The following is a 62,497-nucleotide window of genomic DNA, read 5'->3' on the forward strand; positions in this document are numbered from 1 at the left end:
CTTTCTGTGTCTCACGACGTGTTCTTGTATTCACATTTTATATTTGCAGTATTGTTCTAACTTGGAAACGCCTTTTGGAAGTTCCCGTAAATAAATGTGTCCTGTTCAGCACCGCACCCCTCAGCGCTGGAATTTGGTTGAAATGCAGGACAGCAACAATGCCAGTCTGAGCATTTAACAAGCACCTGCTGCCCCAGTGTGTTTTGTCCATACAACTCAAGAGAACATCACTTATAACAAGGAGGAATTATGGTGGCTTATTTAAAGAAATTTTGCCATCTATGGCCAAGACCTTAACTCCTGGTATTGATTGGAGAGAGTAAGAAGTGAGGAGCTCATTTTTAGTTCAAACACCCTTTACATACAAGTTATCACCATAATAATTAAAAGATACTAGCATACAAGGGATGTAATTTAGAGATGCATTAGTTACCTTTTTCTGTTTTTTTCCCTTGCTTTTGGTGCCATGAGGAGTTGAACACTGAGGAGCTCATGCTGTGATAAAGACAATACTATGAATCCTGAATAAATGCTGCTTCCCGTTGCATTGCTACTTAAATAGCTGGCCATAAAATTGCCAGACACAATGCTGTAAAAGCCTAGATATAATAAATGGCTCCAGATCACAGGACTTGCTACTTTTTCAATATATCCCATCTTCCTTTTAATTATATATATTTCCTTCTCTCCGAAACTGGGCTCTTTGTTCTCCCTTTTTCCCCAACTACCTCATAATCTCCTCCAGCCAGGGACTTTCCACCTGCCTGTGCACGCTGACCTGTACAAATAATGTCTCCTTAAAAGCAGGGCGTTCTTTCATCATAACTGTCCAATAAATTCTGTAGAACAGCTTGTTTTGATCCACGAGGCTTCCTTGGTCATTGCTCATAACAGAAGAAAGGAAGGCCTGCGGGCTGACAGGCTGCTTGTTTGGGCCACTCGCCCTGTACTGGAAGTAAATGGTAAGTTTTGATACGTGACTGTATGAACAACCACGCTCCTGCTATGGGTTGAAGCTATAGGTAGGCAGCCAGTAAAGAGAAATATTAGGACGAAAAGAGAATTTCTTCAGCTCAGCAGTGCTGGGAGGGTAGCTGTGCAATGTTATGGCAGCCGAGTGTTACATCTATGGGTGTTTGGTAGAGGTGAGAGCAGCTTTCACGCCAGGCAGGGACTTCATCCTGGTTGTGTTTGACCCCTGAAGAGCCAGCCCCTCATCTAAGTCCTGTGGATACTCCATAGGGAAAGGGTGAATCTCCCCACGTGCTCAGGAGCTGCCCTTCTGGAAGGATGAACCAGCCCAAAGAACCAGTGACCATTCAGGGAGCTGAGATGATGAATCCAGGGAGGCATCTGACCTCTACACAGACAACGTTTTCTTAGATGGCTCATGTAGATGCATTCACACAGCTAAAATGAGACTCTGTCCTCCCTTGTCTAGTCTAATGACAGTGTGTCTGATACTTCCATAACCTGCGCTAAGTCCCTGTCCTCACTGCTGCAGCGTGTGAATCCTCCCAGCACCACAGTGCTTAGGAATTCCTGAGCAGACTTCTTCTCCCTGCATCCTCGTGAAAAGAAGAAGAAAATGAAGAAAAAGGAGTTCATTGTTGGTGTCTGAAGCCACAGTTATGCATGTGCTTTCTCATTTAGACAGTCACTAGCAGCAAAGGAGACCACAGCTCCATTAATGAGTATGGTTGGCTTTCTGAGGGTGGGCTGGCTCAGATGGCAGGCAGAAAGCACCTGAAAAATGTACTATCCATCTCTAAGCTGCTCAAGAATCTGTTTCTAATATACATTCAAAAGCAGTCGTGTTTGGGTATGTGTGAAAGTGACTTTGCTAATGCTGCATGATTCAGTATCAGAGGGTGTTCAAGCAGAATTTGGCTGGATTTCCTCTTATTTCACTCCCTCTTGAGCTTGGGATCTGGTCTTCCTCAGTTCTCTCCTCTTCTACATGTTAACAGACACCAAGCCCCTCCTCAGACATCTCATCTGGGTTATGTCTTAAAGGCTGGTATCTGAAAAAAAATAAAAAGGGAAAAAAGAAATAAGACAAATCTTTGCAACATAAGGAGATTTTTATCAACTTTTTTTGGGTGCGTTCATATAAAAATACTGACTTGTGATGCAGATGTTTGTTATCCAAACCAGAAAAGTGCCAGCTGGTTTTGTCTTTGCGTTTCTCATTAGGTTCCAGTTTCTCATTAGGCTTTGATGAGAGGCTCCCTGAGAAAAGGCAGCTTATCCTCATCAGTACTGGTGAAACACGGTCATGCTGGTCTGCTATTTGCAGAGACCACTGCAGGATTATTTTTAAAGACTAAACTAGACATAGTTATAAGCTAAGTGCAGACAGGACCTTCCCAATTTGTGATGAGTCTCTTAAGCTATTCCCCTTCCACCCGATTAACAAACCGTTATTTAATTAGTGATCTAGACTGTACAGAGCAGATTCATTCATCTTCTCATATGACAGAATTATCAAACATTACAATAGCCTTAAGTGTTGTCACGGTCAATATTTCATATAATTAGTAGAGGTCGCCAAATACCTTTGGCCTTGCATTATTGATGGCTTGATGAATAGACTGCTTTTCTGTTGAGAACATCTGTTTAAACATAGTTCTTGCCCCAGATGAGACAGTTCAGAGCTTTCAAATAGCTGTCATCCTTTTGCTAATATCAAACTGCTGGTTAAGTATCTATTCATCTTGAATAGGAGGTCAGCTTTTTCTTTTCAACCCAACTGGCACAAAGTCTGTGACAACTTAATATCAGTGTTTATCATGTTTCTGCATCTGCAGGCCTGAAACCAAAGTTATTTTAACTCCAGACTATCTGTAGGGAAGCTTTTTTTTTTTTTTTTTTTTTTTTTGTGCTCTAGTTCCATTTGGCAGGAAAATAAGCCCTCCTTTTTAATTTCATATCATTAAGCTGAATACAGCTATCTCAAAAGTTCAGTGGGATTTATTTCTGCCTGACATGCTCCTTTATTTTGAAGTGGAAAACAAAAGCAGACAAAGAACCATCTAACAAAATGGAGAGAATAGTCCCCTACCTGATTTTTTCTGTAACAGAAAGATAATCCTTTTAAAAGCCCTAAGTCTGACCTTTTAAATTTGCCCCCCCCCAAAAAAAAAAAAAAAAAAAAGCCTTAACCTAAATCACTGGTATCAATGGACAAAACTGTCCCTTGGGCCCAGTGTTTCTCTGTGCATTTGGCTAAAAACACAGAGCAAACTGGTCACGTCTGGACATGTCTCCAGCTCTCCAACTCAAGCAGAAGTCCCAGTCTCATGGGCCCTTCCAGCTCATATCATCCTCTCAGCACCCTGTGCATGACACAACCACAGAGCACTCCCAAATGTCCCCAATCTGCAATTCCCCTCACGAATGGGGAGGATTATCTATGGCTATAGGCATGGGGAGTCCTAGGCAGGCACTGGATAGGACAGTGCTCACTGGAAGTCTCTGCTCCTACAAGGTATCAAAGAACCACTCCATGGAACATTTTGGATGCTCTTTCTGGTCTTTTAAGACTCTGCAGATATCTTGGCACAGAAGTAAAAATGCAGCCTACTGAATGAGGGAATGGTCACCATCTATGTGACATCAATGAGCACCACGCGGTGCAAAGGGAACAGCACTGAGGTTTGGGAGGTGAAGCGAGATCACAGTTGTCCCGCCTTGGAGCAGGACGGGAGCCACCTCCCGTGTTCTCCTGCGCCAAACACCCCTGCAGGGGCAGCAGTGGAAAGTCAGTGTAGGACCTTGTGCAGCTAAATGGATCCTTTGGTCCTCTGGGCCTCTCTGCAGCCTCTTTGTGCCGAGGGAGGCGGTATGGAAATACCGCAATAACAGATATTTACCATGCTCTTTAGAAAAGGAGAAGGAGGGAAAAAGCAAACAACTTGAGCAAACACAATTTTATGTAAGTGTCTTTTAAAAAAAGGAATAAAAATGAATAGCCTGGCTGTTGTTGGGATTTGCCTAAGGGACTGCCATGAATGAGTTACACAAGTGAGCATGCGTTCATCAACCGTTTCTTTGCAAGACCATATGGCTGCTTGCAGGATTTCTTTAAATATTATGCATAGATACGAAATTGGTGCCTTTGTAGCTGTTAAGTCTCTTGCTTGAGGCTCATTTTGAAATACTGTTTCTTGATAGGGAAACAATGTTAATATGTCGAGCAATAGCCTAATAGAAAGCAGTTTCAAACAAATTGAGACATGAAATAGAAAAATAAGAAATCTTGAAGGAATAAACTCATCTAAAGTTTAAAGATTAACGATGCCGCTGTGTGTGATTTTCACATGAAGTGTAGGACATCCATTTTCCTAGATGGAAGGCAGTGAGAAAAAGAGAAACGTTATTATGAATGTCACTAGCTTCACGTATCAATTCAGAAACAACGGAATCTCGGCAAAAGGCTTACATTAATTTACTGCGGTAAATATGTCTGAAACACAGACATCATTGCTTATAAAAGGTGTTTAAGGAGGTCTTTCTCTGTCAGAGAAACCAGCACACACAGCAGCAAGGAGAATTCGCACACGTTACCCCCAGTACGTGCCCTAACAGTGGTGCTGGGCAGGTACCGGGCCACGTTTTCCTGGCTCTGTGGTGTTCACCGGTGCTGGCTCTTTCAGGGGCTGTATGTAGTAATTACGTGATGATCCGTCTATACTAAAAGACCCTTTGAAGCCTTTCATTTGGTGACTTGATTTAAATTTAACCACATAGTTTAAAGCAGAAGTTTCCAGTCCTCCTGGTTTTAAAATAAAAGTTTCTGGATGAAATAAGAGAAACCATACAACACAATTATAATAAACATCCGCAGAGTATCACAGATCAGACTTCGAGGGCTCTTTTCTCTTTCATTTGTGTTATCTCTTCCTCAGTTTTCCCTCATGACCCCTCGCTACTCGGTTCCCCAAGGCTTTCACTCTACGTGTGCAGTGCGTCACCAAAGCGCCTTGCATCGCTCAGTGTGTTATCACTTGCAGGGTGGCTAGATGGGTTAAACCTGCCCTTTTTTCACTGATTGCTTTTAGGGAGCAGGGCTGCTACTTCTGGCAGCCCTCGATGCCGCCAGGGTGGCGAGGCCCTAGAAAATGGCGCCGCGGACAGCAAGGGGTTAACTGTCCCCATGCGCAGAGCGGGGCGCGGCTCCTTTAAGACCGCCCCGCCTCCCCCTGCCGTGACGTCACCGGCGTCAGCGCGCAGGAGCGGGCGCTGTGAGGGGCGGGGTTTGGGGCGGTGGTGGGTGCCGTGGCGGGGAGGGGCAGGAATGTACCACCCCGCGCGGGGCTGGGGGGGTGGGCGGGGGCGGGAATGTACCACCCCGCGCGGGGCCGGGGGTGCCCGCCGAGGCGAGCGGCGCGGCCTGGCGCCGTGTGCGCGGCGCCGGGGATGGAGCAGCGCCTCGCCGAGCTCGTGGAGGAGCTCACCACGTCCGGGCAGCCGCAGCTGGAGCCGGGCAGCATGAGGGAGCTGAAGAAAATCTGCAGGTGCGGGGCTTGCCGCGGGTGGGCCGCCCGCGGCGGCAGCGGGACGGGCTGGGGCGTTGCTCCGCGCCGGGCCTCAGCACTGCTCCCCTCGGGTGAAGGCGGCCGGGGGTCAGCCCCAGGGATATGTTTTAGTGATATGTTGTGTTGCTGCCGGCACAGAGGCTGTTGGTTTAAAAAAAAAAAAAAAAAAAAAAAAAAAAAAAAAGTTGGTGTCTGTGTGTGCGATAACCTGTTGCCAAGTTAAAGTATCAAGTAAGCTGTGAATCTGTGAAGTAAAACCCGCGGTGTTTGGTTTTTGCCCAGGTCCTCGGAGGAGCACCTCGCGCGCGCCTATCACCTGCTGATGACGCGGCTGCAGGAGGAGCACGCCGAGATCCGCTTCTCGGCCTTCCAGATCGCGCACGAGCTCTTCGCCCGCTCGCACCACTTCCGCACGCTCCTGATTGCTGACTTCCAAGACTTCTTGGAGCTCACGGTGGGGACGGACCACGAGCAGCCGCTCCCGCCGCCCAAGGAGGTGGCGCAGAAGCTGCGGCGAGCGGCCATCAAGGCCGTGCAGGGCTGGCACGAGAAGTACGGCGAGGCCTACAAGAAGCTTGCTCTGGGGTACCACTTCTTAAAGCAGAATAAGAAGGTATTCTGCGCATTTACTTCCCTTTACGTTTTTGTGTAATCATCTCTCAGAGACGTTTAAAGGCAAACCACTCAAATCTCAAAGGAAAACTGCTGGAAACGATCTCTTTGAGTCGTTGAGACCACTTGGCCATGGTCTTTAAAAAGCAGTCCCCAAACTTATACACGTTATACACTCTTCCTGGCATTTGTCGTGATGACCCTTATGTGAAGCAAACCTGTTGCCTTGGAGCACAAGCTTAAAGATCTTCAAAGAAAGCCTTAACTAGTCATAATAGACTAGTTAGTTTTAATAGACTAGTTAGACTTTTTTTTTTAAATAGACTTTTTAAAAAAAATAGACTTTTAAAGTAGACTTTAAAAAAAAAAGAAAAAAAAAAGAAAACAAAAAAAAGTCCCACCGATTTTTGACACAGGAAAATTTTGTTGTGCTTCCATCAACTTGCCAGCAAGAGTTATCTTGGAGTAAAACTTACACAGTTCACAGTATGCACAAGCATCCTGCTGTAGTGATGGTCAGAATATGAGCTAAACTTTCTAGTGCTGTGGAAGCACATGACTTTTTATTTTGAGCCAGTGCTTAATTCAGAATGCAGAACCGTTTTCTGTGATTTTTCTTTATTTTCTTCATTGACTATCATATAGATGCAACTTACGGTTTAGCGATTAAATTTGCTGAGTTTTAGTGTTCTCTTAAGTGCCACCTGGTTACTCTGGGGTAAGGAAGAAGGGCTGTCAATCTCCAAACTAAGCTGCAGTCTGACAGGAGTAGAACAGTAGGAATTATTTGTGCAAATATATACATGTTTGTACACATATATATAAATATAATGGAGAGACTATAGACTGCGGAGTGCTGGTGGGAAAGTGAATTGTTTTTAAAGTGGTAGAGTACTAGGAGAAACCATAAAGGATAGGTCTGTGTTAAAGGAATAGATCATACATTGGGGGAGTTTTTTTGTTCATCTGCGAGTGTGATAGAGTTAAGTAAAACCCCCAGATTGTACCAAGAGCTGCGCTCAATCAGGGTGCAAAAATGGTGCTCATCTAGATTAGTTTGCATAGTGTAAGTTAGACTTTCAGCCACTGATGCTCATCCAAAGTCCCAGAATGTAGCCTTTTAAGAAGGAAAATGACACTTTAACTTGGGGATAGTTTCAGCTATTAACTCTCTGGAAATTTAAAATAGCCTCATTTCTTTACTGCACTGACAAAAATCACTTGATTTTGCAAGAAATAAGAAAATTTCAGTTACAGAATATTGGTTAACTTGACCCATGACTAGTAAGTGTATGTACATTTTACAGAAAAGAAGTTCCTGGGACTAAATAGAAAGTGAGACTTTCCTGTTATTTGATGATAATCTCATCATCAAATGGGCCTCTACCTTTTAAGTCAGATCTAAATTCCCTGTTTTACTTGTGCTTATAGCACTTTACAAGTGCTATCTGTATTTTAATGAACTTTCTCATCCACCGATCCAGACATCCCCTGAAGATTTCTTTTTGTTGTAGTATAGACATAGTACCAGAGAGATTGTAGGCTCTGTTAGCAGCGTGGTTCTGAAGTGTGAGTTTGCTCAGCAAAACCTGTCTTGAGGTTAATGAAAGTTACCGTTTGACATTGGAAATGAAATTGTGTGTAACAGTCAGGATTTTTGCTTCCTGAAGGGCTTTGCTTATACGCTAACACAATTCAATATTATTTTCTGGAAAATAGAAATGAAAAGTATTTACGTATTCAAACCCTTTCATGAATATACTGAAAACCCCACTGCAAAAATTTTAAGAAACTGCAACTTGACTCAGATTTCTTATTTGTATTTTAGTCGTAAGAAGGTAAAGTGAGACTAAATTTACAACCTCTCCCTCAAAACCCAAATCCAGAACTTAATTATAAAATTCAAAATTCAGTCTTATAATGAGTTTGGATGTGTTTTATAATACTTGCTTGCGAACTTGTTCAGTAAGTGATACATGTGTGCTCATAGCAATTACAAGTTTTCCTACATTTCCTACATTTCAGTTTAGATGTGGAAATACAAGTGTTTTTTTCTGCTTTATGATTCCTTTATGAAAGCCATTGATTCTCAGCAGTTCCTTATTAGTAGAAGTAAAAACTCCATTAAAAATCACTGTAGTTATTGATTCCAGGAGGAGAAGAGATAAAAGGAAGGACTGCAGAGCTTCTGGATGATCACTGATGTTAGAGTATTTTTCACCACAGATAAGGATCTTAGGAAATGGATTTTCTATATATTTCTTACAAAGAGTATTACACTTTTATTTATTTATTTATTTCTCTCTCTCTCTCTGTCTCTCTCTCTCTCCTTTTTAGGTGGATTTTCAAGATGTGAGTGCCAGAACTCTCGCTGAAAGGAGGAGGGAAGAGGAGAAGCAAAAACGATTGGATAACATTTACAAAGAAAAAACCAGAAAAGCTGAAAAAGAAATGGCAGGTGAATAATTTGGGTGCTTCTTGTTTTTATTTGTTTGTTTGTTACTAAAGCACATTTTATAAAGTTATATAAAACAAACTCAAAGAAAGTATCTGTTCAGGTTGCCCTGAACTGTAGAAGGAGGGAATACTCCATATGATATGCTTGATCCTTGCCTTGTAAGGAATATTAGGGAAAACAAGCGGCAGTCCCTGTGTGCTCAGGTAGAATGGAGAAAAAAATAAAAATAATAATAATAAAAAGGAGTGGCGGACCAGGCCTTTATTAAACAAAGTACAAATGTGTGACTGTGAGAATATCAAGAATCCTTTTGGAGTCAGTGGCTTAAGGTCTGTGATTAGGCACAGACTTTTCAATAACTTGCTGACTGATGAACTGAATTCTAAAGTATACAGAGTTACCCAGTGCCAGAAGTGTGGGCACTCCTCTGTGCCGAAATCCTCCGTGTGGTGTTCACGGTTCAGTGAAAAGTATCATGATATTACTAAAAAGTCTGTTCTTTGAGGCTGAGTTTCTAAGCAGCATGTATAAAGCAACCCTCTTAATATGGAAGATCAGAAAAAGTAAATATATTAGATTGCAGTTGCAAAGGGCCATTTAATGAATGAAATTGCTTTGGTTTATGCAATTTTGCATGTGTATCTCCATTTATGCTGCATGCTGTCAATGCTTTCGTGTATGTGGATGGAATTTGAAAGAGATTTAACTTTATTAAAGACTTTCTTATTCATAGTATCTCTTTTAGCTGTAACTTATATTCATAGGTACATAGAAACAACTGTAGCATTCATGGCTTTAGAATGAGTACTCACCAACATCACTAAGAATATCCTCCATTAAGAATATCCACATTCCTTGTTCTACTTGAAAGTTTACGAACTCTTCAACTCATCTTTGAAAAATAATTAGAATTTGGGGGAGAATAGGAAAAGAACAAACACTGGTTCTAAGTTTCTTGCTCAGAAAATGCTACATTTCTGGCTTGAGGTGGTGGTGTCGCTTTTATCAAGATAATTTCCAGAGTGAAATATGAATGTACCAGTATTAATGATAAATGAAAAAAAATGATTAACCCTTCAGCAGCTAGATTTGGTTTTTAAGTCTATATCTGCTCCAGAGGCACTAGCGTTTTACATTGTTTAACAATATTCTAAAATAATTGTCTCCTAATAGAAATGTCTCCGGAGATTGCTGACACACTGACAGAGATGGAGAACTGTTTCCGGCTTCTAATGCCGGATCCTTTTGACTTCACTGTAAATGACGCAGAACTGGAACCTAACAAACAAATAACTGCTAGTGAGAACAAACCTGCATCCCCCTCATCTTCCCAGATAGCACCTCACCCATCTTATTTTGGACATGTGGATGATGAACAGCCGTGCTGCAGCAAGGACCTTCTTTCTGTTTCTCCGTGTTTTAAGACTGGTAGAAATGAAGATACGAGTGAGGAGCAGGAGCAGCAGGACCAAAAAGAATTAGACGGAGGCATCCGCTCAGAACTTGGATCCGACATCCCCGCTCTCAGTGATGATGATTACCAAACTTTTGTTAGGAACCATGGACTTATTTCTCATAAATATACTCTAGACCTTGAAATCTCCACAGGTACCCAGAACAGTTTTTCCACAGCTAGCTAGAGAGATTCTTCCTCCAAATTACCTTGCAGCTTCTTTCTATGACTGGGGCTATGTTTGGGGCTGTGGACACCATCTTGATTTTTTTTTTTTTTTTTTTTTTTGAATTCTCTTCTACTTCTGGTGCATTTAATATTCTTTCTTAGATTTGGATTGCTCTATCTTCTTTACAGGCTTTATTGATCAACTTAAGATTAAACTTCAGTATTAGTTGTAGTTGTGTTACAGCACTTCGTGGTACCAGAAATAAGTTTTCTGTCTTAAAAACTTCATAGTCTGTTTATAGTTTCATTTTCCATGTGCTTTGCTACTCAGAGTTTTTCTCTCCACATAGGGGTACAAGGTACTAATTTAAATATCCTAAAAATGATAGTTTCCCCTTTTTTTTTTTCCTTCTTGTTGGCAAACTGCAAAAAAACCTAAGTAGAATTTTGCAAGGTTCATAGGTTCATGATTACTTTTTATATAATTTTGCTAATGTGAATTATCTGTAGATTAGCAAATCACAGCCTACACTGATTTTTCTAACAAGAGTGTCTTACAAAGGCTGTCTTAATAGAATTTTATGTACAAACAGCCAGTAAGACAGGTAAGACACTTCTGTGCTTGCAGGCAACAGAACTGGAACTGCCTTTGCAGAGTTTAGGAATGACTAACAGATTAACAGTTCCATTTTTACAAACTGGTACCATGAAGTATAGTATAATAACACTTCACTTGCCTTTGGTTTATTTAGTGATTCCTGAGTGCTGATGGCTTAGCCATTCTTTTTGTCTTCAGGGGAATATATTTTTTCAGAATATTTTTCAGAATATTTCAGAATATTTAAGGTTGGAAGGGACCTCTACAGATCATCTAGTCCAACCTTCCTGCTCAAGCAGGCACACCTAGAGCATGTGGCACAGGGCGGCATCCAGGCGGGTTTTGAAGACCTCCAGAGAAGGAGACTCCACAACCTCCCTGGGTAGCCTGTTCCACTGCTCTGTCACCCTAACAGTAAAGAAGTTCCTCCTCACCTGGAGACGGAACTTCTTGTGTTTCAGCTTGTGGCCATGTGTTTTCCAGCTTTTCTCCTGATTAATATTTAATACTGAACACAGTAACATTCTGATGTCTATAATCTTCCTGAAATGATCCAATATATGGGAAAGATTTATATATTCTTTTTCCATGTAGCTTCTTTTACTCTTGTAGAAGACACTATAAATCTCTAATCATATACTAACCTCTTTCTTTTTTCTCCTGTTTTGAACAGATATAAAAGTACATGAGAATGAAGATAATACAGCCATAATAAACAATGTCATGGATGCTCACAAACTCCTTAGAAATAAATTTTTGCCTGCAGTGCAGTCCTGGATTCAGGTGGGATAAAGAGCTAATTTCCTCACTTCTTAAAAAAAAAAAAAAAAAAAAAAGGGAAGAGCAAAGGTTGATAAAGCTGAAGTTCAGAAGGCAAAAAAACAAAACAAGAAAAAAACTTCAGCAAGATTGAACTTGAAGCAAAGTTCCAGAAACATTGGTAGAAGTAGGAAGGGTGATTGATTTGTAAAGGTGGTTAAGAGGAGGGTACAGGTGCTGAATACCTTCTTTGAATACTCTCCACGTAGGAGTACGACCTACCACAGGACCAAAGTTTTTTGGATATTGTGCTGTTTTGTGTGGTGGTTGTTTTTTGTTGGTTGTGGATTTTGTCAGACATGCCTGTATCTGAAGAGCACTTTGTCCTTTGTGTTAGCTGATATTAAAGCTCAGGAACCTCATGCATGGTATTTGGTTAAATGGCCACTCTCAAAGGGAATTCTTTATAGCACCTGTTTGTTCTTTATTTATCTTTAGTTGTTTTTGACTGGCTTTTATATTCTAGATGGTGAAAGATGTGGATTCACTAATTTTTGCTTATGCCATAAAGGAATTTGCGAGTGTTTTTTCCATTAAGAATGAAAGATTTTTTTTTTTTTGTCTGTCATGTCTGGAGAAAAAGAATAAGAATGTAGATTTCTTGCTTTGCAGTTATTTACCAGAGTGGGAATAAATGATGATCGGCTAAGATGTGCCATTGATCTCAAAAATAAACTGGAGAGTGCTATGAAGAAATACAAGGAAATGAACATTTCCATTAAGGAGAGGAAAAGAAAAGTGGTGAGTTTATTTTAAAACCTAGAGAGAATGGTTATTAATTCTTGGCTTGTACATAAAAAATGCACTTTCTCTTAAGGCTTAATCTTCAGACTTCTCAACACAAGCTTTACCGTGGTGTGCTCTAATTCAGCTGGTTTTAGCTTCATTGAGGGAAGGTGAGCTAAACACATAGTGTCTGTGATCTGGTTATCCGGACCAGAACATATAAGATAGCATTGTTACTGTTTTATATATGGAAGTGGTTAAGTTCAGATGTTATTTACTCTTCATGTGAAATATTATATTCTCAACTGCTTAGTACATATTTCTGAATAAATATTGGTATTATTCTTGTCCTTTTACAACATGCTGACTTCCACAAGGGCCTCACAATTTGAGGAAATCCTCTGCTTTAAAGCATTTGATCTCTGTAGTGAACAGGTGACGTGATTGTGCGTCAAAACATCAAAGAATATTTCAGAAGTACTAGCTCTCTATGACAGTTTTTGTAAAATAGATAAAATATTAAATTTTGAGAATGCTGAGGCTGAAAGAAAAATGCTTTATTCATGTCTGCAGAAGGGGTTTATGACTTCTTTATATGCCTAAAGAAGCAGAGCTGTTTAAGACTTTTTTCTGTGTGTTGCAATTAAACAGCATTGCTCTGTAGCTTGACATATAAATAATTATTTTGGGTCGAGGTCTGGAGTAAAGACTGCCTTCTGACTGCATTGCAAGAACTTGATCTGGTCATTGCCTCTTGGACTAAAGTCTAGTAGCGTAGTTTAGCCGTGATTGAGTGTTTGAGACTTGCTTTCATTGTGCAAATGAACCTTTATCAAGATTAATCTGGTTCATCATCTTGATATTACTGATGTAGTAGTCAGAAATGCCAACTCTGAATGAAAAGTACTGAAAGACTGTCTTGTCAGAGGTCTTTTTTCTTCAGTGAAATATGCGTGCTACCTTTATGCAACCAGCTATGAAGGAATCCAGACATCTGCTGTCATGCCTGCCATTTGCTTGACAGGACTTCATTTGCTGGTCCTCTGCATGGAATATGGGTTGCTATATTTCTTACAAGATATAAATGACATTCAAGCCTTTGGTTTTTTTCTATGGGTGTTAATACATGGTTAACACTTAAAACTTCACTGTCAAGAAAAAAGGAAAATACTTAACAGTGCTCACAGACATGCGAAATGAAACAGTGCAGATTGAGGTATGTAATTTATGCATTCAAGCTATTTATATTTATTCTTTTTCTTTTTGTATAAAATATCATATTTGGTTTTAATGTTGAGTTACTTTAAACTTAACAACCCTAAGGAAAGCTTTGTGCTACAGGAAGAAACTATAAAACATTTTTAAGTCACATGTGACAGGTGACTCGGTTGAAACTGAAGAACAGAGTAAGAGAGACTGACAGAACAAAATAAGCAACAGTGCTTCTAGACCTTGATTATTAAATCCCCATCCATCCATCCATCCATCCAATATTTATTTATGTCGACATATGAAACATTACACGCAGCTCATCTTTAATTCAGCCTTGCTGCTTGCAGTGTGAATAGTTGCTTCTGTCTGTATGTGTCTCTGTCGTTGGAACTGGAGTTCTTGCCATGCCAAAGTCTTGCTACATGTAACAGGATCTTCTGTATTTTTAAAGCCAAGAGAATTGCTAATAATCCCTCCTTCAGAGCCCTGTCTCGCAGCCATCCTGTTCTTTCAGAGCTCAGTGTATTACAAATATCATTTGTTGGCACACTTGAGTGAGTGGTGTACCTGCCTGTGTGTGGAGAGGATCATGTGTAGAAGCAGAGGGGAGCGCTTAATAATCGGGGCGAGGGAATAAATAAAGTGCCTGAGAGCAGAAAGTCCTGTGTAAAATGGCTGGTTTGTAGTCATCTCTGACAGCCCTGGATATTCTCACGTTTGGTATCAATTTGCTTGGCAGCTAGTTATGGCAGTCTGAAGTGCATATGTTGTTAACTGGAGAACTTAAAGGTAAATTGTTTGTGTACCTTAGAGCTCGTTTCTTTGAGGGTCGTCATGATCCTGCACCACAGATACACCTTACTGTGAGGGAGAGGGTGGTTTTATTTTATTGGCAAACATAAAACAGAAGTTGAAACTAGGAAACATTGCCTGCTCGGTCTTTTGTGCTTTTCTGCGTTTTCTTGGTTCTGCTGTGCTCACTGTTTTCCCCCATCTTCATCTTTGTTCTGTGGTTTGTTTCCTTTCTGACCTCACTCTTGCACTGGAGGTTTGATTTGGTGGGGAGGAGGAAAGGAAGAGCTTTACCCATTGCAGACTGAGATCCAGGAAGTTGAAAAAGGGAAGGTTTTAGCGAGAGATTATCCAGTGGGACGAGAAGAGATTTATTATATTCACTGTAAGGATAATACTATAATGCTTAACTCGGGGGAGATTTGAATTGCCAGGTAGAAGAGGGAAGGGCCTGGGGTTTCTTACCATTGCCACGGGCTGTCAGTACCATTGCACAGCTGGACTGAGCTGGGGTGCACAAGTACGTGACTGAAGGTGAAAGGCTCGTACGGTTAGAGCAATTCTTCCTGCTGTGGCATCACGTGAATGTACCAGTAACGTAGCTGGATATCAATTACATGAGGAGGAGAAAATCAGTGGTTACCTGGCCTGGCTTCGCAGAGGAATTACTGTAGATGAGAGTTCATGCTGCTTTTGGCAACTGCCACCTTGCTGCTTGTGATGGTCTCTCATTCCATTTTCTAGATTACGTCTACCAAGGTGTATCCTTATGCAGCTGGAGCATGTTAGAAAATTAACACAATTTTCTCTGTTATTCTTGGCTTTATCTTTACAGAAAAGAGAGAGAGAAAAAAAAAGCAAGACTCCACTGCTTTGTAAACTACAGGAATTTACAAAAACAAAACTTTATGTGGTGAAACACTTAAGCTGTATTTCATAGTATGACATAGCTTATAGTGGTATCAGGTCTAATCACCTCTTTTATTTGATAGTGATAGTGAAGTGATTTGATTGATTTGATAGTGATAGTGAAGAACTCAATCCATCAGAAAGGTCTAATTAAAAGGAGGGTTATCATTTTCATGTAACACACCGTGCTGGCTGTGGCATCCTGCTCTCCTCTCTATCAGGAGCTATGCGAGGAGAGGGAAAAGAGTGACGAAGGTAATCCCTCGAGTGGCTGGAAACCAGTTACTTGGGACACATTTTATAAGTGTTAACTCCCATACATGGTAGGATATATAAATATATCACCCAAGCAGATCAGAAGTTGCAACATGCTTCTCCTGGAGTTTTTATGACAAATAAGACCAGACCAGGACAGTCTTACTGTGTCATCCGAAGGCAAAGAAGGTTTCGTGTGCTGCGACAAGTTACTTTCACCAGAGCTGAACGTTTCCTTGGCGAATGAGTCAAATGCATCTATCCTTGAAATACTTTCCCTATGAAAAACAAGCAAGAATTTTGACCCCCCCCTTTTTAACTGAGCATAAATATCAGCATAATCCGGGGTCGGAGAGCAGGGGCTGCACAAGAGCTGGCGTTTCCCAGGCGTGGGTGCCGCTTTTTGCGTCCGCCGCTCGGGCTGGACCCGGTGTCCAGCAGAGGGAGTGCCCAGCGCGCGCGTCGCGCTCCCCGCGCGGCACCGCCAGCCCAGGCGGCTCTCTGCCCGGGAAACCTGCCACAGCAGCACTGGGCAGCCCTGCACATGCCTTGACTTAGCTCTTGCCTCTGCTTAGCTCAGTTACTGGCGCGGTATCGTTGTAGTTATCGGCCAAGATTGGTGTTCGTAGAAGAAATTGCTCTTTTCAGAGGTTTAACTCTTTTGTAAGAAAAAATTGCTTAGGCTTGAAATACTCCTTAAAAAACAAGCAAAGAAAAAGTCTCTTGTTGGAAAATGGTTTCTTTTGTTCATGTCTGTCTTATTTCTTAAAATACTAGATTTAAAATCTTTTCTTTTTTATGTCTGCTTTGACATTGGTTAGATACAAATGATATTGAGATTTGAAAAACTGCGAGGGAAAAAAATGTACTTTCTTTGTAGAAGTCCTGTACACTGTTTCATATACACTGTTTCCATGAAGGAGTAGGATAATACTTCAAGCTATCACCTTATTAATAGAAGTGTAGCTCATTACGTTTATTTTGTATGCTGAGAGTATTATTTGTTTGTTATGCAGTTGCCTCTGGGAAGCAGTAGAAGGTGTGGTACTCAAAGCTGACTAAAACTTGACCAACAATAACAGATAGTAGCAATATAATGGAAGAAACGTCTAGTTCATTTGCCTTTCAAGAAAGTGATTATTTAACAATCTTTTAACATGCTCTAACTCAAGTTATAGGGCGGGATATATATATATACACACACACATATATATACACATATATATGCACATATATATATCTTCCATTAACTTTCTTAATTATCTTGTGTTTCACCTTGCTTTATCTGCTGTCATATCTAAGTGTGCACTTGGATCCTGATTTATACACGTGTTTCGTTTTATCCACGTGAAGCATCTGGCTGAACTCAGTAATGCCATTAATAACGAGGTGCGAAGCGGGATCTCCGTGCGTAGGCCAGAGCTCGATTCCTGGTCTGATCCCTAATGCCTTCTGCAGTGCAGCTTGGTTATGTCTGACAGTGTGAGTTCAGATGGTTATTACAAATTATATTTACAATTGCAACTTTAAATTTACAAATTAAATACCTGATGGTCATAGTTTGGTCTTAAAATAGTTTAATGCATAACAAGATAAAAATAATAAAAAAAATACAAATCAATACAAAAATACAATAAATTGAGCTAAGAGCACTGTGAAACTATTGCCTTTTTTTTTTCTTCCCTCCTCCTCCTCCCTCATATCTACAAATACAACTTGGTATGTTATCACTGCTGATGATTTATTTCTGCCTAATTAATTTGTAATTTGGCTCTTTTTAAAGTCTCTCTTTTAGTACTTAAAAAAAAAAAAAAAAAAATTGGTATGTTATCACTGCTGATGATTTATTTCTGCCTAATTAATTTGTAATTTGGCTCTTTTTAAAGTCTCTCTTTTAGTACTTAAAAAAAAAAAAAAAAAAAGCACTTGAATTTTCAATCAAAGTAAGGGCTGTAATTTTTGTTTGTTTGTTTTTCTGCATTCTTATATAGCCAGGGAGAATCCCATTCAGCTTTCTGTTCTGCAGAACAGATTTTATTACACTCATTTCCTCGTTTCTTTTTTATTTTCTCTTTAGAGAAATTGGTTCTGGAAGGGAGGGTAAATCACTGTCCCTAATGATCCCTCCCCATGCTTGAACTCACTGCTAGAATCTGCTAGAACACACCCAGACCAACACACTCTTTGTAAGAGAAGTCTTTTCTCCAGGTGATGCTTTTAAATTGCACGCAACCTCCCCACCCCAAATCTTGGCAATGTTGCCCTCTGAAAGTGCTGTGTTTTTAATATTGAAATTGCACAGTCAATTAATAATGATTGTTAGTATGTCTTCTAAAAATACATAGAAATATTTCTGTATTTGATGATTAAATTACTGTTACACTTTTTAAGATGACATTTTTCAGATTGTACATGTCATTAGCCTGTAACGTATTCAGGATAATTGAGGTTTAATACTGGTAGTTTGATCGAAATAGCAGCCGATGCATTATCTGGTTAACCGTAACTGTAAAAGCAAATACAAACTGTTAGATATGTCATATAGAAGAGGTGTTTGCTTATGCGTCCTCTTCCCTCCTCCCCTATTTTAACCATCTTCTTTTTTTTCTTAATGACTTTTCAGGAAAAGTTTTTCTACTTTTGCAAGTCTTACCATCATCTGGGACTAGCAAAAAAGACAACATTGTAAAATGTACACTCAGTGCAGTAGGTATTTAATCAGTTAGCGTGGTTTAATTTTTCCCTATTACAGAACTGCTGCGATGTATTTTATGCTTTGCACTGGATCTGCAGCCTGCTGCTGTTGCAGCCTTATTAAAAATATCTTGTTATGCACATCTCGTTATGAATCTTTAGACTCGTCACTGTGGTGACCTCTGATTCCTCTCTGATGTGCAGGTCGCGCAGTGCAATTTGGAGCCTTTCTAATAGAGTGGAAAATAAAGTAGGGTTTCTGTATCATCCGAAGGTAACCCTTATGTTAAGTGTTTAAGTTTACCGGGCCAAAGGGTCGTCTCCCTTGATTCAGCGATGAATAATGTGTGCTCAAGAATTGCTAGATGCCAATTTGCTCCTTGGTCTTTATTCATCTTACCTTATATGGGGAAGGCATATAGCTAAGTGACTAGAATAGGTTTTGAAGTTACGTTTGGGTAGACTGCAAAAAGCCTATAAAAAACTTTTAAAAAATCAGACTTGGAACATTGCTAAGAGGATTTATTAGATGAAGTCACTTAAATTTTGTTGATGCAATAATATTATTAAAAATATACACACTACAACACCTAATGTTATCAATGTTCCTAAAAACACAATAAGAAAAATACTTAAGCTTATATGGCTCTTGCATAGAATATTTTGTTTTTGACTTGTTGCCTGTAGCAAATTAGGTTTATTTAATTGAGGAAAATATCCAGCTATTAAAACCATAGCAGCTGATTTTTTTTTAAGTCTGTAATTGCAAATTCATTCATAAAAATGATAATTAAAGGAAACTGCAATTTAGTTGCAGATTTTTATGGGGTATATGTATGTAAAATACATAAAACAGCCATTGCTGGTGGATCTAAAGTTTAGTAGCAGGAGTCTGGAATAGTCTAAGCAATTGTGGTCATCTCTGAAATGCAGTAGGACCTTTTTGCGTGAATGAGCACTAATAGGAATCTTGTTATACTGCATTTTAGATAAAAGTCACATTTATTAAATTTTAATAAAGATAACTAGTAATGAGATTTTTTTCTTGGCTCTGAAACATAGTTATTGTCGTATATAGGCCTCTGATTCACAAAGGAATTAAATAATACTAAATATCCCTTAAAGTCTTGCAGGGGAACATGGGAAAAACGCTCATCATCTCCTAAATGACTTGAATTAGCTGAAAACTACTGCTTTGAACAATTCCATCAGGGCCTGTGCACCAGGGACAGGCTGTACATGAAAATTCCCAGTCCAAAAAGGAGGTAGTGCCTGTTCGAGTGACACTGTAGCCCTGAGTGTGACTGTGTGGTCACACTGCTTTCTTATGTGGTGTCAAAGGAGCATTTCGCTGCTACTTACAGGAATGGGAAACATCTCTTGAATGAGAAATTGTGCTCTGGAATAAGTACCTTCCTGTTTGAGCGTGGACTCCAGACAAAATTTCCTGTCACTTGGCTTGTTAGTTCCGTGGAGTCACAGGCCTGATCCTGTCTCAGACTTCAAGATGAATGAAAAATTGCAAATGCCTTTCAGGGTTTCCTTACTCATCTTCATCCGTGAGTTGGGAAGAAAAAGTTGACATTACAGAGAAGAACTCTGCTTTTCTGACATGCTTTTGTTTGAAGACCTAAAAATATTTCCCCACCCACCTCTTCTTGGTGATGGTGGATGGTAGATGCCCAAGTAATGAGGTACAAAATGCGTGTAGGGATCTGTGCCAAGTAATAGAAGAAGAACCACTTTAGTGGTAATGGCTAAGGAATGCTAAGCCTGCTTTGCCATGACTGCCAACGATGGCATTTTTGTTAAACGTGCCCGTTATGAAGCTATAGCTGGAACGAACAGTTATGAAACTATGAAGGCACATGCTAGTACATAGATACAGCGGGCATAAATGAATCTTGAAACGATTACATCCAAGGTTTCTTCAAGTGTCTGGCAGCCTTAAGACCTACTGCTGTGTCACGTTGAGCTTGCAGTGATTTAGAAACATAAGTTTCTGTAGCCAGCAAAGAGAGGGACAGATTTTGGGCCATGTGTCTCATGCCGATGGAATGTATCTGAATGGTGGGGCTGAGTTTACCAGTAGGCCGAAAGGGCAGAGTTTGCCCAAGACCGGAGTGATCCTCAAATGAGTGCCCCTGAAAATGTGAGGGTACCTGCAGACCTCGCCTGGCTAACGTATGGCCGTAAAGAAAAACTGGAGGGAATTCCTAAGGAAGTTTGCATCAACATATGCCCATTCGCCAGCATAGTGCTTGGGCTGGTGCTTGAGGTAGTGCCAGAGGTGCCTTCCCAAATGCAAGCCAGATTGCCCAAGTAGCCTGTGCGCTGTTGAGCAACTACAAATAGAATGAGTGGTGATACTTTTATTAGAAAACATAAAATGTGGTTTGCCTGGGCTACATATCTAATTTGCAGTCACCCGCTTTTGAATTTATGCCCCAGTGGTGGAGCAGAGGGAGGGAGTGTGTGCGGGGGAGATCCCTATAAATCGGGCTCTTTTAGTAGTTTACGTTTCCTTGCGCTGCAGTCATCAAAGGAAAAAGTGAGCACCCCTCTGAAATCTGTCAGAACGGCAGTGCTTCTTTCTTTTTCATTCTGTGCTGGATAATATAAAAGGATGGATTAGGAGGACCTTGTAAAAGTCATTAAGTTTAAGAGATATTGTTTGACTAGCCTGATTGCTATTACTGGTACTGGAAAAAAATATTTTTACTTGCTCAGTATTTGGCTACACAGAATATTCCCGAATTTTGTTTAAGGTGACTCAAGTAAAATTTTGTTGTGGTTGAATTAAAACTATTTGTTTGAAGTGGCCCCTATAACTCAGCCCTCCAGTGATAAATATTCTGGTTCCTTAACCAAAAATCTTCTGCCTTGAGAAAAATACTTAGTTGGCTTTGAGTAGATGCACATGAGATATTGGCATGGTGGAATAATTTGCAAGATCTTTGAGTGAGGGTATTAGCATATAAATAGCAGATGCAATGACGACCATCACAGCTGAGTACATTTAATTTTTAGTTTATAAGATAGAATGGGTTTTTAAATGCATAGCCATCAAGCCTGCTGAAAGACAAATGAAGTTTAGAGCTCACTTGTCTGAGGATGCCTTACATCATTTTTTTTTTTAAAGGGAGAAACAGACACACATAAAACTGAACAAAAGTGATTTCTTGGGTGGAAAGTAATTGAGATTGCAAGCCAAGTTAATTAGACCATACAAAATTTATTTAATGGACCCAGCTGTAGTTTGCTAGTGGTGGTTTAGTGAGTAGATATGACTCCTCCGTGTGCTATCTTTTCTCTTCTTTCTTTTTCTAAAATAATTAGGAAATGTTGTGCATCTAGTCCTCTAAACTGATTGCACTGTATATTTCCATCATTTTATTGCTTGTTTTAGGTATGATTGCGGAGGCTCAGGTTCTTAAATCCTCTAGTAATCAATTTGTATGGGACTGGGAAGGAGGGAGGCGTTGGAGGGCCGCAGGGCGCGCGGAGGTGCCCGGCTGCATTAACGCCCGGAGGCCGCGGGGCCCTGGGGCTTCGTTCCCTCCCTGTGTTCCCAGACACGGGCGGGTTCAGGGGTGCCAGGCTGGGCTGGGGGCTGCCCGGGTGTCACCCCGTGGTGAGGAGGGATTGGGAACATGGGTGCTCTTCCCGTGTTCTTCGCCGGGGTGTGGAGGGACGAGCAGTGATGTGACTGCTTAGCGTAAAGGTATTTTGTTCTGGATGCCACAAGAAAACTTTTATCACTTTACCTTATGCGTTACTTCATATGCGGAAAATTAGAAATAGTGAAACGCCTATTTTGCTGTCTTGTTTTTATGGTCTGTGAGTGTCTGACCACTCTTTCTAAGGGATAGGACCAATTAAAGAAGTGTATTTTACCAATTAAACTTCTTAAAATGTTGCTTTAAATATTTATTTCTTAAATATAACCATAGAGTTTTATTTATTTATTCTGTAGTGTGTTCTCTTTGTTTATTTGTTTATTATCATCTGGAAAAGGTTTACCTATAATGGCAAAGCAGAGAATGGATGATTTAATTTTTTACTGCATTTGCAGAGTTTGGTTGGGAACTTCCTTGATTTCTGAGAATTGGATTTTTTTTTTTCCTGACCATATTAGTATGGCCCATGAGCTCTCCCTGCTTCATGGAAAGGGGATGGGGGGAAAAAGAAAGTGTAGGCGGGATGCTTCTCACCAAGTATCCCTGGAATGAAGTAAATGGAGACATGGCTGGCCAGGATCCTGTGCAACTTCTCAATTTCCAGCAGTGATGACTTCCCTACTTGAAAACAAAGAGGCAAATAAGTTATATTGCTAAAGGCAATATTGTTAAAGGTGATATCAAAATAAAAATTTGTATGTCTCTATGAAGGAAAGAGAGGGCTAAATTCCTAAGCAGTTTGTTTGTTTGTTTGTTTTGTTTTAACAGGAAATTTAAATTTAATAAAAAAAACCCAGTGAAATTCAAGGGTGTGAACAATAAGCATAATATTTTATGAAAATGACCCCCATATTTAAAATCTGGCATTGTATGTTATGCATTGTAGCACCAAGTCCACATCTACCTTTTAGAAAATTAAAACACATAAATTCTGTTTAGTGTTTGATATGCACTGCACTAGCTGAAAGCCATAATGCCCCTAAAACCTTGGGTTGCTTTTCACCTTTCATAAATTCCTGGGTAGATTCTATACAAAAAATAATTTTCAGCTCCGTGGCTCATTGTTATTCAAACTTGATTGATTGTCGTCATTTACTCCGTGAGGAAGTTAAGTGCTCCTGTCATTTCCGAAGAGTATAATTGGGACGTTTCACAGGTCAGCGGTAGTGACAGGTTTCCCTTTTGATTAGTGTTAGACTGATAACAAAAATTACAGTTTCCCGTGATTAATGTTTTCTCTAGCAGTCCAACGCACACCTCATGGGTTGTGCCCAAACCAAGTGAATTTGCATCTGATTATGCCTTTGCTCCCTCCAGCTTTGCACATGCTTTGGAGCTTTAGTCCTTGCAGGTGCATGGCCAAGTTGCTGCTAATTCATTTCTCAAGCTGAGGGTTAGTGGAGCCCCCTTCTCTTCAGTGCATTAATGCTCGCAGAGACCCAGGCACCTCCAGCACCGGATCTGCAAACCAGGGGAAATGTTAAGTCAGGATGGGGCTGTCCTGGCTTAGACTTAGACTTGAGAAGACTTCTAGTCTTCTCAAATATATCACGTGCATGAGTCTGCATATTATACTAGCACTTTATCTTAGATACCATTGGGGAATTTAAGTTTAAATGGTAAGTCCGAACTGAGTTTTCCTTTTCTTACAGATTCATGGTTATTTCTCAGTTCCATAAACCTGTTGCTTCTTATGCATCTACAGACTCCTGGGTAAAAACTGTAGAAAAGCACTGAAATTGCTTTCCCTGTATAGCAAAGTAGAAGTTAGACTGGTTTTATAGTTTGGACAAAAGCTGTAGGTTAAGACCATTTGTGGCAAGTTTTAGGTTGATGTAACCCTTTTTAATAGCCAGATTAGGAATAGAACATAAAGTTGTCCTGTTTCTAGCTGCAGAAATAGGAGTCGGTGTGATTTCTGAATTTAATTAGATTGCCTGTAACAGGTTAAAAAGGGAGTGACAACACCAGCAGAATTTTGAAACCAAAATACAGATTAGGTTCCCATTCAGTCTCTAGCTTTTTTTCTGTTGTGCAGAGTATGAAAACTTGGGTTTATTTTTCTTTCTCGCTCTTCTAAAAGATGCAGTTCAATGCAGAGGTGCTGCAGTCGTGTCTGGTGCCTTTGCAAGTCTATGGCTTGCAGAAGAGACACCCTTCCTTTCCATTAGAACTTTATTCTCCTGGGGAACTGACCTCCACATGTACCTGCCTTGGCCATGTCACCTGGGGCCTCAGTTGCCTCTTTGCTCCAGATGAGGAAAAACGATTGTGGGAGGAAGCCCCACGTTTGCTGGGAGGACGCAGCGTCCCCCAGTGCAGCAGCGCGACTGGTAACTGCTAATCAGACACAGAGATGCAGCTTGGCTCAAGAGGCTACGGTTGTGGTTCCCGAGGCTGTGGTTGCCTTTGATAATAGCTTATTTCAGAGATGATTGTGCTGCGATATTATTTTAAAATGAAGAATAATTAGAGATTCTGTGATAATAAACACACTATGTTCTTTAGGATGATTTTTTTTTAAACTGAGAATTACTTCATTCTTTAATCAAAGTGTTATTTTGTCATCAAGTAGAAAAAACTCACTTCAAACCTGCACTATCCATTCCATATGTTATATATCCATGTATTAGAGCATATATTAATGTCTATGTTGTTTATTAGAAACGAACTTCAATCCAACTTGCAAATAACACTGACCAAAGAGAAAGGCTGTTTGTTTGTTTATTTATTAAGTGCTCTCTGTAAACCAAGGTTGGTTTCAGGTTCTGGGGCTTGGGAGTGTGTGTGTGATTTAAAGGAACTCAGCTGTGCAGCTGTGACACACGATTAGAGTAGTGAATTAAATTGGGGAAATTCTGCTGCAGGCAAAACCTGCAGTATCCTCTACTGCTTGTAACAGTGAGTAGTTGATAGGAATATCAACCTTAGTCAGATGCAATGGCAGAAATAAAGACCAGGACCGGAAATAACAAAAATTCTGCCATTCCTTACCTACCGTACTGGCTTGTTGCAGTGGAGTTGAAAAAGAGCGATGGGCAGCTCTGTGGTAAGGCTGCTGTTAGCGGAAATCCTGTGTAGTTTCCCAGACTATAAAAGTGGACAGTAAGAACAGTAATTTGCTAATTATGTTGTTGTTAAGGATCAGGTAGCTGTCAAGTTAGGCAAAAGAAATAGAGTGGAAAACCTCCAGCTTCGCTTATAGGATAGTCGGTCTGTGGGATTTTAAACTCCTGGTAACACAACCCGTGTTGGAGGTGGCTCGAATGCTCTCCGCCACCGCGTAGCCCAGCGGGAAAGCGCATTTCCCGGTGAGAAACAAACGGAGGAAAAAATCCCTAGACGTACGGGTACGTGCACAGTAGTGGTTAGCTGAAGTGGAGCAATGCAAGTCACTTGGGTGCCTAGCTAATTGGCAGTGACTCCATTTGTATTTTTTGGCTAATCGAAGCCATTTCGTTTCGGAATGCTGAAGAGGATAAAGGCACATTGGCAAATGCTGTTTTGCTGGTGTTGTACCTAGTAGTCTCTACGTGTGTAAATGGTTGGGGGTTACAAAGTTAAGGAATGAATATGTCAAAATATTCAACACAGTGAAACATTTTTGGATGAAGAGAAATCCAACAGGTCTTTCTTCTGTTGGAATTAAGCCTCCCAGTCCATCAGCTTCCCTTCCTTCTTGCTTGCTCTGTGTACCTCAGCCCTGGTCAGTGTGTAACGGGCCACACACTGTTAGGGGGGGCATCCAGATGTGGAAAATGAAAAAAGATAAGGCTCTAATTTGCTTGAGTCAAAATCTTAATGTTATTTTAAGATCCTTCAGGTTTGTTTTGTAGGTTCACACTTTCTCAGACTTCACCAGCTGTATGTGGAGTAATGGATCTCTTCTTTAAAGCCTTTTTTATACCTTAGGATAGAGTGTGGCTTTAGAGATAAAACATCAAGCACAGGTCTAATCTTAGATAAATATTAAATACATAATTAGTGAAATACTTTTGGAATATGAGCAGTCTCAGTAGGGTGACTGTGATGTCTGCAAAATATTATGCAAAGTGAAGGGGATTGAAAAACAATCTTTATGTTAATAAAAAACCCCAAATCCTATCTCTGTAGATGAAAGCTTCGGACGATGATGACGATGACGACGATGATGATGAATTTGTGGAGGTCCCTGAGAAGGAAGGTTATGAGCCCCACATTCCAGACCACCTGCGTGAGGAATACGGTGAGTTTGCCCAGCTGTGAAGAGCTCTATCCCTGTGCGTTACTGCTGCAGTAAAGTAAATAAACAGCCATTATGAAGTAATAAAGTGATCAGTGGTGTGGGTAATCTCCCTGACTGCTCCCAGGAAGTCATTACACACACAGGGCAGCAGCGATTGGCTCTGGATAAACAAACGCTTTCTAGGAGCAAAAGCCACTGAGACTAGAAGCTTGTTTCCTTCCCTCATGCTCCAGTGTTAATGCAGAGCGAGAAGCACCTCTGGGTGCCTCTGTTCTTTGATAGAGGAGATCCCAAAGCAGAGCTGTAAATGAGCCTGGATATTAGAAATACTGGTAACAGTCTGGTGAGGTGGGGTAGGATTTTGTACTGTTCCCTGCATTAATAGCTGCTATGCAGCTACTGCCTCCCATAAGCTCAGAACATAAAATTCTTCTTGGAGGTGGCGTCACTGTCACAAGAAGCTAAATGGGGCTGTACCTGGAAGGGCAGGATTCTACCTGCTGAGCGCATGCTGCGTGACCAAACGTAGGCTTGGGCTCGTCTGCTTTATTTAAATAAAATACACTTTGTTTTAATGCATTCTAAAATTGCTTTTTTAAAATAAATACCTATTTATAATGACCTCTTGTGAAATTGGGAGGAGAGCTACTGGTGAAAGTTCATTTAAAATAATTACATTTCAGTGCATTCTGCCTTATCCTTTGTGCATCTAGTTTATTACGTGTCTGCAGTGTTGCCCCTGTGTGGCATGGTGCATTTTAAGGCTCAGAAGCTTCCATACATTGTAGAGAAAGAGAAAGTCTCTGCCAGCAAGTAGAAGTTTAAAAACCTTGGACATTGTACTAGGTTTCTCATTTATTTCATCATAGCTTTTTATGTAAGAGTTGTTTTGACCTAAAATATATTGCTTAGGTAATACTCCCTTCTTCACCCCTTTTCTCACTTATTTTTAACTTATGCGGTTTGTGTCATAGAAGTGAGGCTGCAGCTTTGACTTGTGTAAAGCAATTGTTCCTTTTTAGTCAAACTAAAGGGGGTTGCCTGTGTAAATCCAGAAAGAAACAGCCAGAGGAGCCTTTTCACTGTCTACTGCTATCAAAATTGCTTGCAGATAGTGAAAGGTGTTCAGAAATACGCTACAGTGACTGAGGCCAACTCCAAGGACCTCTCCTGTACGAAGCCTTCTTAGTGCCTCAGTGAAACTTGCCCTCTCTGGGCTCTGTCAAGGCACTTTTGTGCCCTTGGAAGCAAGTCCTGCATTGACTGTGTTGTGTATCAGTCTGTTTTCCCCTGTGAAAGGCTTGCAGCAAGGCCAGTTTGCAGTTCCAGTTTGATGGCAGGACAGAAATGCCTCAGTTTCTACATTCCTTTAAATATGGAAGGTAGCAACTGTGCAGAGGATTGAGACTAGATCAGTGCCCTGGTGAGCAGATTGTGCTTCTCTTTATTCAGCTCAAGTGCCCTCTTTGCACATGTGTTGCTTGAGACAAGCTACAAACATGTATTTTGCCCAAGAAATAGCTGGGGAAGATGAAGTAGAACTGGGAGTACTGAGGTAGTGATGAGGTTGAAATGGGATAGAGAATGGAATGGGAACAAAATGTACCCATTGGGAGAGAATACGGGACAGCGGTGCAGGACTGTAGGACATGAAAAGGAATGGGGCAGTTTGTACTCATTTGTTAATTAAAAAAGTAATATTTTGATAAAACCAGGCTTCCTAGGTCACATATACTGTTCTATCCCATCTTTTATATGCATGTAGTTATGAGGGAGTTCATGGTCACATTTGCTTGTCCTTTATGTGATATGTTTGTTAAAAGAAAAACGTTTTGAACAAAAATGAACCGTTCTTGATGCTCCTGAAGAAATTTACCTTTGGCTGCCAGCATTTAAAACAACTACATAGGCTTCCAGCTCAGGAAAGAATATCCATTCATGAAACCAGTTATGCACATGCTTTCTTCCATCTTATGCACTTAAGTTTGAAATATGACATTTGGATAACTGATTTAATAGTCATTTAATTTCCTTTCACTTCTCTTAAGAAAATGACAGTGTTCTACCAACAAAGTAAATGTTGAGCTCTCATGATGGGTTTGATGACACTGGTGACTTTTGAGAGCTGAAATGTCTGTGCAAAGGGCAAAGATACTTGGAGCCAGGGAGGAATTGTCTCCAATACAGATGCGCATGCAATGTCTGTGTGTACACGTAGCTGATATAGGTGACCCTCAAGGTGTTGGTGGTACTGAATATGTAAGATAAGCTGAGCATGGGTGCAGTTTGGGTGGAGGGAGAATTAAACAAGTCAATTTGAATCTCCATATGTAAGACAAAATGTAAATTTGTTAAAAGAATTTAGGTGATTAGATAACTGAAGTGTGAAGATATAACCCATTAGGGGTGTCATGCCAAATTAGCATTACCAGACTTTTAACGACCTCCCATTTGTATAATCCCTATTTACACTTGCACCTGATGTCTGCAAGAGACAAGGAACCAGCGGCCCTGTGGAACCACAGAGCTGCTTTCACTGCATGATGTTGCTGGAGAGAGTGGTTGCCTGAAAGAGCAGCAGCTCTGGGAGGAAAATTGCCATAAGGATACCCTGGTTCCGGACACTATCCACCAATGTTACCCACTACACTGAAGAGTGGCTGCTTCGTAGGGCTAGCACTGCTGCCTGCCTAGAAGTTGAGGTATTGCTTCAAAGCAGGCTTAGGGGGACAGATAAAATCTTGTGTCCACTTGTGATTTCCCACGTTACATCCTCGGCTGTTCAGCTGTTGGTTGCAGTGTCCTAAAGCCCTGCAGTGCATGAGGTGAAGGATGGACCTGTGGTGTTGGTTCTTGCGACACAAAAGGAATTCGCCTCTGACTCTAGGGTAAGATACTTCCTTCCTGCTCTATCTTATTCCTTCTGTTGTTGGGACATCATTTGCTTGTAGCTGAGCTGCATGTGGAAGTGACTTTGTATTTATAATTTGCATGAGGTAATGAATTTACTTGGGCACTATTTCTTTGAGGTACAGGGAAGAGGTATCACTACAAATGGAGATACGAGGAAGCTGCATGACTTAGGAATATGAGTGTGGAAGCAGCCTGCTCTGGTTATTGAGTTTTATCCTTACACTGAATAAGAGCAAAACTGCCTTGGAAATGTAGAATAGAACTGTCACCATCCAAGATAAAAAATAGGAGAAAGTCATTACTAATTCATTGGAATCTGCTTCTCCTACATCTGCTGCTTTCTAAATGTTTCCAAGTGGTTTTGTTTGCGTGGTCAAGAAGACTCTTTCAGCAATGTCATGCTGCAAACATGACAAACAATAAGATGAATTTCAAGCCTTGCATGTTATCTAACTAGAGGTGTGGCTATATAGTCTCTGTGCTGATTCCTTCCTACCAGTTACATACCTGCTGCCTTTTTGATGCAATTGTTGCCAAAACATAAAAGCAGGAAAATAATGTTAATCATTGCATACAGCAGTAATCTGTTCTTTTATCATGTATTTTATGAAGTTCCTTCCATAAACAGTTGTTTTCTTGTCATATGTAAAAGATTTAAAGCTAAAAAGACAAAAAGAGCATTCAAACAAGTATTCATGGAGTGAAATACCAGCCACTTACTTTGAACTATGAAGAAATGGTCTTTCTTGCTGGTCTCTTTCTCTCCAGTGGGGCATGGAACAGATTTAGTTGAGAGAGAAGGATTATTTTTGCTGTGTTGTGTGTAGCAAAAGGGTCAGTCAGGTTTGTTTTTGTTTGTTTTAGAACTTTGGAAATTGTTTTAATAATTCTTCCATGTTCAAGTTAGCATGTCCTAGGCAGGTTTTTCTCAGTGCTGCATGCATGGAAAATGCAGAGAAGAAATGCCAGTCCTATGTACTTGGTCTTATAGCATTTAAACATCTCTGAAAGAATGAAAAGGAAGCTTCCTTCTTTGCCTATTAGTCTTTCAGGAAAAAGCTTTGTTTAGTTGTCTGTGATTCAGGTTATTTAGGGTTCCCTACTGGCAAGCATTTTTCAATAATTTAATAAAAATAACTTAATAAAATTAACTATGTAGTAGTTTTTAAGGTAGTCTGGTTTTGGACAACCCTGGCTGTCCACAGCTCCACAGAGACCACAGGGAGAGTGTTCTGATGTCTGAGACTTTGAAACACGGGTCTCAATAATCAAGTTTGAGACCTACAACTGCATTGTCACCATTATATCCTGCTACTTCTCGTTAGGCTGCGTAAATATTTGTCTGTTTTATTTGACTTCTTTATAGGAAAACCTAAAATGGGTTTCGTAGGGGGAGAGGAGGTAAAATTACCTGGTTACCTTCAGCTTTTACTACCTTGTAAAATTTGGTCGTTTATAATTTTAATTTAAATTTAATTTAAATGCTTTTATAAATTAGGTAAGTGCAGTTAAAACAGTTGTCTCTCACTGAGCAAGAGCCTAATACTTTGAATCAGATTTCTATTATTACTGCTATAAATCCTTAAAAAAATATACTGACAGTTGTATGATTGATTTGCCATAAATAAAGAGATAACAGATTTAGCATTCAAGCTACGGTTGTTAGTATGTCAGGATTGTTATGCAAGTTATGATTGAAATAGCATACATTGATTTACCATAAATATATGAAAAACAGATATTCCACATTCAGGTTTGGACTGTGGCCCTGTGATTCTCTAATCAAGTATATTTGCATTGCACCGTCACAGTTTTTCTTCACATACACATTAGAAGTGTCTAACTATAAATGTACAAAGAAAATTGCCTCATTATATCAGTATGTTTGGAATATATCTGTATATAGGCAATTGCACATTCCGTGTAGCTACAATTAGGCCACTAATTAAGTGAAATTTATTATTATTCTAGTGTTTAGAATGAAGATAACTGCACATTTATCAAAAACATAAAATACTAGATTGGCACCTCCAATGAAATACTTCTGTGTGAGTGTAGTGGTATTGATTGCAGGTGTTTCTCCTGATGCATCCGAATCAGGAGATCGCACAAACCCTTCCTTGGTCTCCAGCAAGATGCTTTTATGCAAATAAAGCTCCAGGAACATGTGACAGGACATGGGATGTGTTTGATTCCCCCTGTAAGTCTTAAAAATTAATAATCACTGAACAGGGTGATGATGATGTTACCTCTGAGGTGTTTGTGATATCCACGTACTTCATAGAAAGTAGCTGGGGAATACAAAGTGATCAACAAGAAGTTTAAAAGATAAGGACAAAAAAAATCTATGTATAAGGATTTTGACCTAAACTCTGCTTATGTGGCCTCTCTCAGCAGTGATTATAAAACAACAGTAAGTAGGGTTAATTAATGACAGTTAGTACAGTTTACCCCATATTGTGTAATTCCTTTAAGACAAACTCAGTATTTCATGTAATGTTATTGCACTGGTCTAATTAATTAACAGCTGTCAGCTTGTTACTTTTTAATTTGCAAAGCAAAATTCTAAAATTTTAGTTAAATGCAGATGTGTTAATTTACACTGAAAGGCAGCCGGCCGGGTGGCAGCTCGTGCTCCGTGTGCCCGGGCTGAGCTCTGCTGCCGGCTGAGCGGAGCCTGCAGACCCTGCAGCGACCTGCCCGGCCGCGCAGGCGGCAGCTCGTGCTTGGCCTTTGGGGGCAAGGAGCGCAATTGTGTGTTGGACAACTTTAAAATTAGAGGGGAAGTTTTCCACTATAAAAAATGTCATGTATTTTTGTCTTTCTTATCTTTGTATGAACTGAAGGTACTTTTTGAGATTTTATTTGTAACACCTGTTATTTTCTCACTGTAGAGTTCTTTAAGATGAAGTGGTTCTAAGAAGAGAAGAGTCTGATTTTTATAGGTAGCAATGAAATTTGATCACAGGTTTTAAAAAAAAAAACCATAAAACTATTCCTTTAAATATTCCTTTAATTTGCAATTAAAGATCAGATAATCAGGGTAATTTGCATAATTCATTCAAAGCTTCACCCCTTATTGGTAGCAGAACCCTCAGAAATAGTGAGGCCTTCCCAGCATGTGATGGTCGTTGGTGTTAGTCGGGTTCGTAGGGCTGTGTTCCTTTTAGCTCATATCCCTGCGCACGGTAGGTGCTGCAGGGCTGACCTGGCAGTGCTGAGCTCCACCACGGACGTTCACTCCTGCTCTCTGATCCACAAGTCCCCACAGAGTAAACTTTGCAAAGCTCTTTTCCTGCAGCAGTGAAGTTTATTGCAGCTGCTGAGTAAAATACGTTCTTCTTCTCATTTTCCTTCTGATCGCAGGAGAGAGGGACTGAGTATTATGCATGAACTGCTAGACTTTCCTGACCTTCTTGCAGCCTATCTGTGCTAAATCACGTGTATTTGGCTTGAGTAAGATTGAACAAATGGGAAACAGAAATTATTATATTCTTTCAGGAGAGCCAAAGTCCATAATACTTATTTATATTCTATCTCCGTTTTTTCAATTAAACTTAAGTGAATTTGAAGTAGCTAGATTTCGTCTAAATCCACACAGCTGAGGAAACCTGTGCTTGCTCTTTCTCTGAATTCTCACCGAGGGGCTTTTATCTCTCCCTAATCCCACCATTTCTGTCAGGACATAATCTCTTTCTCAAATTTACATTTTAATTACAAGGCCAGCTGAACTAGCTAAAATCAATAATGTCAGCGTTCGGCAGCCTAACTTCAGCTGAAACCCCAGCCTCTCCCTTTCTGTCTATCGATTTGTCTTGCGAACACCGTCTACTTTATTGCTTCAGGCAAATAGGTGCCATTTGGTCAGTTTAAACAAAAAAAAAGGGGATTTGAACATTTTTATGATTCTTTCTAAAAGCTGCTGTTGGAGCTGTTTTAACCCAGGTACTGTGCTAATGCTACACAAAATACCCGGAGCAGCAGGATTCTGAAGAGGAAATATTCCTCTCGAAAGCTGCATTCCATGTCATGTATGTTTTAAAAACAAACAAAAAATCCCACCATGCCATTAGATACAATTCAAATACTGCTGTTGTCTGCATAGTAATCCTTTATCTTGTCAGCAAAAATTAAATTTATAAACAAATATTAAAAAAAAAACCAGCAGCAATGGTTTTAATGCTTAGTAATGTATTTACCATTTACTCATTTTTCTGTTAATGGTTTAAAATAAGAAATCAATGGAAAAAAATATTTTGTTCTTGTAACCCTTAAGAATTCCTCTATTGATCTTTGGGATGTGATTTTTATCTATCTAAATGTCACATTGTCCATTTATCTCGCTTGCCTTTTCTGTGGGTAGCTGATTGCTTGTCCCTTCTCATCCCCTCCATCAGTATAATGAGGGGGTGATCTTGCTTTCTGTAAAAATGATAGGGAAAAAATATGACTAGGATTTTCTGGGAACTTTTAGCACATGCATGCACACAGGCATCCACCCTGATGAGGAAAAAGGTGATGAGGAGCAATTTGTGAGTAGCAAACATAGAATTCATCTCAGAATTGTTGCTTTCTGCGGTGCTTTTCAGAAAGGTGTTCTCGTCCCTTGCCCTTTGGGGAGAGGCAGTTCTAACTTGCAGATAGAGCCTGTCATGTTTTTCCAAGCTGACCTTGTTCATGGCGAAGTGTCTGTAAGTATTTGTATCATAAAAGAGAGTTTACTCCAATCCTCATGATTGTTGTTAAAGTGGGTTTAAAACGGAGTCTTTTGGGTTTCTCTTTCACTTTGATACAAAGCACCTGCCAGAAAGAAAAAGTCTTTTCCTTTCCGTTGCTGGAGTTGGCGGTGACAGAAGCCCAACGGAGTCCTGTCCTGTCCCCTTTCCAGATCTGTGAATCGAAGGGTGCTCCCCTTCACCAGTGCCATGTCAAGGGGAACATTATGTGCTTTTTCTTTTTCTTTTTTTTTTTTTTTAAAGCAACAACAAAAACCACTTTGTGGAGTCACCATTAGCTCTTGAACAGCAAATCCACACCCTAATAAACCTCATGGTTTCTTTTGCTATTTAGCTTATATTTTCCTTCGCTTAGTTCTATCCCCATAATGCTTAACTATCGTTTCCCTTCTGGATGGTCCTTTTGCTGATTTTCACCTGATTTTCCAACATACCTGTTGGTTTCTTGAATTGTTCTGTCCGCAGCTGCTAGGCCCATCCTCACCTGCCGCCGAGGAGGGAAAAGCCAAGGGGAAGGGGGATCCCGCTTGGCATGACCTGGCCCCACTGTGAGGCCCACTGCCCCGGGCGCCCTTCTCACACCTGAGACCTGTTGCAGCATCCTGTCTTGCAGGGCCTGCTGCAGCCCTCCCCATAGAGGCACCTTACCTGGGTTTGTGCCCACTTCCTTTTCCACATGCCCTCACCAGGTTTCTGTATTTCAAATGTATACAATTTAATCTTAAATTAGGGAACTCTTAGTTACCAATGGTTATTTAGTATTGGGGTGCATTATTGTTGTGAAGATCTAAGGGAAAAGAAATATGCAGCAGACCTTATACGTTTTCTGCCGTATGTCATGATGTGTGCTTCTGCAGACTGTGGTAAAGACAAGTTGTTGTAAGGCTGTATGTATTAAATATATCTTTCTCTGAGGTGAAAGTGCTTTGTGCGCCGTGCAGCCTAGAAGCCTCAGTTAGATGATTGCTAAACATGGCAGGTCAGCTGGGATTGTTTCCAAGTGAAGCCTGAGATAACTGAAAGTTTTTGTCCTGCTAAATCATGATTTCTGTGTGTGTTGAGGTTGTTTTTGGGGGGAACACAGCCTTGTATTTCAAATGCTGCTTGTGTAAAAAGGCTTTTGTTTCCTGCTCTAGAGGAGATGTTGTCTATTATGTTAGCGTAAGGGCTCACGTCTCTCCATTTTAGATGTCGTTGGTTGAAAAGTTCTTGTTACTGCTGCCAGCTAATAGAGTTGCTCCTGCAGCTCCCTGGCAGAGGCAGGTGCTGTCTGACTGTCCAGCCTATCTAATTGCATCGTCACCCTGCACGGGCACTGTTTAGTCGAGCTGTAGAAAGCAATTACGTTGCCCCACCACAGAGTGGCTGGCGCTTGGAAGTCTCTGCCTCGGGCCCCGCTCAGGTTGGTAGCATCTCTTTGGGTGCTCTGTGCCCTGCGCATCTGCCGATGCTGCAGTGCCTTCCCCTGGCAAGTGCTGTGTCCTGGCATCTGCGAGAGAAGAAAGATCAGAAGAAACAGTTTGACAGTGTCTTCAAAACCTTAGCAATGTGGGTGGTAAGTTTATGTAGTGTTAAGTTTCTTTCTTCTGTTTTGTCTTGATGTAACCTTGAAGACAGGAATGATGTACGAGCAGGCTGATGTGCCCCTAGAAACTTACCTGCAAAAAGCACCATTGCAGTTGAAACAAGCATCTTCTCCAAGGTGCAGTAATACTGTTCTTGGTCGTCGTACAACGACAGAGAAACGAAAACATTTTGTTGGTTACTTAGTTACTCGGTACTGACCACAATAAGAAAAAGAGACAGAAACACTGCTGCTGTTACTGGCCCGTGAGTAAGATCATGTCTAATGTGGACTGAAAGCAGTTGGATGGTTCCTCGATGGATGCAAAATCTACAAGTTCCTTGGTACCAAATCTATGTGCTGAGCTGTTTGGCAGAGGAAGGAGAGAGACCTCTCAAACATCTCTGTCTTTTGCAGGGCTGGAGCCACTGTCACCTCCAAGCACACACGGGAAGGAGGCACCAGGCGGACGGGCTCCCCTGAGCTCCCGGGCCCAGCCAAAAGGGAACGAGGATGAACTTGATCCAACCTGTGCAGCTGCCACGCTCAAACTCATCAGAGACCAGCTACCCAAGTTACCACCTGTACACACAAGGTTATCCATGTTTGAATTCTTTTAGAGATTGCTCTTACTTATTTGTGATTATTAAAAACAAAAACGCTCCGAAAAGTGCATCATCGGGTGGATAAGCTAAAAGTTGAGGCTTTTCCTTTCACTTTAGATGTATAATTCTCTTACTCAGATGTGTATTCACTGTTTTAAAATTGGATTTTTGGCTAATGATTGCCCCAGGATTTTCTGAAATCTTTTGCTAATAATTTGGTTTAAGCTGTATGTAGTGCAAATGGCCACAAGAGTGGAGTAATTTGTCAATGGTAGGTTGTGCCAAAAAAGGCACTTGCAGGGGAAAAAAAAGCCCCAAACCTTGACAAACTGGAAGGTAATCCAGAAGAAATAGCTTTATTCCATTCCAAGTTTGCATTTTGCCTTTAATCTGAAAAAAAAAAAAAAAAAAAAACTAATGTTTCAGATAGGGTGACTAAGACCATTCTGTGCTATTCTTTGGTTAAAGAAAGGAAAGTGAAATGCACTCACTGCTTATTCTGCTTGTCCTATTTGTTTATTTTGCTTCATTTGTCTGTCATTTATATCTAATCCCTTTTCTGCCCCTATACGTGAGGGCTGTGCAGTTTGCTGGTACAGCTGCTTTCCTTAAGCATTTCTATCCATCGGGAATGCCGTGCTGCGCCGCGCTGCCGGTGCCCTCTGTGCCTTTGCACAAGGGCCTGGAGACACAGGGTGACTCCTGCCAGCAAACGCTGCCCACTGCAACCCCTGCAGCCCGGGGCTGAGCAGGGAGGGAGGGAACCCTGCAAGAGGTGCTGGTTGCCGTCCCAGAGCTGAGCACATCTTGGTGTTTGTGTGGGAAGTTAATGCAAATGGAGGAAAAGTTGTGATTATTATTTTCTACTGACATCTCATAAACTGTCTCCAGCAGGTCTGCAGCTACTGAGCAAGCAGCTTCGGAAGAGGCCGATAGTGAGACAAGGAAGCGAGCGGAAGAAAGAGCGAGAGCTCCTGTCCTGCCCTTTGGATTGGATCTCCACTACTGGGGGCAGGACCAGCCAAGCGCTGGGAAGATACTCAAGTAAATGCTCTTTTTTTTTTCTTTTAAGAAAAAATAAATATATAGATTTACTTGTCCTCAGAGGTCATGCAGAAGGGTGAAGCTTACTGCTTTTGATAATTATTTTTCTTTTTCCATTGTGTTACGGGACCTGTAAACACAGTGAGAAATTCTAACCTAAAATGACACATGTTTTAAGAAGATGTGGTACTAATCAAACATTCTTTGATAGTTCAAAGCACATTTTTCAGCTTTTCTAGTGTTTGTGTATTTGCAGCATAGCAGTGCTTCAGTTTAAATTGATACCTCATTTTGCAAAGTCCTGTGCAACTCCACAGCAGAAGTTGCTCTGCTAGAGTTTTACAGTCTAAATAAATAACAGACAAAGTAAGAGAAAGACTGAAGGGGGGGCATGACAGGGCACTAAGTACTTGTACTTTGCCTGGCTTTACAGAGCACTAACAGAGCTCGGTCCTGTTGCTCGCTCTCACAGGAGGCAGTGTTCTGGCAGTGCCAGAATTTGAACTGGGATCCCTCAACCTCGAATTTGCTTTTCACTTTTGTCTGGAAGGTTCTGTGGTTTCTTGGACATGAAGCAGGGCTGGCTTTGGGAAAGCTGTAGCAGTGCTGGGGAGATGTGATTATAGTGTACATCAAGAGCTTGTTTCTAGCAGTTTGTATTTAAAGCCCTTTCTTAGCCCTTTTTAATACCTTTGTATGGAGTCAAAATTTTTCTTTGTATAAACTTTCTTTAAATCCACTATGAGTTTAGGATCAGTATGCGTCTTACTGGCTTCAGGTAAGGTAAAAATTGCTCACTGGGTCAATTCCTGCAAATGAAACTTGTTTAACTGCAACACGGATTGGAGTAATAATGTTGTATAGGCAGACCCTAAGTGGTGCTACAGCTAAAGCCCAAGCAAATGTCATCAACAGCTTCCACATTTTCATACTGAGGAGTATTAGTTTCCCTGGCACAGGTGGTTCTGTTTTGGCTGAAGTTTTAGATAATATATTTTGTGTAATTATTTTCTTCACCTTTCACTTCTCGGAACAGTAGCCAGGTGGCTGTTGCCACACTTGACATCCTCATTTGCTGGCTTCCAGTGCCTTTTTTGAGGCAAAACAAACAAACAAAAACACTAAATGGCATCATCTGGATTGCTTCTGTCACAATTCACTCCAGCTTGGCTTAATTCTCAGCGACAGCATTTGCAGAAAAGAACAAGAGGAGGGCACTGTCCCTGTGCTTGATTTTATAAAATGCTAAATATGTTTTAAATTTGATACAGGAAAGTGGTTTTAACATGTTCACTGCAGGCTTTGTGTTCTGCCTGGTCAGGTGTGAGCACCTCGAGGCCTGTAAAATGGTTAAGATTTTCAGCAAGGCTTTAAGAAGCATTTGCCTGTGATAATGCCAAAGAGGCAGTAAGGGTTTATTTTACATTGCAAATGAGTTATTCAAGTCATAAGTGAAATCAAAATCATATTTCACTGCCTGCCTTGTGCTGCACTGTTTTATTTTTATGCTTTCCAATAAAATAGAGGGCACACTTCTGAACCTTATAGTCTATAACTACAGATATGCCAGTCTAACCAAAGATAATTCAAGTAACTCTGCACACACAGGATCATTGACCCTAGATAGAAAATATATTTATGGAAAAAATAAAGTAGTCATTGGGCAACTTGCTTAACTTTTTCTATAGGCATGCATACAGAAATATATGTGTTTTTTTCTGGCCATTTAAAGCATTGCCTAAATTAGAGCAACAGGAAACATTGGGATTCAACACTGCTTTGTTCTCTTCTCACCTGCTTGGAAATATTTTCTGGAGGAAGATATTTATGTTTGTAATAAGCCTTAGCACTTAGGAGTATCTGTGTAGGAGGGAATCTCCTCTATGTCTGGTTCCCAAATACTGATCTGTGCTGTATGGAGTAAAACAGGGGTTTAATTCCCTTGAGATCTGTTGGATGCAGATTTTTGAGGGTGGGGAAATTCAAATATTGGATAGAACTCTCTTTCTAATAGAAGAGGCTACACACACAGCTGTTCAATGTTTCATCTTTCTCCTTGTGACTGAATTTTGGTAGTTTAGAGGTGAAGGGAATGTTCAGGCTGCCATTGGGCATTAGAATTTTACATAAAGATTCCCTGAACCTCTTTACACTCCCATATGGCATCTTGACATTCTGCCTTCCTTGTGCCTGTAAGGTTATTAACATAGAGTTACTAACATTTATAAAGCTAAAATACTGCACCATGCAAAAGGTTTCCACCCGAGATTCCTTTCTTTCTCCTCCACATCCACTGACATGGATGTTCTTTACACCATATCACCAGAGCCTGTGTTTGTGGAGACTTGCCTGTAAATATACATGATCGTAACTACTAGTTTTAAAGTAGCTTTTCAGTGGATTGCACTTAATTTCCTAGAGGAATTCCCTATAGCCCTATACGTTTCTTAGAGCTATTAAAATAATGGTGTACGGGAGACCAGTCTACTTACCCTCTCCTCAAGGTTCAACTGTTGTGTGGTGATTTTGGTTTTATTTTTAGAGATTTTTAACTACAGAAATACCTACAGAGCTAATTACCATAACTGAATGACTCCAAATGCCAGATCACAAACTAGAGCTAAGACTGGTGATAGGTGAGCAGGTTAAATGAGAAATTGGGATGGATGTGATATTTGGAGAATTCTATACAGTTTGTCTGACTTCAGTAATATATTAAAAAAAAAAACATTTTTTATGGGATCATAACAAAGAATATTAGATTCCTAATGTTTTATAATTCACTGGTACATCTTCCCTTCTATTACATGCAAGTTGACTGCAGGATGATGCTGACGTCTCTCGTTACTTTCTTACTCACTGGGCTTATGTCTGATCCAGATACTGCATGAAGACAGGGCTGGAGAGGCACAGCCTCACCCACACACAAATAATTTTTGCTCTTTGTTTTCCCAGACTTTCCTCTCAGCATCGATTCTGGGCACCCAATGAAGTGGAGGAGGAGGTTGAAAATAAAGAAATCTCTGACATGTTAAAAACTAGGTATATAACGTTTGCTGGGGAGTTTGAACCAGTGAGACACAAATGTCGAGCACCGATGCCTAACGGAGGTCTGTGCCAAAGACAAGACCGCTTTAAGGTGGGCACCGAATAACAGCTTCCAAGATGGGTGCTGCATGGAGAAGATCTCACCAAAACATTCTTACAAATATTATTTCAATTCCAAATCTAGCTAAAAGGAGTGAATGGAAATTGTCTCTGGAGAAATGGGCTGCTGCTTTCTATCAAGAAATTTTAGATGTTTAAAGGTGTTTTTTATTTGGCGTTAATCATAGCTATTTATATTATTACTGTGATACTTGATTCCTTGTCCATGAGTTGGTTGCTGAATAGTCGTGCTCATTTAAAGCTATATTTGGTATTAATTAAAGCCATGAGTATTTGGTAACAGAGATACATTTTATTACAGATTAGCTTTTATGAAAGATAAATCCTATACGGCCTCGAATTATGAGAGCTTTGGAGGTAAATAGTTACGCTTAAATACTTAGTTTTAATATTCCATTTCTTCCTGTATTAATCTGAGATTGAAGGTTCAAAACATGTTTAAATACTTCAGAAGGGATTGTTACATGGTATGGAAACAGTTTGAGTGACAAATTGCGCTGCAGCCTAAGTTCCAGAGGTAACAGGATATGTTACCTGCCTGCTAGAAAATGAGGATTGCCATTATACAGAGGATTGGGATTATGCATATAGTTAGTGTATGATGTTTAAGGGATCCTAATGCCTTCTGATGTGGACAGGAGATCAGGTGTAAAGTTGTATCATGTCATTCCAGTGTCTGGCTGTGAGTTATGCTGAATTACATAAGAAGGTTTCATTCGGGAGTTTTGAGAGTTTTTCCTTTCTTTCTGAAGTGTCCTTTTCATGGAAAGATAATTCCTCGGGATGAATCTGGGATTCCTCTCAACTCGGAGGACAGAGCCAGAGAAGCAAAGATGCAGTTTGAGAAACAAGCAGCACAGCCAGGTTTGTGTCTACATTTCATCTAAAAAATAGTCTCAAAATAGTAGATTGAGGTGAGAGGTAAGCCTTGAATATAAGCATAAGATATTAACTCTTTTTTTCTTCTCTTTTAAACTTTCACTGAAAGTGGTTGCTTTGTGGGTGTGATTTAATTGCATCACAGGCAAGAGTTTGGCTGAGAAGAGCTCAGTACATAAACGCAACAGATATGATGGGATCTTAGCCCTAATTGTGTAAAAAGGCAGCCTCTCCCAAAGCCTTCACAGATGTGAGCACTTTGTGGTCAAGGCGGCAGTAGATACAATTTTAAAAGCTGAGGCTTCTTTCCAGATCCTGCCGAAACAATTTGGTTTTGTTTTCTGTTTTTTTTTAGTTGCAGATCACGTCTCTTGTCTTTACCTCGGCAGCCTGCAGTGAGGTGGATACCCATGCAGGACAGGCTTGGCTGTGGTTTGGGCAGGGAGGGTTAACTAGTTTTAAACTAGTTAGGGATCACTATGAGGTTCCTTTTAGCAGGCTTTGAACTGCCCAGATCTGCTCCACTGGCTTCCAGAGGGACCTGTGCAAGCTGCAGTTTTGGTGGGCAAGCAGGTGGCTGAGGTTGGGATGCTCTGGAGGACCATCTTTCTGCTTGCTGCCAGGACTTGTGTTTTCATTTCAATAAAACGAATTTTCATTCCTTTAGCATTTCACAGTGTGACAAAAGCAAAATGTTTCCAAGGATTTTGTTGTTGTTTCATTTTCTTCTATGAAAACCAGCCAGGGAGGCTACTAAGATGGGGAGAAATGAGGAGAGAGTAGAAAGTTATAGGGGAAGGAAAAGGAGAGGGACCAAAAAGGAGGTTACTTGATAGTCAGCTCTTCACCTGAGGCCTTGGAAGATTCATCTCTTGCATCCCAGGGGAATGTGTTCAGGCTCTTCAGTGGATGATTTTTTTTTTTTTTTTTTTTTTTTTTTATGATTTCCGCAAATACAATCTGGAGTTGCTGAGCCTTTCTCAGAGCAGTTTTGCAGCAGCTGAAATGATCGGGTGGAAAAGAGTGTTTTGATGCATTGTCATTTTTTGCAGAACCACATAGAATATTCCCAAAAAGTGATTTAATAGAGGAAAAGAAGGGGGGAAAAGAGACTTGTGACCATTGCTCACTGAGTTAGGATTACACTGGCTGAGGATTAGTACCTAAAATAACTTGTAAAATTCTTGGTTGTTATGTTAGATACTGCTTGTAGGAAAAATTATGATTTATCGTGCTAGTATTTCTTTTTCTAAATACCCTTTTGACCTGCATCCCATTGAAGTGTAGGCACTATAGCCGTATCCTGAAAAACGCAGCTTTCATTAGGCCAGAATTGTTTTTTAGTTTCATGATTATGAAGGAAATGTTACACAAGAAAAAGTGATGCTGAAAGAGTCTGGAAAATTAACTTATTTGAAATTTTAATGTTTAAACTGCTGGTGTTGAGAGCCCCATGCTAATTCCAACTTAGCTCTACACAGAAACTCTGAGGAATACACATATATAAAAGTCAAAGGCAGGGTGAACTATGACTTATATGTCGGGACATATAGATAACCTTCCTGGGACCACTGGGTTTGCTAGCTTCATTCTTTCATTTTAATTCATGTTGATTTTACTTTGTGGCTTGAGAGCAGGAGTAGGCAACAAAACTAAAAGCCCTGTCCTGGCTGCTGCTGCTCTCCAGTGGGATGTGCTGGGGCAAAGACTGATCCTTCCCAAGGGAATTTGGACAGCTTTAGGTGGAATTCAGCTCTGGAGCGTCGGGCAGGGAGGCTTCCCCAGGGAATAGGGGAGTCCTGTCCAGCAGCTCCAGGAAGCCTCGTTAGTGCTGGGCAGCAGGTGGGTTTTCATGGAGCCCCAGGAGGCTCCTGCAAGGGGAGGGACTGCAGAGGAGGAGCCCCCAGAAGGATCTAGGCAGCAAAGACAGCACGTGTAATTGGAGGGGACAGATTTGTTTGCGGAGCTTTTATTCATCTGCCTTCTCCCAGCAGGTCTTAGTTTTCTCTATTTTAAATTATTTGTTATGGTTGAGTATTCTGTATTGTAATTAAAGCTTTCTCCTAATTACACTTGATCATTTTGATGCCCTGTAGTGTGTTCCCTTCAAGGAAGAGAGGTGTTTCTCTCTTACAGTTCTGGCCAACTCAGGGCTTCATCAATCTCCACGTTAGTTCTAGTATTAACGAGGCTCCTGCGCTTGCCCATGAGCCCTCCTCAGAGCATAAACAATATAGCTGGCCAGTTATTCAGAAGAATAAATCTGCATTTAGACACATAAACGATTTGACTGTAGCCCCACAGCAGCACGGCCTTTGCTGCTGGGCGCTGCGGTGTCTCTGCAAGGTCCTTCTGCCGGGCTGGGGAGATGGTGCAGAATCTGGGGCTCATTGGACAAAAACTGAGGGTTTCCTATAGCCATACGTGTACCAGATACCACTGCGTATCTGTCCCCCTGCCTTGGGCTTCTGACACCTTTTTTTCCTTTTGGGCCTCCATGTGTGCAGATGGAGACTCATTCTCTGCAATAGACATTTGGTTTTATGATCGACAGCATCACCACAGTATAAAAAATGCCAAATTTTAAAATACGGGGATCCGTTGCATGATTAAATTGCACAAAAATTCTGCCTAATTTTTTCTCCTATTGGAGAGTGCTTTTATTTTTTATCTTTTTGTATCAGAATGGGAAAACAGTTACGCAAAATGAATACAATTCATGTGATAATGACTGTGTTCTGGCGACACTGGGACTGTTGTCACAAAGCATTTCTCTTAGCTTGGTGTAAAACCTTAGATTCTCTCTAGTTGTCCTCAAAATGGTGCTTGGGGCTCTGTGCTCCTGAAACAATGAATCAGGGGGGATTACGCTGACCTGCTAATCTGCCGCGTTCATCCTTTTCCAATAGTTCACGCGCGGGAGCAAATTAAGTGCCTATTTTTTGTGTCAGCCCTGAAGAGTATCTGGTTTTTCAGCCCTTAGTGACTTGTTAACAAACAGGTATCAGGACAGGCTGGTGAAGGCAGCAGGCCGCTGGCCACTCAGATGTGAAATAGCATCTCTTTACTAACTACAGTATCGATTCCCGCCTACCCCTGCAAACTGTGTAATTTTCTTTTCCCTGCTGCTAAACTCAGTAACAATGTATGAAGAGCTTTAGGGGCCCATCAGTGCTCAAAAAGGCTGCTCTTCCCTGGCATCCTATTGATTTTTCTCAAAGGCTTTTAAATTGCTCCTTCATTTTACTCAAATGCTCATTTCATCTCGACTGGATGCCGGCGTTTTTGCCTTGTGTTTAAACAATCGCTCCATTCACTGGGTTCCTAAACTGTGACGCCTTCTTATTACTGGGAGATAAACTGTTTAGACAGTTTTCCTTAATCTTGGATTAATCGTTCCTGTATCTGAATTGTGGTGTTCTGTATTCCTTCACTTCAAAAAAAAAAAAAAACCCAGGTGAAGTCTTATGATCTATCAAGTGTATGTGTTCTGCTTTCTCCTTCTATATGTCTCCTGCTCGGTTCCTATAACAGCTTCATTTTTCTCATCCTTTGTGTTGGATTTTTATTCTGTCCTCACTTTCATGTATAACACTGGCAGGTTAACCTTTCGCTGGAGAATTGCTGTGGTGCTCCTGAACAGCAGCTTTTAATATCGTTAAGTGGGGCTGACCACCTTGAAAAGTCGTTACCAATATTTGTCATAGGCAATGACCAACTTGCTATGTAAATAAAATTGTACTGTTGTTTAGCACTGTATATTTTTTTCCATATCTACATAGATGCTTAATAAACTTGTAATCAGTTTGGTTTTGCAAGCAGGAAAGGCTGAATGACAGAGAACTTGTATAACAAATAATTGACAATTACTGGTTACTAAAATCCAAGCTCCTCGTTTATGCTGAGTTAGAACCATATTACTCTTTAAAGCGGCATTTGTTATTTTTTTCCCAACCTATTCTCTCAAAATGTTTTTCATAATAGTCTCTATTTCAAAAGTAGAATCTTAATTTGGATAATTAAATTGGTGAAGTGTGGGATGCTTCAAAAGAAAACTGTCTTTTTGGACACAAATCTAGGCATGCAGAAAGAGGGACATATCATCTTGTTCAAGAATGCCCTTTTGATGCCAGGTCTTGGTTGCATATTTTGGAGCAAATACCATTCTTTTGTATAGAAATGTTACGGCACCCAACAGTCTCCACACTGCATTAAAGTTGATCTATTCCGTATTTTTAAGTTTGCTTACTGAGAGTTTATTTCTGCAGATAGATCCTCAGCTACATTGCTGGCATTTTATTCAGTTTATAAATGATATCCCTGTTTGTCCCCTCTCCTACATGGAATAGTCTCCTTGGAATTTTGCTGCTGTGCTGCTGTAAAAGTTGAAGTCTTCCTGCAGAGCAGTTTTGTCTATAGCAGTTGATAGGAGATGCTAATCCCTGAGTGGCAGCGCTTTTTCATCAAGATCAGTGGTTTGGGCTACCTGTCTTATCCTCCCCTTCCTCTGTATTTAGCTTCTACAGCACAGTGATTCTGCCCTCACCTAATGGTGACAAGAACCTGCAATTTTGGAGCCTGCAGATTGTACTTGGGTTTGGAGTTTCAAAGTGTCTATTTTGTTTTTTAAACAGAGTGGCGAGATCCAGAATTCATGAGAGAAGTTGAAGCGGCTACAGGAGTGGATCTTGGGTCCTCTAAAAATAATGAAAAAGGGGGGAAAAAGAAGGGGAAGAAGAAAAAATACCCGAATTTGACCGACCTGAAGCAGCAAGCCGATAATTCTCGCTCCCGGCTTGAGAAGAAAGTCTTCAATAAGTAAGATGCCTTTGCCTTATCCAAAGCTGCTAACTTGCTCTTTCCCCTTGTGTGGATGATAGTTTCCATTTCTACTTGAACATGGCCATATGAACTCCCTTGGGCTAGTGCAGAGCAGGAATGTCTGTCTTTTTGTGCAGGGCAAAGAGCAGCAGATACTCATGAATGAGGTTATTTCTTAGAAAATGATTTGCAGCTTGCTTATGAAATTTCCCTATAAAAACTTTTTCCTTTTTTAATGCTGTAATTTCTGTAGGTTTTACTTTTTTTTTTTCTGGATTATCATTTATTAATCAGATTGCTGTTGCTGTATGTGTGCAAATGGTGCTGGATCTGAAAAGAAGATGAAATGTTCAAAGTGACACAGCTTACAGCAGCAGACACGCACTTCAGTAGTGTTGATGGGGTGAAAGTTTTTCCTTTTGAAGGGCCAAGTTGAGCTGTCCAGGGCAGAACTGTCACTAATAAAATGATCCATCAGAAACACTTGATACTTGTCACTGTTGGCTCTGTGCTCTGCAGCCTTGCCAGAGGTTTAACTGTTCAGTCGACAGAGGAGCAAAGGAGTTGAACCTGTATAAACCTGGAAGCTGAAGTGCTCCCAGATGGTTATTCAGGGACCATTCATTATGCAGATAACTTGATTTATAGCTGTAGTAAAGACAGACCTTGTACAAACCTGTTTACAGATCTGTTTGCCTAACTTTAGGATTCTACAGGTTAAGTGAAAACTCTTCCCTTCTGAAACAGGCTTTGCTTTTAGAGAACATTCCCTTGACATCCTGACACTGCCACTTGGACACTGCAAAAACATGTGCAGGACTTTCATACCTTGTATGAGATAGTTTGCTTGTTTACATATAGTTAGTTCAGATACAAGTGGGAGCCTACCGGCCCACTGAATTGAATGGGTTTTACAGTAGGTAGTAGCTCCAGATACCTAATCTCTTGGGCCCTTTCTGATACCCAGCCTGTGTTAGATATGGCTGTGGCATAAATTAGCCCACACGTACTGACCTGCTCCAAATGGGAAGAAGCTGCAGGTATTTAAAGAGTTTCCTCTGGTAAAATGTAGTGGTCAATCCAAGCAAACAATGAAAAGTTATCAAATCAAAGAAGTAAAATTCTTATTATAAAGTAGTTAACGCTGCATTTTGCTCTAAGCATACAGAATGACTTGAAGAACATGCAAGGCAAAGTATGTTGAAACACTCTTTTCTGTTCACTAATATAGTTCTTACTAGAAGAAAACCAAATGTGTGTTTCATTAGGCTACAAAACAGCATAATTTCTGTGAAATTCTCATATTACCAGATCTTTGAAGTCAGTAAGACACACAGTGCAATAGTCAGATTTCATACCAGCTTTTACAGAATAAATTTTAAAACCTGTTTTTGGCTTATTATGCTTTGTACTGATGACATTGAGTGTGTGTTAGTGCCAGGCGTGGGAGTCCAACCTGTCAGGTTTTAATAGGTTTCACGCTTTGCCACACTAAACCAAGTGATAGCCCTGGCTCCCTATAACCACCCTAAATGACTTGAAATGTATAGGTGATAAACCCAGGCCCTAGTGTGCCAGTGAAGTTAAGTGAAATTGCACACACATCATCCAAGTGGGATCTCATTTCATTTACAGTGTTACACAGTGCAGTGGTGCTAATGCAGAACCTACATGATGTGAGGATGTCAAGGCCACGCTGCGGTGCTAACGGCTCACTTTGCTCCTACCAATTAGGCAATATTTGAAGGGCAAAACCATGACCACGTTTTCCTTATCCTTCATAAGTTTATTGGAAGAATTTTGTTAAAAGAATATTGCTTCCAGTGTCTTTTTTCTTTTCTTCAGAATATTGGATTCAGTTACAGTTGTTGCTGAGAAAATCTTTAATCTGACTCTTAAGAGGTTTTCTGGGGGAGGATTGTCTATTTTCAGGTGTTTCAGAATGGCTCTTAAAATGAAACAGTTGCAGGGAGCACTTAGCTGTAGAGCGAGGTCAACAGGCGCCTAGACCTGGCTGTGGGAGCTTGGCATGAATAGTGCCTAGGGAGGAAAAAGGGGGGAGGAAAAGGAAGGAGGGAGGAAAAAGGGAGAAATAAGCTCATGCCCCCTGCCTGGGGTGCCCTGTTGTCCTATTTGACCCTCCTGCATCACAGCTGGTGCAGAACGGCAGGTGGTGGCAGTGCAGAGTCCAACAGAATTAGCAGGAGGCCTGAACCCTTTCGCCTCGTCGTGGGGCTGAGTTTGTGGACGCAGCTTCTGGTGCAGGAATTAAAGCTGACAGAGCAGTCGGCAGGTTTCTGAATCTGGGTGCAGGCCCCGAAACGGTGCCCTGGGCTGGTGTGACTCCCAGGGGAGCACTAAGAGGTCATTTCATTCCTCGTGAGGAGGCATGGGGTGACAGCTTAATACACTTTGAATCCCTTCTGCTTCCTTAAGCAACGGATGGTTCCACCTGCCCTCCTCATTCCTTGGAGGTTTGTAAGAACCTCCTGCTTCTGCTCCTTCCCTTGCTGTCTAGGTCTTTTCCTGCATCAAGTTCTTGAATTTCTTGGCTGCAGGGGTCTCCCCTCAGAGCCTTGTGGAGGGAAGAGGAGCGTGTGTCTCTGGCTCAGAACCGTAGCAGTCAGTCCCCAAAGAGGGGGAGTCTCAGGGCACCTTCTACCAGGAAGAAGCCATGGCAGCAGAAAGAGCAGCAGCTTAGGGACACACTGTTCGCATCTGATGGCACCAGCAAGCTTAAGAGCCAGGATTCATTCTTGGATTTCCCTTTTTGGTGTGGAGAACTGAGCAGAGCCTTCGAGCAGCGCAGGCCCCGCGCGGGGCAGGCAGGCCTGCCCCTCGCCACAGAGGAGCTGCCCATGGGCACGTGGCGTTGGGAATGGCGCTGACCACCACAAGCTCTAGGCACTCGGCTGCCCTGCAGCAGTCTCTGCTGTGCTCTTAAACTCGTGTTGTATTTGCGTGTTAGATACCTGCTGCTCAGCAGTAGGACTGCTGCTGGTGGGAGTCGCACAGAATCAGAGTGGTTGAGGTTGGAAGGGACCTCTAGAGACCATCTAGTCCAACCCCCTGCTCCAGCAGCAGCACCGAGAGCAGTCAGCAAGGATCTTGTGCTGCCCACTGCTGAGGAAGCGTTTGATAGTAGCTTTCTTCTCAAAGAAAGTTCTAAGTGACTTACAGTTATATTGAGTGAACAGGAAGCCCTTTCTTTACAAAAACAAAACCAAACCCTTTGTGCTCTGCATGTTGGATTTTACAAGGTTGTCTGAGAGTGGGTTTTTGTTGTTTTCTGGGGGTGTTGGTTGGTTGGCTGAGTTTTCTTTTCTCTAGGTTCTCTGAGTTCTTTAGGTGACCCTGTGTGTGCAGGGGAGTTGGATTAGATGACACCTCTAGAGGTCCCTTCTGATCTTAAGGATTCTACGATTCTGTGGTTCTTCCTGATAGGAGCATATAGTTATTGCTTTCCTCCGAGAGGAGTTAAGTGTTCGTGGAAGTTCAGATTCAGATACATGACTATCAGAAATAATGCTCGGAGGGTGCAGTGCACAGCCATTAAACTGAAAGACTTTAATTTGTTTACTCATGTTAATAAAATCATTGCTGAATTAAACTATTTGTATTGCTGCAGCTAATTGGGTTAACAAGACAAATTTGTTCAGCCTCATCAGTTCAGTGTTCAGAAGCCTGATAGTAATTAATCATAATTCTTTTTTCTCCATAACATTCATAAATGTTCTCTGAGACTGTGTAGCATCAACATAACTTTTTTATATTCTTTTCTTCTTTTTCTTTCAGAGGTGCCATGAAACGAGTGGTGAAAGCAATGAATCGAGTGGACCAGAGAAAGCACGAGAAGTTTGCCAACCAGTTCAACTACGCACTGAATTAAACTGTAACAAAATGAAGGGCGAAGAGGAGGAGTAAGGAGTGTTGCTATGTAAAGCCTTTATCACAGACCTTAATATTTAAACTAAAATATTGTGCTAATTGTTTTTAATGGGATTATTTTTAGTTGTTATCAACGTCTAACTTATTTGATCATGAACATGAATTTTGTCAAAGATGTGTAATTGAAAAATATTTATGGCTTGTACATATTAAAATATTCACAGATTTTTTTGCCTTCTGAATGGGCTCATGCAGTCTTTATCCTGTTTGTCAACACATGTGCTTGTGACTTGCCTTGACTTTCCTTCCTTCAGAAAGGTGCCTTAAGAAGGATTAATCCATTGGGTAGCAGTGTGGAGCTCAGCTTACTGCTCCAGAAAATGCATGTTATCAAGCAGCATCCCAGCTCCTGCAGGACTCCTAAAGCCCTTCTATGTTTGCATGAAGGATCCTGAGGGAGTTGCTGTCTTCTGACAATGAATGGCATCAGCTTTGGCTGCAGCAAGTTCAGGGCCTAATTCAGAGTCAGAAACTATGGTGCCTGGAGAAGCAGGAGTTAGTCTGAGTCTGCTGCTTATTTTACCAGGATGGTCTTCCAATGCTTCATAACCAGCTACAGCGGGAAAGCATGATCTGAAAGGCAGTAGAGAATATACTGCAATTTAAGTCGTAGAGAAAAGCCACAACACAAAGTGAAAGCATGAGAGTTTTAGAAATTATTGAGGCATCCTGCTATGCAAGAGAGCTGCGTGGCCTGAATCGCCAGTTAAAAGTACCTTGTTGTGAAGCCTAAGAGCAGCTAAGGACCTGGACACAGGTGGAGCATCTGGACTCTCCTGTTCTGGAGCCTTAACCCAGCTGATGCTGAAGCCCCTGCCTCCCCCATGGTTTGTTGGCATTGGCCGAGGGCCTAGGCAGCTCTCAGTTTTGCTGGCCCTAACCCTGCCTTAAGCAGTGTGAACCAAACCCTAACCTAAGCTTTGCTGCTGCTGTTTCATACAGCTTTGCGGGCTAGAGGACTGTGGAATAGCCAGGAGGATGGACTGTTTGCAATTAAATTACAAATTGAACTGTAGGTGTTTCCATGAAACACAGAACACATTTGGAATGGATTCTGCACAGCACTGGCCAGTCACTCACCTTCTCATGCAGCGTTTCACTGCTTAGGAATTAAAAACTTTAAACTGTTCAGTGTAGCTTCTGACTGTCTCTGACAAAAGCTAATTTGCAGCTTTGCCACAAACGTTTCGACTTAACGCAAGTGCTGCTGAGAAAGCAGTTAATACTGAAACTTGATAATTTATCTTGCAAAGCTTTGCTATTTGGAAGACTTGCTCCTCATGCAGGTATTTCAGAGATGTAGTTCTAAACCTACCACAAATGAAAACAGATAATTGAAAGCAGTAACTCCTGATATCTCTACTGCACTGGAAAGCAAAGCCACTTCCCTCAGCCTAGCCAATTTGTGAGTGTGGATTTGAAGTGGAGATGCAGAGAAGAACAGCCTCATCAACAGGTCAGTGGAATCCACACTACACTGGTTTTATTTCTTAGCCGAGACACAGGCAGAAATGACACATTCATATGCAATGTAGGCCATAGGATGTTGGTATCATGGAGCAGCCTAAATGAGGCTGCTGGCTTTTTGTAGATGAGCATTCATGTGTGTCCCACTGGTCTTTGTGGCACTGTTCCAGGAATTTATGAGACTGCCAAGACTGACAGTGTTTGTTTATAAAACATGTTGGTTTTTACCTCCCTGTAAAAAAAAAGAAGGGAAATTTTTATATGGTGCAGTGACATTTGCATCATCTTTACTGTGGACCTGCGAAGTCAAGTCTGAAAGTGGACAGCATGCAGGGTGCTTCGCTACACGCTATAGAGCTCTCATTTTGTGTTTTAGAAAAAAAGAAAAAGAAAAAGAAAAAGAAAAAGAAAAAGAAAAAGAAAAAGAAAAAGAAAAAGAAAAAGAAAAAGAAAAAACAAGATGGAGATTGGAAAAGAAGCTGCAAAAAGTTACAGTAGGAAGTTATGAGGAAACAAAGCACTTGGGGAGGCAGGCTGCACTGTGAGCCACTCAGGTGCTTATCGGCTCAGGAATTATGAAGTGAAACTTACCTTAGGCCTGAGCATTCAATTCAAATGAATATGGAGATAAATGAAACTAAAGATAACAAATCATTCCTCTTTACAAAGGAGCGTTTTTCTAGATTGTTATTTTCATGTGTAATGAGAATTTGCAGAATTAATGTTTCTGGGCAGGTAACTTAGACACATGGCTTTGGGGCCAGGTTAGTAGTGGCAGGTTTTGTTCTCTCTTCAGCTACTTCTTTCCTTTGATTTTGATGTTAGAGCTTTCCTTGGCAGTCAGGGAATAGGATGAATGCTTGTCAGTCAGGGAATGGCTAGGATTTATTTTTCCTTCGTCTTGCCCTTGCAGTGTTAATTACTGCCACATTTAATCAAAGTATTTCTCTTTGTGAGGAGAATTTAGCATATATACATGATAGATTTCAAAATATTTTGTCTACATAACCATTCTTAGGGATTTTACCCATCAGAGGTTCATCGTGGGTTGAACCAGTGGTTCCTATTTCAATTAGATCTAGTCAGACATAATTCAGAGTGGATTTTAGGAGCCTGCTCCTTTCTCTGTGTGGGCTGTAGCTCTGCTGGAGGCGGGTTTTTAGAAAGACATGTCACCAAGGATGGAGCATGCCCTTCATTAAATAGGAATCCTCTTGGGTGCAGAAGGAATTAATCCACTTTCTAGATGCATCAGAACTGCTTTGTGCTCACCAGCCATTCAAGCATCTTAGTTCAGAAACTGTCCATGTGACTTTTCTACCAGAAATTTCCTGTTCCTCTCCTCTTATTGCTTGTAAAACATCCACAAAATATGGGCCGGGTAGCGTCTGCCGTGGGTTTGTGTCTTTGTAACTCACTCAAATGGCCTTGCAATTGCATTATAGCCTATTCCTACCCTCTTGTTGGGGTAGGAATCCCCCAATATCCTTATGATTTCCAGATACTTAAACATCTTGGAAGATGTAGCCCATAATCTCTGTTATTAAGGTCAATAGCTGCGCTAAAAGTTGAATTTTCTGTATTTTTTAAAAGGACACGGTAGCTCTGAGCCAGTCAGCTCTGCTAGTTCATCCTTTTGCAACAAGTGCCATTTCAATGGTAGCACAAGAAGAACTGAAAGCAGCAACTTCTCCATGGTCATTCTTACCCAAGCAGGTTGCACATGGCAGAAAAGCCTGGGAGAGGCTCTAGTGTGTATAGGTTTAGCGCAGCTTAAGGTTGGAAAGGTTCAGGCCAGCGTAGAGTGAGATGTTGATGCTAGCAAGCTGAAAATGCTGAGACACCTTCCCCTTGATGTGGGAGGAGAAGAGCAGCCCTTTGTTAGAGGGAGTCAGAAATATGTAGAAACATATACGGAGAACATAGTGACCTGGGATTAATGTGGGATTCCTAAGCAGAGTTTCAGAATGAGAACAGTCTTTCAAGACATCTCCTTTTAAAGTCAGTGATGTGAGATGATGGGCCCATACTCCTCTTTCACATAGTATCTTGCTATTTCATGATCCCTAAACCCAGATAAACCACCAGGTTTGGCCTTAGTGCAGTCCTGGCAGAAGAGTTGTATTAGGAAGCTGTAACCCTTAAAATGTCATAGATAGGATCTTGAGGAGATTTTTTTCTGATTGTTTTGGAAACAAAGACTCAGAATTTGTAAATGGTTCTGCGTGGACATAACATTTTGCCATGCAGAACATTTTTCAGGTTTGAGGTATCAGCAAGTTCAAAGTGGAAATGATTAAAAAAGTGAAATCTGTTCCACTGAAAGGGGTTGTTGAATTGGCTGATAAGGATGTTGCTGCCCTAATGAGCTACTGGCCAGGAGCAGGAAGAGCTGAATCCCGGGAAGCCAGGACTGTATGAAAATAGTTTAGCAGAGATAGCCATCTGGTGGCCTCTACTACGCATGCAAATACCTGCCTGTTCAGGCAGCTCCTTGTAGCTTGTCCAGTGCTATTGAACATAAATGGTCATAACCATGGAAGTGATACAGGTGTTTGTGCAAATCATGCATCAGAAAAGGTCAGGACACCCAAATGTTACAGGAATACTCGGGGAATCAGTCGTTTAAAGCTAGGCTTTTTTAATGTGATGCTACCATTTAGGAGGGCTTTGCCCCCCTCTTGGAAAGCCTGTGTACTGGTCATAGCAAGCAGGCATTGAAGAGGACTTTGCAAGGGGCCTAGGTGCCCAAGTCAAGAATTGTGAACCAAGAGCTGCTTAAATTTCTTGGACCCCTAAGAAATCCATGGATGCCTTGGACTACACTGGCCTTCCCAACCAGACCCTGCCCCTTTCTTAGATCTAATGAGACCCAAGGGAAAAAAAAAAAAAAAAAAAAGCAACAGAGAAGGTCGAGAAGGTCTGACCTGACACGTATTTGGACAGGGGGCCTTGCGCCCTTGCGAGCTCCTAGCAAACATGAGTATTTGTAAAGAGGCAGTGGCAGCGCCTGTTCCTTTCCACGCACACCGTGGCTGGCAGGCTGGGCCAGGCTCAGAGAGGGAGTTCAGCTTCCTCCCGCAGCCCCTTATGGATGCAACACCCAAATGTCCAGTCTCGGGAGACAGTCCAAGCCACAGGCAGATGAACGCAAGGGAGCTGGAAGGGGACACTTTTCCATTGCCCGTTTTCCTGTGGGAACAGAAACTGAGGCTCAGCGGAGCTAGAGACGCTTCATGTAGGAGACTGGGGGAGGCAGGAAGGAGCCTGAGCAGTTATAACCCCCAGGGCAGAGCAAAGGAAGGCTGGATCTTCATCTTCATACCCTAGACACCTACCACTGAAAGCACCGCCCCTGTTCATGTGTTGAGGCAAGAGCTTGGAGCTCCCTCATCGGAGCTGTTGTCGCTGGCTGAAAGATGAGCCCTGAGGTCTTCATGTGGATACTAGTTCCCAGGAGGAGGGTCTTATCCTGATATCTGCTCAATAGACATTCAGAGAAATTGCTCTCATGGCACAGATTAGGCCAGCTACATTTAAATAAAAGCAAACTAATTAACAGCATTCTATTCTTGGGCAAATACAATGATTGCGTTTATGTTGATACAATACAATGATTGCACAGAAGGAAGTCCTGCACCAAGTGGTTTCAAAGGGGAGCTCTAACCAGTGCTGCGGGTGCACAGTAAAGTGAACTCCTTCTAAGGCAAGGTGAGAAAGAAGGAACGGGATGGAAACACCAGGTGAGGAACAGAAAAGGCAGCCAGGGACAGTGACCTTCCTGATGAGGAAGCCCCACAGTACCCAAACAAGAAGAGCAGGGCAAGACTGGTGGTGTTAACCAGAGCCAGGCAGCAGTTCAGGGACCCCTTCAAAGGCCAGAGTGACAAAAAGTCAGGTCAGCAAAGCCAGATGAGGGTCAGTGAGGTGCAAAGCCAGGCCCAGCAAGCCCACAGCATATCTTAAATACAGCTCCCAAGCAGTGACTGATGGATGGAAAGGTGGGAGGACCCCGGATCACACAGCTCCTTCTCTCATTGTGTCTCTTTTCAGGCCAGCCTGCTGCTCTGTGCTGTGTCAGAGCAGATCCTGGCAGGGGTGTGCGGGTGAGGGCAGCAGAGAAAGCTGCTTGAAGGCTGGTTGGAGCAGCTGGAGCTCCTAGGTGTACTATGAGTCCCTAGGAGCCTCTCTCTTCAGTGGATGTGCTGATGGTCTGAAGAAGCTGATGGACTTGAGGGGGAAGTGCCGATAGAGGCAAAGGCCTCAGAGCAGAGTGGGAGCCTCCATGAGGATCTCCAGCCTGGACCCTCCCCATCCAGCAGCAGCGGGAGACGTGCTAGAGATCCCCAACCTGGGGAACAGTTGCAGTCTGCCCAGCAGCCCAGGAGCAGCCTGGAGGAGGAAGTTTTGGCTTCCAGCTCTGGGAGAAGGGGCTGCCTCTGAAAGCAGATGGTTTGGGAGCTGTTAATCAGGCACCCAGGTTTCTGGGTTGGTGCTTTCCCTCCTCTTCCTCTCCTTCAGAGCTACATCTCCTTCACTCCTCCTTAAATCCAAGCTCTGCCAGTGGGGAGCTCGCTGCAGTGCTCAGGAAGCAGTTTATTCATTAAGGCCTTTAGGGCGTCCTGGAGCTGGAGGTATTTGTGATTTAGTACAAGAATTCTGAAGATTGATCCTGGCCTGTGTTTGCAGCCTAGCAAAGGCTTGTAAAGCCCAGCACTGTCTGGTGTGTGGGTCATACAGGCCCTGAGCAGAAGCCAGAGGGCTTGTGTTGTCCCCCTGCCAGCTACCAGAAAGAGTGAGAAGCAGAAGGAGAAGCAGATTTGGATCCTCGGAGGGTGAGGAGATGGCTGAACACTGGTCATGCTCTTCTTGGGCAAGTTCTGGGTAATGTTTGCTCGCTTATAGGCCCCTTCATGAGTTTCGTGCCCTTGCAGACATTTATGGGGCTCCACTGAAGAAGCGAAGGCAATTTGCAGTGTTTCCTTCTGACTGCTGTACAGAGAGAGATGAAACTGGGCCCACGGAGTGTTTTATATTAGCTAGGCTGGGCTTTTCCTCAGCTTACCTGTCATGTCGTGCTGCTGCAATGCCTACCCTGAGCAGAGTCTGCTGCAGCGTGGACCCGTTTCCGTGGTTAAGGATCTAAACCGTCAGCATTTATGCATGAAACCCCCTTCCTGGGTCTCAGCCGTGCTGCTCCCGGGAGCCGCGCAGGGCCGCGTGTGCAGCGGGAGGGCACGCGGGGGGACAGGAGCTGCAGCAGGAGGGCACACAGCGGGACAGGAGCTGCGGCAGCAGAGCCGCTCCTTCCCCCAGGGCAATCTGTTCGCCCACCCAGACGCGTCTCCGGCACAAGCACCGCTGTTCTGCTCGGGGAGCTTCCCTTGCTCCTTGGCCTGCCGGGCCCTGAGCAGAACCCAACACCCCTGCGTAAAGCGCTGGTTCAGCTTCGCCTTAGCATCAGGGATCCCTATGTCAGGGTTGGGGAAAAAGCTTATTAAACTTGTTTGAATGTGGTGCTAATTAGTTTAGATGTAATGAGCAGCATTAGGCGTCTGGTTACTTCGAAAGGGGTTGTTGAATAACCATTCCTGCCAGCACTGCAATTTGCATAAAGACAAGGTGTTGGCTCTGCATCCACCATTAATTTGCTATATTTATAATGCCATTACGGAGCACGCTTATCCTAGCGCACTGTAAAGGGTATATGGAAGTATAATATATAATTCTGTGTGTTTGGAAATTGGATATCTTGGATTTTTTGTAGTAGTATTTTTGTCAGCTGAAGGTGGAGAGTCCGCCCCAGGCTGCAGTTTCCACAGTGGAAATCAGGTGTTCAAAGCGCAGGAGAACCTTTGTTTTCCAGACACTGAGGCGGAGGTGGCAAATGGGAGCGGGATGAAGAGAGCAGGGAGAGCTTGTCCCTCAAATGCGTCACACCAAGGAGCAGTGCTGGTGCTCCAAGGCCCGGGGAATATTTTTACTTGTAAATCTCAAAATATTTAACATCTCAGCTTGGTGCTGAGACCTCTCCAGCAACAGAGCCTGCTGAACAGGCCTGGCCAGCAGCCCATCCGAGTGCCCTTTTCCTGCACATCCCGTGCAGTCTCAGAGGACATTGGTGTCAAGAGATGGGGAAGAGCCTGTTGATGCTCAGCTGTACAGGGCAGGGTCTCCTAATGAATGTCTGTGGTTGTAAAAAATAGGAGATGGGCAATAATTGAGATATTTACACTAAGATTAGAAGATTTCTTTCCTTTGAGAAAGCTGTAGTTTACAAGAGAGGATGAATATTTCATCAATCATCATCTCACATAAATATTTCAATGTCTTAGAGATTCTTGCTGCGGTGTCATCTCTCATTTATTGTTATTATAAAATGTTACTGCTCTGTGACATTGCAGCGAAAAAAAAACAGGAAAGATTCTGAGACATTTTAAAATAAATTCTAGCATTTAGGGGCAAAGGACAAGTTATAACTAGTTGAAGATCTGTCATAAAATGAGATTAAGTTAAGAAATCATCTATCAGATTCAGATGTGTTTTGTCACGTTGCCCAAACCTGCATGCCCGGACGTTTGGGTCCTGCTTGGGAGCTGGCCTCTGTGTCCTTGATCTTTGACAGTGGATGCCAGCTGCAGATTCCGTAGTATTTTTTCCTGAACAGACGTTACAGAACAGCTTTAGTGCCAACGTTTTCCTGAGAGCTGATTTAGCAGCTCTGGATTTCTGGTGCTGTGATAGCATCGCGATTAGGCTTTGAAGCCTGTGCTGTACGATGAGTCCACATCTCTGCCAGACAGGATCGGAAAAGTAGAGGAAGCTCCTGCTGTGTTACCTGTATTGGAGCAACAGTCATTCTATCCACCTTAGACATTTATGTGATGTAAGGATGAGAACAGAGCACCATGGTCAGAAGGAAAAAAATATATATATTTTACAGAGCACAACTAGATGGAGAAAAACCCAATTTATGTAGATCAGGTCTGTGAGGAGTAAAAAAAAAAAAAAAAGGATTATGACTCAATTGGTTTACCTGTCTCTCTCTCTCCTTCATCTTCAACTCTGATCTGAGCCTTGGTTTAAAACTCAGAACCTTCCAAATCTTCCAGCATCATTAAAAAATCTTATTTGTTCTTAGGAAGGGCTCTATAACAACTATATCCACTTGTCTACTCTTTGAGATGGGGCCGCAACATCAGACTGGACACTATAAAAATCCTTTGAGTTTTTAATTTAAATATGATTCTGAGCAGAACTATTTCGTACCTGTAATTCATGAGTGAATGGATAAGTGTATTTGCCAAAGAAGCAGACCTTAAGTAGACATCACAGGGCATTTTCAGGAAACAAAATTAAGTTCATACAAAGAAAAATTCATTTTAACATTTTGCTTCTGTAGTATGAGAAGAAAAACATGTAACATGACTATGAGTTCCAGGTTGGAAACAGAACAGAAGAGGTTCTGCAGTATGTGTGAAAAACCTAAGATGCTACTCACTGAAAACACGTGAAGTCCTGCTCAAGCTGGGAACAGCACTTAGAAATGTTTGGGGAACAAAATCAGTAAATACTAGTTTCTGATCATTTTTTATAACTTTGACTCTTTAGTGTAAGGAGGACCTCAAAATATTTTCAGTTATGTCCCAACCTTTTAGAATGGTACTTACATGATTTTTCTGGTTTTTGTTTTGTTCTGTTTGGAAGACATTTTGCTGTCATTTATTCAGTAAATGTAAACAACTGGAAGTTGTTTCAAGTACACTGTAGGCTGAAATTTTCAGTGAGGTCAAATAGATGTGGTTTCCTTCTCTGAATCATTTTTCACCAGCACAAGCTTGCACGTTTGGATTTAACTTTATGGGAATTAAATAAAACATATGCGGATGTTACACCAGAATCAATGCCCCAGATTTTCTTTGGTACATGCCAAAGACACATGAAAATACTGAATCACACCCTGAATGTGCTACTGTGAGTATATTTGAGATAAGAATTTGTCCTCTGGCAAATGCTTTGCTAAAGGTCCTTTTGAATATGTTTGGCATTCTAAATCTCCTGTTTTATGAATGAAAGATATATTTTTAAAAATTAACTCACAGAATGAACCCAGAGCAGCCGCTTCCTGCTGGCATCACTGAGAAATGACCAGCTTGCTTTCAAGCAGTCATTATTACTGTCAGTGTACCAGGCTAATCAGTAGCTCACCAAAACCAGCTGAATCCCCTTAAAATGCTCCATGCAGGATGAAGTGTGGACCATGCATCCCGGTATGGGAATCAGGGCCAGACTGGGCCAGATTTGGGCCAGAAGAGGCTGGCACGACCGTGTGGTGCCATCTCTGTCGAGTGGTCCCTAGCTGATGGCTGCATCCTTGTATTTCAGTCCCTAGAGAGGCGGAATTGCCAGGCGGGAACACAGGCCATGGACCTTGGCCGTTCAGGTAAGTGAGAGATTTTGGTTTCAGCATCCTGGTCGCTGAGCATCCAGACCAGAGATGTTCCTGTGCATCCCGAGTGCGGCCTCGGTACCGTCCGGACAGGCTCCCTCACGCAGCTGCGCGCGGTGTCTGCTGCTGCCCCTCTCGGAAGCAGCATTTTGAGCAAGGCAAGTTTCAGATAATGCTCTTAGTTTGCTATCAGAATGGGTTTCACGTTCCAGGGGAGTTGGATGTTTTGTATGGGTATTGCTTTTGCATAGTCCTGCTTGAACTATGTGGGGTTGATCGGAGTATTCTAGGACAGGGTTGAAGTGCTAGTAGGAGGAAAGATCCTGTCACCAAGTAGCCATAAGCTGTATCTGTAACCTTAAAGGTTATAGAAATGCCTTTTAAGACAATCTTTCTTTTTCTCTATAAAACTACCTCAGAACATTTTTTATCAGAGCATTTCCACGGCCGGCTCATCCTCACGGACACAAACAAGCCCGGACCAAAACTTCCTGACTTTGGCACGGGTCTAAGGGGTGGAAGGGGAGCCGGGTCCTCCCGCCTGCAGGCGCCAACCCCGCAGCACCGGGGCCCGCGCCGCTTCCCTCTCCCTCCCGCTCCGTCACCGTTTCGCGAGGCGGCGCGCGCGCCACTAGGCCGTTTCCCGGCGTCGGGAACGGCCGCGCGGCGGGAAGGGCTGGTCGGGGGAGGGAGCGGGCGAGCAGAGCGCCCAGGCACGAGCTCCTTCCCCCCGCTCCCTCCTCCTGCTTCCTCGGAGCGAGTCCCCGCTGGTGGGGGCGGCCCCGAGGGGAAACGCTGGGGAGAAGGAAGATTAAAGTTAGCGGAAGAGGCGCGGGTCGCGGTGAGGTGCGGGGCGCCGCGGGCAGCGCGGCCAGAGGCGAGGGAGCGAGCGGGAAACGGCGGCCCCGCCGCTCGCCTTTCCCGGACCCGCGGGGGCTCCCGAGAAAGGGCCTCGCGTTTGTGGGCGGGAAACCAAGCAAAACAGGCGGAAAAGCTGTGGGAACCACCTCATCTCGCGAGCAGGCTTTGTCCATACATGGACACGAAGGCGCGTTTTTAGCATTCTGGTAAAAGGTGTTTGTACAACTGCAACCGAATTGGTATGGTCGACGCGTTTAATCTTTTTATTTTTGAGATTAAAACAGAAGTAATAATGATTATAAATTACTGACTTTTAAACTCTCTTAAAGATAGTGGAAATGCGAGGGAAATTTTGCTTTATTTTTTTTAAGTGGTGGGATATGAGTGAAATAGTCGATGTATTAAATTTACATAAATCCAAAATATCACACTGCCCGTCTGCGGAAACAAAGGAAAAGTCTCGGGTTCACCACAAGAAGAAGAGGAAGGTTTGGGATTCCCTCCCCCTTAATATTGCACAACGGAGCTCGGCAAAATCAATTAAAATGCAAGAAAAAAAAAACTAAGAAGGGAAATGCCCCTCACTCGCGTACAAAAAAAAAAAAAAAAAAGAATAAAGTTTATTTGTATGTAATAAATATCCAGCGTGGCTCCCAGAGGGAACGAAACCAAGGAGAAGGGAAGGACACGGGGGAAAACAGGGACTCGCCCCCGCGTCCAGACGCTGCCCCGTCCGGGGCACGGAGCGACGGGCAGCGTGCGGCCAAGTGCTCCCTCCAGCACGTCCGAGCGCTATTCCCGCACCCTATACATTAATTATAAAGTTTAAACTTTTTTTTTGTAACAACCAGATATATACAGAAATGCTTCCGTTAAAAAAAAATAAATTAAAAGTCAACGGGAGCGCCGCGAAGGCGAGCCCTGCTGCCCCTTCGGGCTCCGCAGCCGTTCATCCAGGTCTGGCTTCTCTCGAGGGAACGGGCGTGAAAAATAATCACCAGAACGTCGACATCGCGAGCGGGAACGACGCGGTTTTGTCTTGTTTTGTTTAGTCTTGTTTTGTTTTGTTTCTGCCTCGACGGGGTCGAGGGGCGACCCTGGAGTCCTCTGCTTCACCCTGAGCGTTACCGGGGTCCGTGAAATCTTTCCGGAGTCTCTTACGAGCGGCCAGACCGGAGTAAAATCAACCCGGAACTAAACCAACTCAAATAATAAAAATCAAAATGTAAACACGAAACACAGCAACGAGAGACGGTGGGGAAAAAAAATATACAGGTAACGATAATTTACATCTACTTGTATGTACAAGGGGGGGAACGGTTTTCCTCCTCTTCCTCCCCGCCTCCAGAAGCCCAGTCCGGACACGTCGCGTAAAAAAAAAGGCTCGTAGAAAGGACGGGGGGTTGATGCAGGCGCCCCGCGGCCGTTACGACCGTTAGCCGTTAGGTGCGGGCGGCGGCCGTTACGACTGTTACGACCGTTAGGTGCGGGCGGCGGCCGTTACGACCGTTAGCCGCGCGTGAGGCGGCGGCGGGCGGGAAGGAGGGGAGCGCCGCTCCGTGCCCTCAGGCGGCCGCTCCCCGCGTGGTTTCGAGCCCGCGGGCCTCCCGCGCGGAGCCGCGACGGGCTCCGCGGCCTGAGGTGAGTGCCCGGCGCCCGAGGGGAGCCGAGGGAGCAGGGGCAGCGGGCCGCGGGGTTTATAGGTGCGGGGTGTAGAACGCCGGAGCGCCGTAAGTCTGCGAGCCCAGCACGAAGGGTGAGAGGACGGCGGGGCTGGGCAGGAAGGGCAGCTGGGCGGCGCACACCAGCCCCCCGGCAGGGTGGCCCGCGTAGCTGCCGGGCCCGTGCATGGAGAGCGGGTTGCCCATGGGCGGCGAGTGGCTGAGCGGGCTGAGGCCGCC

General features: G+C 42.3%; 1 protein-coding gene across 1 annotated transcript; it reads left to right on the forward strand.

Moving 5' to 3' along the window:
- Positions 1 to 5,420: 5,420 nt before the first annotated feature.
- UVSSA (UV stimulated scaffold protein A) lies at positions 5,421 to 49,989 on the forward strand. Its single transcript, XM_026034223.1, has 13 exons — positions 5,421 to 5,519; positions 5,823 to 6,153; positions 8,490 to 8,610; positions 9,784 to 10,218; positions 11,503 to 11,612; positions 12,261 to 12,389; positions 26,030 to 26,141; positions 35,772 to 35,949; positions 36,854 to 37,003; positions 39,959 to 40,142; positions 40,924 to 41,035; positions 45,685 to 45,868; positions 49,667 to 49,989. Exons 1-13 carry the CDS (start codon positions 5,422 to 5,424, stop codon positions 49,758 to 49,760), a joined length of 2,238 nt encoding a protein of 745 aa, XP_025890008.1. The 5' UTR covers position 5,421; the 3' UTR covers positions 49,761 to 49,989.
- The last annotated feature ends 12,508 nt before the right edge of the window (positions 49,990 to 62,497 follow it).

This window comes from Nothoprocta perdicaria, unplaced genomic scaffold, assembly GCF_003342845.1.
Source record: "Nothoprocta perdicaria isolate Ctin4 unplaced genomic scaffold, notPer1 scaffold_14, whole genome shotgun sequence".
NCBI classification, from domain to species: domain Eukaryota; kingdom Metazoa; phylum Chordata; class Aves; order Tinamiformes; family Tinamidae; genus Nothoprocta; species Nothoprocta perdicaria.

Excerpts from the sequence above, each read along its gene's own strand:
- UVSSA (XM_026034223.1), top strand. The coding sequence starts at position 5,422 with ATGGAGCAGCGCCTCGCCGAGCTCGTGGAGGAGCTCACCACGTCCGGG. Across the intron at positions 10,219-11,502 it reads AGACCTTGAAATCTCCACAG|ATATAAAAGTACATGAGAAT; the intron begins GTACCCAGAACA and ends TGTTTTGAACAG. Across the intron at positions 37,004-39,958 it reads AGCGCTGGGAAGATACTCAA|ACTTTCCTCTCAGCATCGAT; the intron begins GTAAATGCTCTT and ends TTGTTTTCCCAG.